Here is a 52,522-nt window from a genome sequence, read left to right as displayed (position 1 = left end):
GTATTCCGCTCCAGTGCTGTTGAGTTTGTCTTTGGTACAGTCGCGGCTCATTCGCTGCTCGTTCTTTTGCTTTAGTCCTGTTTCCTTCTTGTTCCACACACACACATTTACACGATCTTTCCAGACCTCACTGTGTGAATAAAGGGGCGGCAGCAGCACCCTGCCTGCACCAACCCGGTGTAAGATTTTGGACCCGAGTGGTTCCACAAGTTCAATTAAGGGTTGAAGTTGGAGGAAGTAAATACAACACAGTAAGGTGTCAACTGAATTGTATCATTTTATTGAGTATCTAGATTGAGTCTCTAAATAAAGTACTTTGTTCAGCTGATGGTAAACAGAATTAGGAAACGGTCGCTCATATTGCTTATAAACATTTACTAATCCAGGTTATTATTTAAGAGCAGAGATGAGTTTGCACAGGATACATACAATAGGGAGAGATACACCATTACAAATGTATTTTAATACTACAAGGTATGTTATTGGATTTATATCTACAGGTCACGTGACATTGCACAAGTAAGCTTCCAGTGTTGTTGCTAATGATTATTACACAGGTGGAGTTTGAACAGAAAACATATTGCTGCACTTTAAAAAGTTTGAGTTGTGTAAATCACGTGTTTAAATGAAACTGCTTTGAGAATAAGCAGGTTATCCTGCTGCAGTCGCTTGTCTGCTCATTGTATTTGACACATTGAAACTTCTATTCTGCGTTGACCGTTTCCTTCAAAACCGTTCTCATAATACAGGATCAGGTAACAAAAAGACATTCCTCAGACACTTTGCTAAGACTGCAAGTCTCCTGGCTTGGTTTCTAAGCATGTTTGCAGTAGAGAAATGGATGTTTGCATTAGAACAATGCAAAGGCAGAATGGCGGTCATGATGGTGATTGACAGGGAGGTAGAAGTGGATGCAATGCTCCAGTGTGAGGCTACAGGAGGTGAGAAAGACCAGCAGCACTGAGTCTTGTACAGGACGTAGAGTAAAAAGATGTTCATATGAAAATGCCTTTTCCTTCACTTTGTTCATAGGAACACAAACACAGCGTTAACCGATAATTGCAATGTAGAATAACAGGAATGGTATCAATGCCATCATGTACCTAAACCACCAAACTATTATACCGGCTCAACCCTATACGAAATAACTGAGGAACAGTAACTTTAAATCCCTGATCAAAGCAACTAACAAACCTAGCTGGTAAGTAAGAGATCTAATTGTATACAGTTTTGTTTCCCACAGATCCCAAAGAGAGCCACGCTATCCCTGAATCTGAAGCACAGGAAGGGCCAAAGATAGAAGCAGGAGTGCTGTGCAAGTCTAATGCAGGTTACAGAGCTGGCATGTGTTAAAGATGAAGAGGTCCCTCAACAGGAATGTGTTCCTATTAAAGAGGAATTCATAGAGCAGGAATGTGTCCCCATCGCAGAGGAACTTCCTCATGAAAATCATGTCTGTACACTTGAGGAGAACAACAAGCTGGGATCCAACCTGTGTGATGACTCTCCATCTGAATGTGAACTGGGATTTAGAGGTAATCCTACAAAACAAGCAGCATTGAGCTGCCTATTCATCCTGCAGAAACTGGTACTGAACACCAGCAGTGTGCTTGAGATTCATATTTTAACCAAGGGGAGCTGCCCAACCACTATGTCAACAAGGACATCACTGTGCTTGCTTCTGAGGCACCTGCTAGATGTGCAGCCACTGCCACGCCTCTTTAGAATGCTGTGAGATCAGCGGTGTCCAATCACGCTCCTGGAGGCCATTCCACTCCACATTGAACAGGTTCAGTTATATAAAGTGATACTCCTGTGTCTGGATGGACACCCCTGTGTTAGATCTTTGCCTTTCCTCATTCCTGGTAGGCTGTTTGCAGTTCTTCTCCCACAGCTTTACAGAGCTGCAGGGATCACATGTCCCATCACTGGGTGATGCCAAATCCAGTTGGGTTCCTCAGCGTCACCAGAAGAAACATTTCAGTAGAGAATTTCTGTGGAGAATGTATGCAGCAGGATCACCAACATGAGTCTTATTTTATTTCTTACACTTTATGCAAATACAATATCATTTTTAAACGCTCATCTCACTGCAACTATCCCGAGGATTGTAATGTTTGCTCGCAATGCCACATTTCACTTTTGTGTGTCTCACAGTAAGCATTGCTGTGTTATTATTGTCACAGTACAGTAAGTATGTGTGTGGAGGTGTTCTGTACAGCAGACCAGCTCAACAGATAATTTCTATATTAATTATTAATTATCAAAAAACAAATTAAATATTAGATACATTGCAGTACTATCAAAATGCAGGTACTAAATAGGATTTTTCATGATGCTCTGTTGGCTCGATTTAAAATATTCCATTTTAAACATTAAAAAAAGCATGTTTTTTCATTTTCCACTTGGCTGACATGTTGACATCATTTTTGCTGTGACTGAAACTTGCGGGACACTAACTGGTGAATGAATCTCAAGCAACCAATCACTGAACTGCTCATTCACTTGTGTTCAGAACAGTGCATGTGGAAGAATTCTGTACAATAACCTTTGTCTCTCTTCTCTTTCTTTCTTTAGCTTCTAAAGTAGATGAAGGAGAACACGACTCCACTCTATCACCCCAGTGCAAAAACGCTTCTAGAGGCAAACCACAGTGCAAGAAGCACAGAGAAACGACACCCCAAGAAGAAAATGTGAAGACATCGAGAACTCACTCAGTTACAATCCCTTCCTTACAAGACAGACACCCACTTACTGTGGAGAGTACAGCGACGGCACATTCTGTATGTTTTAACAATTCTGAAACCCAGGGCAACTTGAAGACCTTGCCTCATTCTATTAAAGGTGGGAAGAGTTCCTGTCAATTAGATGTTCCTAAAACTCACAAGGGAAATCCCACAGGAGGGACTCCGTGTTCCTGGGCTGATTGTGGGAAGAGTTTCAATCATATATCACTGCTTAAAAGGCACCAGCGCATTCACACAGGAGAGAAACGTTATCACTGTGCTGTTTGTGGGAAGAGATTCAGTCAGTTAGGAAACCGCACAAGACACTATAACATTCACACATATGTGTAATCCTATCCCTGCACTTAGTGTGAAGAAGTTAAGTCAGTTGCAGGCTCTTACAGGACTTGAGAACATTCTCAGAAATGCAGACACTTGGGGACACCTAAACAACAGGAGTGCATTCGACTAAATACAGAAATATTAACTGAAAACAAAAGAATAAACTTGCTTGATAAATAGGGTCACCCCTAATCACAATCTGTTCAGATCAAAAACTCACCAAAATCTGTGTTCATCATGTTGTTGAGCATTCTGATTGTGTTACATCACATTAGTAATATATTAAATAGATTGTTATTATGAGTGCAAGTTTCTCTTTTTTTCCTCCTGCATTGCTCAGCCTCTTGCAGTGTGTTGTGTGGAATCTTCCCTGATACCATGGTGAATCTGCGGTACCTCAAGACGCAGCACAGTATACCATAGTTATCATGCGGGCAGCTTGAAGTGGAAAATCAATACTGTTTCCAGCAGGGTGCACCAGAGAGCTTTTAGCACTTTAATGGGCTGCATACCATTGCTTCTTAACAAGGTGATTTCTGCTCCTGATGTGTTGAATACTCCCCTCTCTCTCTGGGGGACTCTATTAAACAAACAGCCACAAGGTATTTAGAAATCACAGCTTTATTACATCAGCTTAGATTCTCTCGTGTACCAGTTCTCTGTGCACGGAAACAACATTTTCATGAGCCATCTGCAAAAAACAGCACAATAACTTTACACATGGCTAATTTATATAGCAACACCCACCTTTCCCCTTCATTTACATGACGTGTGAAAGCCGGGTTTTCTCAAGTAAAATAAACTGAGCGAATGGGAACCTGAAAAAGCATTTTGCACAAGACATTTTTATCAAGCAATTCCAGTGGTTTGCAGAAGTATTCACCCCCCTGCAAAGTTTTCACATTTTGTTGGCATGTGAGCATACTGCATGACGCTTTCAAATTAGACTTTACATGTAGAATCTACACAAACTACTCCACATTGATAAAGTTAAAGGTCACAAAATTAGTGAAATAATTTTAGCCTGTATGTTCTCAAAGTGGTTTAACTTGTAGATAATTACATTCAGGCATATAAAGACTTTCAAGCTGCAACTCACATAGTGAACCAACAAAGCAACCATGAAGTCCAAGGAGCTTTCGAAACAAGTCAGGGATAAAGTGGTAGAGAGGCACAGAGAAGGGTACAAGAACATTTCAAAGTCTCTGATTATCCCTCTCAGCACAGTGAAGGCCATCATTAAGAAGTGGAAGATGCATCATACCACCCAGACACTACCCAGATCAGGTCTCCCTCCCAAACTGAGCAGCTGGACAAGCAGGAAACTGGTTCGGGATGTCACTGAAGCCACCAATGACCTTGAGAGATCTGCAAAGTTATGTGTCTAAGGTGGGGGTCAGCATTCACACATCAACAATAAGCCAGTCCCTACACAAAGCTGGCCTGTATGGATGGGTGGCAAGAAAGAAGCCATTACTCAAAAAGCAATTGAACTACTGGTGACACATTTGCTTTTTATATTTCCATATTTCAGCACATGCATCAGTGATGTGATATCCATCAAAGTTCCTTTGAAATGCACAATCAGGTGTTCAGTGGGAGCAGTGGTCACGCTTCATTTGAAGTGCTGCTTGTTTAGTCTAGTAACTGTTAGCAACGAGCTCATTAAAACTATCAAACATTGTTCATTGTGTTCTTAATGGTTGGTTAATTAAAAAGTAACCTATTTATGTACTAATAATGTCATATTATTGGAATTGGGAGAGGTTTGTTTAAAGTAACTATTGAAGCTAGTACTGTAGTAATGTTTAGCAATGAGATCAGGTTTAGTTTTATTACCGTATACTCACTAGGAATTGACGCATGCGCTTATACTTGAGTATGTGCTGTTTTCTGTGCAGGTGCAGTTACTCCTTTGGTTTCATATAGAAGCTTATGCACCTGCATTTGAGTGTAATGCAAGGTGTGGAGGCTCACATGTTCATATATTGCACTACAAGTTAAACACCATATTTATTCTTTCTCTTTGAATTCCAAATGTTGTAAGACGGATAAGGGTGTCTGCTAAGAAATAAATAAATAATAATCTTTTTAGCTTGTAATAATATAATAATAATATCTTTATTTTAATATAGCACCTTTCATAGTGGACCACCATCTCACAGTGCTTTACAGAGGTAGGCTGTGAACTGTGCATTATATGCAGAGTCACTTACAATAGGGCATTGATTTAATAATATAAGAAAAGTTATGAACAAAATCAGGGAATTTAATGCATCAATACTTTTCTAGTAGCTGACTGATCCCTGACTTTCATCGAGTTGGCTTTTAAAGACATCCTAATGACTCTGCAGCAGCACCATTCTATTGACCCATTTCAAACACTCCCAACTCTGTGAGAAGTGTCTTCTCTAATCCTTCTTTGTTCCAGGCTAAATAGATTCAGTTCCCTTGTCTGTTGATTGTTTGTTAACTCCACTGCAAGGGATGTTGCCTAGTTGGAGGAGCACGTCAACCCGAGCCCTTTTTGACTCTGGGTGTAATAATAAATGTGTCAATTAGCAGATGCTGTTATCCAAAGCAACTACACAGACTAGGGAATGAACTATACACCAACAATTTCTGCTGCAGAGTCACTTCCAATAGGACCTCGGTTTTACATCTCATCCGAAGGACGGAGCAAATGGAGGTTAAGTAACTTACTGTGAGAAGATGTGTCTCCTAACCTCTGTCCTAAGTCTGTCTCCACTCAGTTTATAACTGTGTACTCTAGTCCTGGTCTCTCTACTGTGCTTGAAAGAGTGACTACAGTTAACTCCAACTTTTTAAAAGCTTTTTAGTCTCCTCTAGTCTTTTTTTTGTTCCAGACTGAATTGATTTAGTTCCCTCAACTGTTCTCTCAGCATATTTAGGGTTGGTTGAGTGTACAAGGAAAACAACTGACTCTGGAGAGGAGTTACCAATCAATGCCAGCACACTGGAGATCCAGAATTCAGAACACAGAACCAGGGAGGACATTTGGCCCATCAGTGCAGCAGCTGATTGATCTCAAACCTGTTAAGTCGGGTCTTAAAGGATCCCAGTCCTAACAACATGACTTGGTAACCCATTCCATCCCCTCACCACACTCTATGAGAAGGTGTCTACTACCCTCTGTCCTTTGGCTATCCACACTTAATTTCCAACAGTGCCCTCTGACCCTGGTGTCAGTGCTATGCTTGAGGTATTAGTTTGGGTTAACTTTGTCAACACCTTTCAAGTTTTTAAAGACTTCAGTCAAGTCCGCCTAATTGTTCTGTGTTCAAGCTAAACAAATTCAGTACCCTCTTCACAGCTCGTTCCTTTAAGCCCCGGGATTAGTCTTCACCTTTATGATTGCATCCCTGTTGCTGGTAGAAATGAGTCTATCACAACACCAAGGTCTTTCTCTCACACCCACTGTGTATTTCAATCCTACTTTTTTCCTTCTAAAAAGAGACTTGGTAATACATTTGTGAAATGTTTCAATAAGAAACATGCACTCCACACCGTACAGCAGCTGACTGATTTGCTAATGAAAGAAGCAGCTCAACCACAACACCTGGTATAATGAACATGTTTGTGAGCCAGGTGTTTGCAGTACTGTACTGTAGATATGAAATTCCAGAGAATGCTTCATTTTGCATGACTGATAACTAATTAGTCTATTGCCTTTAATACTGTATAAGGGGCCACCTGTCTGCACCTGCTGATCCCAGCACTGATCCTGCTCTGTGTTAAGAGAACAATGGAGATCACTGACACTGTGTCAATATATTTGGATCATAGGGTATAGAGGAAATAGTTTTCAAGTGAAGTATGGAAATTTGGAAGAGGAGGGCATCACACAGTATCACAGTGTAGAGAAAGAAAGGGTCCTTGATGAGGGTTTAGTGGTGAAGGAGTGCATTTGCCTGGGAGAGGGTATAAAACAGAGCAGGGTGGAGGGACCAGAGCAGCTGAAGAGTGGAAAAGCAGCATCAGCACCTTGTCAAGATGAAAGCCTGGACTACAAGAGCCATTCTCCTCTTGGTCCTGACAGCATGTCTTCTGTCAGGGGCTGGTAAGACTGCCTTTCTCCTGAGTAACATGGGGAGGGAGGGAGGGATTGCATTGATTGCCTTCAACCTAAAATAAATGGGGGAAGAGATGGCATTGACTGACTTTCATCAGAATAACAGAAGGGTAGGGAGATAGCAGACAGTCTTCCATGAGATAACATAGTGGAGAAGGCAGGCTTTTCCTCAATGCTGCATCATTGAATAATCAACTTACCATAAGAATATCCTTCTTTGTTCTTAATTTGTACATTGCCATTTAAAAGAATGATTCCACCCCCTCCATTTCCTCTGTGTGCAGATGCAAGGAGCCTCCTTGAGCTGGGAGATGATGATTACCAGGCCAGCAAGAGAGAACTGGGTAAGATCCATTCTTCCAGAACTCAGTCCTATATTCTCAACACAGAGGTTTGTCTACTTGTCTTGGGGATTGATTTGATGAGCCTGTACTCCACTAGAATAAGAAACAGCATTTAGAGAACTTGAAAACTCCCATGTGTTGCATCAACCACCTCCCACCATGGGGACCCCTTATTAAGAGGCTGCTTCAGACCAGAAGGATTCCCTGGTACTGTAAAATGCAGCTGTGGCTTATCCACGTGAATAGCCAAATCAACTCGTCGTTTCTTATCATTTATAAGAACATTAGAAATGAAACAGTCATCAACAGTAAATATTTAAATATATTGGGGGGGGGGAAACAAATCAAGGTTTGCATTTGAAATTTCCCTTCGAGTCGATCTTGCCTCCTGCTCATCTCTTCAATAAACCATTGCAGGGTGTGTATAAAATACACTGAGATTTTAAAATGTTCATTCAGTTTGATTTACCTTTTTCACAAAATATACACATCCTTGAAACATATAGACCTGCTCTTTCATTTATTGTGCTAATATTCAAACCACTTTTTATACAGCAGATTTAATATAATAATTTATTTAAGAGATATTAAAAATGCAAACTGTTTACTGCAAGTTGATTTATTACAATTCCTTGCCTTATATAATATGTGGCACTTTAAAGTGGTTTATTTATATAATATTAATTCAACTATTCTACACTGTTGCAGTTATTAACAAAAGTGCAGAATTGTATGACCATAATTACATGTTTTCAGTACAGATACAAAAATCTTAATAACATTTTAAAAAATCCCAGTTTTCCTAATCGGTCCGTTTGCATTCTCCATTCCATGCTGTTATTCCTTTCATAGCACTGGATACAACACAGGACTGCTCTCATTAAAAATGTAACCACAGCCTGTGTTTACAGATCTCAGCAACACTTTGGAAGATTCAGAGGAGCAGGAAGGAGCACTGGAGAACAAGAGAGCGCTGGGTAAGGAATGAAAGAAAGAAAGAAAGAAAGAAAGAAAGAAAGAAAGAGCAAAAGAGAGAGAAAGAAAGAAAGAGAGAAAGAAAGAAAGAAAGAAAGAAAGAAAGAGAAAAAAAGAAAGAAAGAAAGAAAGAAAGAAAGAGATAGAAAGAAAGAAAGAGAAAGAAAGAGAAAAAAGAAAGAGAGAAAGAAAGAGAGAAAGAAAGAAAGAGAGAAAGAAACAAACAAAGAAAGAAAGAGAGAAAGAAAGAAAGAAAGAGAGAGAGAGTGAAAGAAAGAGAAAGAAAGAAAGAAAGAGAAAGAAAGAGAGAAAGAAAGAAAGAGCAAAAGAGATAGAAAGAAAGAAAGAGAGAAAGAAACAAACAAAGAAAGAAAGAGAGAAAGAAAGAAAGAGAGAAAGAAACAAACAAAGAAAGAGAGAAAGAAAGAAAGAGAGAAAGAGAGAAAAAAAGAAAGAGAGAAAGAAAGAGAGAAAGAAACAAACAAAGAAAGAAAGAAACAAACAAAGAAAGAAAGAGAGAAAGAAAGAAAGAAAGAAAGAAAGAGAGAGAGAGAAAGAAAGAAAGAAAGAAAGAAAGAAAGAAAGAAAGAAAGGCTTTTAAGATCCTTTATTTAACATTCCAAAAAAATCCATTAAAACTCAATAAAGGTAAAACATAACAAAATTAAGATTTAGCAATATTAAAAAATCCTAAAATACATCATGTTCTCCTTAAAAATAGATTTTACCAATATAAAAGGATCATAAAAAATCAATTAAAAAAACACAGTGTTTTCTTTCTGTTAAAAACAGATTAAAGCCAAAATTAATAAAAACACTGTAAAACAATAAAAAATAAAATTAAAACTAGAACAAAACTGGAGCTCCCCCTCCTCACTCACAGCACACAAGGCGTCTCCCACACACCACCTCTCCTGGAAGTCCTCCGGATTATTATTTAGTTAAAAAAATTCAAAATCCACTCTTATCCGGCTGACCACCAAAACCCTGAACTGCAACACAACATCAGTCAGCCCGGCGCCAGAGATACTGTTCTTTCTGGATTTTAAAATGGCCAATTTTGCCTGACCCATTATAAAATTAATTAAAACACACCTGTTTCTCTTTTTAAAACTGTAGGGAACCCCAAAGATAAAAGGCTCTTTTGTGAACTCCTCGCCTAGGCCCTGCAGGAGCTCCTGTAGGAGATGGAAGAGTGGTCCTAGCCTGACACACTCACTATACATGTGAAACACTGTTTCCTCTGCAGAGCAGAAACAGCACTCTGAGCTAATGCTAGCATCAACTCTGTGGAGAAACCTGCCGGTGGACACAATACAGTGCAGGATCCTCCACTGCAGGTCCCCCGCTCTCTTGGTGAGGGGCAGTTTATACAGTACCCTCCATACTGGCCTGCACCCCTCCTTTACCTCCAGACATGCCCTCCATCTTGAATCCACCAACCCCCTCAACTGGTGGGAATGTGATGCCTTCACACAAATTTGGTAGATCTTCTTACTCTCTGCTGTATGAAGAGTTAGATCTTTAACTGTGTCTAGGTTTAATAACATTCCCTCGTTTCCTACACCCTCCTCTCCTTCACCTACTGCTGGACACACTAGCAGCCCTGGAAAGATGAAGTCTTGTCTCTGTCCTGTGCCGCTGGACATCTCCTCTCTCACAGCCTCCCTGAGCTCGGGGGAAAGACAACTTCTCAGTTCACTGACCATTTTCTCTGCTAGTCTCTCAGAGTGCCAGCCTAGCCGCCCAGCCAGCTGTGTAGCAGTCAGCCAGCAGGAGAGCTCAAAGTTGATAAGATGTCTCAGCCTGGTCACTCCTACCCTCACAAAGCTGGCACAGAGCGTCATTGACTGAAAGAAACGTACAGGGAAGAGCGGATTGAAAAATAGGGGCTCCTCCAACAGGATCCTGCCTGTCAGGGACCCCTCATCTCTCGCCACCCTCACTGCCCTCCAGGCATCTAAAACACTCAAGTAAAAAGAAGAGAGACCTACTTTAGCTAGTCTGGCACTCTCAATTAAAAACGGGTGTTTGTCTATCCACAGCCCCCCTACTCTGCTGAGGAAAAAACAAGCTAGCCTCTTCCAATGAGCCTCCTCCCCAGCGTACAGGAGCCTCTGAACCGCCTGCAGTCTGAAGGCTGCCACCCTGCTGGCAATGCAGACCAACCCCTGCCCCCCTTCATCAGTGGGGAGATACAGGACCGCTGGCCTCAGCCAATGTCTCCCGCTCCAGAAAAACTCCAGCAGTATTCTTTGGATCTCCTGCACCATGCCCCGGGGAGGGTCCAGACACACCAGCCTGTGCCACAGCATGGAGGCCACCAGATTATTAATCACCAGGACCCTTCCCCTAAAGGACAGCTGGGCCAGCAGTCCCCTCCATCTCTGCAGCCGCCCCCTCACCATGTCCACTAGGCCCTCCCAATTTTTCTGCATATATATCTCCACTCCAAAAAACACCCCCAGTACTTTTATACCTGTCCTGTCCCATCTCAGCGCCTCAGGCAGGACAGGGGGGGTGCAATCATGCCAACTGCCTGACAGGAAGGTGTCACACTTTGCCCAGTTAACTCTTGCTGTAGAGGCTCCTTGGAATGTGTGCAGGCTCTGCTGTAGTGCCTTGATGTCTCCGTCACTGCACACAAACACGTTCACATCGTCTGCATAAGCGGACACCTTCACTGCGACAGAGGAGGGTGAGGAGGGCACTGCCCAGCCAACCAGCCAGCCCCTCAGCAGGTGCAGCAGGGGCTCTATGGCCAGTGAATAAAGCATTCCAGACAGGGAGCAGCCCTGCCTAATACCCCTGCACACTGGGAAGGGCTGACTCAGCCCATTGTTAATCTTTAAAATGCTAAAAACATTCCAATATAAAAGCTGGATATAAGAAATAAAAACAGGGCCAAACCCGAAGGCTTCCAGGGTTTTAAAAAGGTATGTGTGGTCGACCCTGTCAAACGCTTTCTCCTGATCTAAAGAAACCAGCCCAACATTCAAATCACATGTCTTAGCCATTGATAAAAAGTCTCGAATTAAAAACAAATTATCAAAAATGGAACGTCCCGGTATGCAGTAAGTTTGGTCCGTGTGTATTACAGCTCCTATACACATTTTTAGTCTATTTGCCAGACATTTTGAAATAATTTTAAAATCAGAACATAAAAGCGAAACAGGTCTCCAGTTTTTGAGTAAACACAGGTCTCCTTTCTTCGGCAGTAGTGTGATTACTGCCCTCCTGCAGCTGAGGGGCAGTTCTTTATCCTGGAGGCTCTCTCCAAGCACCTGCAAAAAGTCCTCACCAATCACAGTCCAGAAATTTTTAAAAAATTCAGTGGGCAGTCCATCAATGCCAGGAGCTTTTCCATTTGAAAGCTGTGTAACAGCAGTGGTCAGCTCCTGATATGTTAGTGGCTTGTCTAATTGGTTCTGTTCTTCCTCGCTCAGGGTGGGCAAATCCTGGAGCAGCAGGTCTGTATCCTTCTGCTCACAAGGCTCTTTGCTGTATAGTTCAGAATAGAATTTTACTGCCTCCCTGCTGATCTCCTCCCGGCTGTACAGCTCCCTGCCGCAAGGCGTCCGGACGCAGTGCATCTTCCGGCTGTCTGCTCTCCTCCTCTCCAAGCCAAAAAAGAAACTGGAGGGGGTGTCCATGTCTTTAAGCTCCATGAAGCGAGAGCGCACCAGCGCCCCCTTCACTCTTTCCTTCAGCAGGCTACCCAGCATGTGTTTCTGCTCCCTCAGCGTTTGCAGGGTCTGCTCCTGGTGGTCTGTGTCCAGGCTGCTCTCTAACTGGAGAATTTTCAACTCCAGCTCTCTCACTGCAGCGTTCAGTGACCCGGTTGAATTGAGTGTGTACTGCTGGCAAAAGATTTTAATCTGCGTTTTGCCAATGTCCCACCACTGCCTAATATTTTTATAATTCGTTTTTTCTTTTTTCCAAATGTTCCAAAAATCATTAAATTGTTTTACAAAAAGTGTGTCCTGTAATAGCTTTAAATTAAAATGCCAGTAGGAGGTGCTGTGAGAGTCAGTGGTGAGTATTACTGTAACTAACAGGCAGTGGTGGTCAGAGAGGCTACTGGGGATGATATTGGCTTTAATGAATTTATTCAAATGTGTGTGTGATGTGTAGAAGCGGTCTAACCTGGTTCTATATATTTGTTGTGCGCGACAATGAGACCAGGTGTACTGTCTTGCATTGGGGTGCAGACACCTCCAGACATCAACCAGGCCACTGAACTGAAAAACTGCAGCTAATTCACTGGAGGATTGGGGATTGGGTTCCTCATTATTTCTATCCATTGTAAAATCAATAGTGCAGTTAAAATCTCCTCCCACCACCACCACATCATCATTATCAATATTTAAAAGAGCTTGCTTTAATTTATTAAAAATTAAAATGCGTTCCCTTCCTTTATTTGGTGCATAAATATTAATAAAAACAAATACAGTACCACCCAACCTTGCTCTCACTTTTAATAACCTCCCCTTTTCAATTTCTTCAATATCTAAAATTGCCACACAGGCATTACATAAATGTTACAGATATGTTTCGTAGACACAAAAGTTGTAACATAATTGAGTACATTTGTAAACTATCCGCCAGTAACAGACATTATCTCACATTATCTCTAGTTTCAAACGCATTATCACAGGCGGCACAATTACGACATGGAAAAAATCCAGTATATTTGTCCAGTACACCTAGATCTCTCGAACATTAAAATGAGTCAGCCCTTAAAAAAACACTGTCCGTGTTCATTTCTGTGTATATGACATTGTCTATACAGGATACCTGTCATGTAAGCCTATTGGTATCAAACCGATCACAATTAATGTGATATGTGTTTTCAGTCAGATTGATAGTTTTAATCAATCATCGAAAAAGCAGCAGTGCTTTGCAACTGTAGGTCGTCTTGCGTACCTTTTGGTAAGATACCCACTCAGAACGTGTCCGCTTCCTCCAGCCCCCTAAGGAACACTGGAGCGGTCATCAATAACAGGGAGCAGTAGGCCAAAAAACAACACTCGCTGTCTCCACGCTCAAAAACGAACACTCTCACTCTTCCTCGTGGATAGCGAGTCCAAACAATTTATAAACGCATTTCGCTGGCAAATCACTATAGAAATGATCCCTGAAAGTATTGTTTTATGGGCAAGTGGCCGACCGTCTCCCTCCAACTCTGAGTGGCACCGGTAGCTGTGCCGCTGACAAATAAACAGGAGCTTTCATATAATGCAATTGCTGTTGCCCAGTGAGGTGTTACAACAACATTTCAAACTCATTCCAGACTGCAGGCGGTTAAAAGCTTAATTGGGTTCAAGTTTCTCGTATGATTTAAAAAGTAGGAGCCAGTTGCCTCATTTGCATTGTCTGCCTTCCTCCGTTGCACTGTGAAGTCTATCAGATTTGTGCTTAAAATCTGAATACGATTCCCATTTGAATCGTGTATATTTGGTTTCCATTTTAGCAATATGCATACACACTGTTCTGTCGAGCTCCCAGGGTGTTATCCAATAAAACGATAGGTTGCGGATGCAACCCCGGTTCCCTAAAAGAGAAAATAACCATCAAGGTATGGGACATTGCCGTCAGGCAGTAGGGATTGGCTGAGCTTTATGTCAAAGCTGCCGATTGGCCTCCGCGCAAGCTGCCGTGTAAGCCCGCCCCCCTGGGAGCTTACTATACGCAGCGCGCGGAGAGTCACTTCCTCTTTTGCCCTTCAGGCCGTGAAGGCCTCCAGAGCGACCTCGCGGCTTGATGGTTATTTTCTCTTTCAGGGAACCGGGGTTGCATCTGCAACCTATCGTTCCCTTTCAAGTCGAAAATAACCATCAAGGTATGGGAACAGTGTACCCAAGCCATCGCGAGGGAGGATTCTCGGCAGTAGGACAGCCTTACGTCATAACGCAACTGCGTAGGCAGTACATCTACACATATGCGGAGCTGCGCCTCAGCGTCTATGCTCGCAATGACACCTGTCCCAAGGTGGAATAGTCACACCATATTGTCAACCACTCTAGACGTCCGCAACCTGAGGCGTCATAGAGTGCAACACAGATGCTCCAAATGACGGAGCAGAGGATTCCAGTACATTTAACCGGTAGAACCTTGTAAATGTATGCGGTGTAACCCAACTGGCTGCAGCGCAAATGTCAGACTCGGCACCCCTCTAAAGAGGGCCCAGGATGTTGCCATACCCCTAGTGGAATGTGCCTTCAACTGCCCTGGTGGCGGAAGGCCCATAGTATCATATGCTAACTGAATAGCATCCACTATCCAATGAGAAAGGCGTTGCTTAGACAGCGGCTGACCCAAAGTTTTAGAACCATGGCATATGAACAGCTGTTCTGTTTGCCTCACAGTCTTCGTGCGATCAATATAACACTGCACAGGGCAATGCCTGCACAGGGCAGAGCATGTGTAACCGCTCTTCCTCTGGGGAAGAAAAAGGAGGAGGATGGAACGCCATCAACTCGACTGGTTGGTTCATGTGAAACGGGGATATGACCTTGGGTAAAAAGGCCGGATTTGGACGCATGGAGACCTTAGAACCGTCTCCTGCGAAACGAGTACATGATGGATGCACCGAGAGTGCATGTAACTCGCCCACACGTTTTGCTGATACCACTGACAGCAAAAACGCAGTCTTAATAGACACGAACTTCATATCCACACTGTGGAGAGGCTCGAACGGTGCCTTGGTAAGGGCTTCTAGCACCACATCAAGGCTCCAAGACGGTAAACTGTTCGACCTTGGAGGCCGCAAGCGTCTTGCGCCCTTTAGGAACTGAGATGCCAGGAAATGGCAACCAGGTGATAACCCGTCAATGCGTACATGGCAAGCCGAAATAGCGGCCAAATACACTTTAAGTGTAGAGGGAGACTTACCCTCATCTAACAGCTTCTGCAGAAACTGTAATATCACTGCCATAGGGCAGTTGACCGGGTCATGGCCCTCAGCCAGACACCAACTCTGAAACAATTGCCATTTATACGCATATTGCGACCGAGTAGAGGGCGCTCTCGCACTCTGAATGGTGGATATAACCGCCGTCGAAAGCCCTAAGGCTGACAGGCGCTCCCGCTCAGGGGCCAAGCCCATAGCTGCATGAGCTTGGGGTTCGGGTGCCATAGCCCTCCTTGGGCTTGGGACAACAGGTCCGCTCGCAGAGGGAGCTCCCTCGGGCGACCGTGCAACAACTGCACTAGACTCGGGAACCATATCCTCCGAGGCCACCGAGGAGCGATCAGGATCACTGTCGCTTGCTCTACCCTGACCTTCTCCAAGAAGGCGGGGAGCATCGGAATCGGTGGAAATGCATATAGGAGCCCTGGCGGCCATTCGTGAGCCAGTGCATCGACTCCTAGGGGGCTGTCGAGGTCCTTCACCGAGAACCATAGGGGGCAGTGCGTGGTCTCTCGTGAAGCGAAGAGATCGTCTTGCGCTGTGCCGAACCAGTCCCAAATGCGCTCTACCACCCGAGGGTGAAGACGCCATTCGCCTGCAAGAGGACCTCCTCTGGACAGGAGATCCGCTGCGTAATTGACTCTGCCCGGTAGGTGAACCGCCCGCAGAGAGGCTAAACGCGGTTGAGCCCAAAGCAACAGCCGTGTTACCAACCGGTGAAGACCGGGGGACCGCAAGCCGCCCTGGCGGTTGATATACGCCACTACCGTGGTGTTGTCTGACCGCACTAACACGTGCTTGCCTAGAAGCACTGGCAAGAAGTGCCGCAGGGCAAGGTCCACCGCTCTGAGTTCCAGAGCATTGATGTGGGCCGACCTCCAGGGTCCTGACCACACTCCGCGAGTCCCCGACCCGTTCCAGACTGCTCCCCAACCTTGGTTGGAAGCGTCGGTCGTAATAACCTCCCTTCGGAAGATGGGACCCAAGCGTACGCCCTGGCGGATGTTCGACGGAACTTTCCACCAGCGCAGTGTTTCCCAGCAGGTTCGGGATACCCTCAACCTGCGGTGTTTGTCTCTCCGCGGATGCAACGCGAAGGCATTGAACCAGGCCTGCAGAGGTCTCTGGTGTAGTAAGCCCAAAGGAAGGGCTTGCGAGGCGGCAGCCATCAACCCCAGCATGCACTGACACAGCTCCATGCTGACTGTTTCTCTCAACCTGAATAGGGAGAGACACCGCTCCAGTGAGGCAACTCTTTGTGTCGACAGGGTCGCTTCCATGGACACAGAGTCCAGATGCAGACCCAAGAATTCGGTCTGTTGGCTCGGCACGAGGCGGCTCTTTTCTGAATTGACCTTTAGACCTAGCCGCTGAAGATGGTCTGTAACCATCACTGTGTGCTGTGCCAACTGCTCCTTTGACTGCGCGCAGACGAGCCAGTCGTCCAGATAGTTCAGCAGTCGGATGCCTTGAGCCCGCAAGGGGGCTAAAATGGCGTCCATACACTTCAAAAAGGTTCGAGGAGCTAGAGACAGGCCGAATGGCAGGACACAAAACTCGTAGACCCTGCTCTGAAATGCGAAACGTAGGTACTTCCTGTGACCCGGACAGATGGGAACGTGAAAGTATGCATCTGTGAGGTCTACGGTGGTAAACCAGTCGCCCTGCCGGACAGACTGGACAATGTGCCTGTGCGTAAGCATCTTGAACGACAACACCCGTAGGTATTTGTTCAGTAGTCGCAGATCTAAAATAGGGCGGAGCCCGCCATCCTTTTTTGGCGCTAGGAAGTACTTGGAGTAGAACCCCTGGTCGGTCAGAGCAGGGTCTACTAGTTGAATGGTACGCTTCTTGAGCAATGCCTGTATTTCTGCATTTAGAGCTGAGGACTGAACCGAGTCCTTCACTGCAGTTACCACCACTCCCCTGAAGGGGGGGGGGGGGGTTTAACCGGAATTGAAGGGTGTACCCGGTGAGTATAGTCTTGCGCACCCAGATGTCGTTGGTGCATTGTTGCCAGAACAGAAGCTGTGGAACAGTGTAGGGGTGGGTTAATGGCTGCCAGGGTTTCTCAGGGCTGCTTAGGCTGCGCTCGCTCACGAGGGGCCTGACCAGAGCCACGAGGGCGTGGTCTGCTACCTCCTCTGGGGCGCCACCCTCCGCGCTGCGGTCTTGCAAACGCAGGTTGGCTGCGTGCTGAAACCCCCAAAGGGGCGGTTTTACTGCCCTGTGGGTGCGCTTGCTGCTGCGGCGGCGCCCTGCGCCATTGGCGCTCCTGCGGCCGCCTTTGCTGGAAAGGCTTGCTTGGCCACATCTTAGCCAACTGCTGCGACGCCTCACGCGCCTTGACGGAGCGTTGCAGCATCTCCTCCACCGCTGGGCAAAACGTGTGCCCCGGGGATATAGGAGCATCTAGCAACGGGGCCTTATCAGGCTCCTGTACCCTGGCCTGTGAGAGCCAGAGCTGCCTCCTTGCCACTACAAGGGAAGCAATGCTCCTGCCCTGTGCTCGCGCATTCAGCTGAGCCAGCTTAACCAAAAGCTGTGCAACTGCACCCAGCTCGGTTCTAAGTCCGACGGATGGGGACTCAGGCAGGTCGCGAATTAGCGCCGCCTGGTAGACTGTCAGGAGGCTGGCCACGTTAGACAGTCTAACTGCCTCTTTAGCCGCGGCATAACCCTTTTTTAGGTGGGCCTCCGTAATCCTACACTGCCTGTTAGGGCAGGAAGGGTCCTTAGCCAGCCCCGATAATGTCGGCGCCTTTACTAGCACGGCGAACGCGGCGCCCACTGGCGGAAAGGACGCTAATCCAGCTTCGCTCGCCCCGTGCATGGTAAAAGCCGAAGCCTTGCGAGAAGTCGCCGGGGCGGAGGCCGGGGCTCCCCAGGTGGACTGCACCTCCTTAATAAAATCCGGGAATGCCGGGAGCATCCTGGACTGAAGCAGCGGAGCCGATGGCAACTCAAATAAAGAGCGTCGTGTTGGCTCTGACGCAGGCCAGTCCACGCCTAAGTGACGGGCTGCCCTCTCCACCACTGACCAGATAGGGTCATTAGTATCCAGCACTTCAGGGTCGTCCTGCCCAGAGTGCTGGGATGCCACCTCAGGCTCTGTGTCCTCAAAGAGTGGGTCTGCATCAGATGCTTCCCTTGAGACAGCATCTGCGTCCCACTCTACTTCCTGGGGCACTGGTGGAGGAACCGTCAGCTGACTAGTGCTGGGTCCGGTTACTAGCTCTGGGGCCCGAGGCGCCACATTTGCTAGGGTCATAAGGAGGGATTGTTGTCCCATCATGAGCTCCATAAATTGTGACATCTTGGAGGTGAGCTCAGCCACCCCAGATGTGTCCTGGTAACGCCTAACCCTCCGAGGGGAGCGAGAATGCCTTCTCCGGCAAGCCGATCGAGACCTGGATCGAGACTCCCGAAGGGGGCGTGCCCCGCGAGAGGAGGGACTAACGGGAACGTTCCCGAGCACGCCTGGCTGGAGATCTCTGACCAGCTGAATGCTGGGAAGATGGGCTCAGAGGGAGCTGAGACGTCGCTGGCAGCGACACGATCGATGACGGTGGGGCCGAGACGGTGTGGGACGAACCCAAGGATGGGGAACGACCTCCAACTGCCTTCCTCGCTCTCTGGCGAAGGGTGCGTGTCTGAAACCCTGCACATAGCTGGCAGTATGCCCTATCTGCCAGGGCAGATGCGGCATGGTCCGGCCCCAAGCATGCGACGCAGTCTTCATGAGGGTCGCTGGCAGGCAACTTGGCCTGACAGGTCACGCAACGGTGGAACCCAGACATAGTAGAACGCCGAAGCGTCTAGTATTGACGTCAAGCACCAAAGAGTGTGTGTCGAGCACTGTCGCGTCAAACGCCGAGGTGCGCGCGTCGGACGCCTAAGCGTCGGACACCAAGCGTCGAGCACCTGAAGTGCGTGCGTCAAGCGCCGCCGCGTCGAGCGCCGAGGTGCGTGCGTCGAGCGTCGAGGGTGCGTGCGTCGAGCACCGAGCGCCGAAGCGTCGAGCACCGAGGTGCGTGCGTCGAGCGTCGAGGGTGCGCGCGTCGAGGCGTCGAAGCGTCGAGCGCCGAAGTGTCGAGCACCGAGCGTCGAGCGTCGAGCGTCGAGCATCGAGCGTCGAGCGCCGAGCGCCGAGCGCCGAGCGTCGAGCGTCGAGCGTCGAGCGCCGAGCACCGAAGCACGGAGCACCGAGGTGCGTGCGTCGAGCGTCGAGGGTGCGTGCGTCGAGGCGCCAAGCGCCGAGCACCGAGCGTCGAGCACCGAGCACCAAGTGCAGAAGCACTAAGCACCAAGCGCAGAAGCGCTGCACAAAGCGCCGAAGCGCTGCACCAAGCGCACAAGCGCTGACACCAAAAGTGCCGGAGCGCGAGCGCCGAAGCGCGAGTACCGAGCGTGGAACGCTAGCACAGACGCCTAAGCGTCAGCTGACCCGCCAAGCGGAGACGCTAAGTGCTGGTACAGTGTCTGATGCTGTGCAATACCTACCTGAAAGGTGCTGGGGATTTTGCACGTTGGTGGTTGTCTTCCTCTGTATAGTGAAGGGAATTTTTTATTTTTTTTTGTGGACGCTGCAGAAGGTAAGGGAGTGTAGTGCAATACCACGTGGCTGGAACGCGCCGCGGGGGGGAACACTGCAGAGCAGACTACCCGCACACACACACGGTCTAGCCTAAGTTAGACCGAGGATGCAAAATGCGCGTGGGCCAAGGCCAACGCAACACGCGTCCGAACACACAATATACAATATATATAACAAAATATATATACAATAAAATATAAATATATATACAAAATATATATATACAAAAAACCCACACAATAATAATTAAGAACAGAGGAAAGATGGAGACCACGAAGAACGCGATGCCGAAGCAAAGCGAAAAGGAATATATAATGTTAAACAATATATAATCCTAAATAATAATACAATAACAATAATAATAAACAATAATAACTCCGGAGAGTATGACTGAAATAAACACGGAGAAGGGGATAAACCAGCTTCTCAAGCCTAAGCTTTAGTGAGTACAATCAGTTAAATAGCTCTAAGTCCTACCGCTACTGATGCTGAAGGAAAAAGAGGAAGTGACTCTCCGCGCGCTGCGTATAGTAAGCTCCCAGGGGGGGGGGCTTACACGGCAGCTTGCGCGTAGGCCTATCGGCAGCTTTGACATAAAGCTCAGCCAATCCCTACTGCCTGACGGCAATGTCCCATACCTTGATGGTTATTTTCGACTTGAAAGGGAACTAACTTGCTGCAGCACTCTAGCACAAGCAAGGACTTTGTAAAGAATTGTGTGTTTTGGTTTCCAAATGGAGGCGTGGGTGCAAATCTCACTTCTGACAGTTGACTTTTACTTATTTTTAAAATGAATAAATGTGTTCATTTTATTATAAAAGATTTTCAAGGAAATCAACAGCTGATACCAAACTCTTGTCAGCACTCAATACCATTTTAATTTCTGCCTCGTCAAACAAGCTCGAGCCACAGCACACAGTGCTGCTGCATCGGGACACAGAGGTGGATTTTAAAGCGACTGAATCAACGAGCTGAGACTACTTTTTGAAGAAATTGAAAACATACCTCTAGTCGAAATATTTGCTATTTAATTAAAAAAAATGTTTTGAATTTGCAAATGGCAGACATTAGGACAATCTGAATTGCTCATATCAAGCTGCGATGTAGCCTATGAGAATCGCTGACACAATACGAGGGGAATTAGCTCAAATGGTAGCGCGCTCGCTTCGCATGCGAGAAGTAGCGGGATCGATGCCCGCATTCTCCAAATAGTTTTAATATATCTGCGTATTTAGTCCCAACGCATTATGGAGATACATACAGTGTGACAATTCTTTGTAACAGAGTCGCCCGCCCTACATGTGTATTTTAAAGCAGTCTGCTAATTTGTAATATTCCCGCAGACTGAAAAACTGCAGTGCGCCGTCCATCGTATGCCTTCCGAGAAGCACAAAGGGAGATTTTTTATATTTTTTAGCAATTGAAGAGTTTGTGTTAATTGAGAATAAATATAAATGGCTTGAAGTTTGCTTTAATTTGTAACGTGTTTGTAATGAATTAGTGGTTTTTTACCATCATTGTACTGTATACTAGCTACTGTTGCATGTCCAGGAGTTTGTTAATCAGCTTCCCATATGGTCTAGCGGTTAGGATTCCTGGTTTTCACCTAGGTGGCCCGGGTTCGACTCCCGGTATGGGAACGTCTTTGTTATTGTCATTTTGTTACAGAACTGTGGTCATGTGTAATGTGTTTTCATTATGATGATAAACCTACAGTTACTTGAAATTATATATATATATATATATATATATATATATATATATACACAGAATGATGCAATGTATTTGTCTCTATTCACATCACCTCACATTTCACTGGTTGCCTACGAGGGCTTGAGAGGGGTGACGTAAAAGTGAGAGAGAAAGAGCAAAGTTTAAACACATAACATACAACAATCTGACACTCGCTCCCGACGGGTCAAGCAGCATCCTCTGGCTGCTGGGCATTTAGTGGAACAAGAGACAGGAAGGGGACCAACAGGACAAAAGGACAGATCCTTCGCAACTCAGTGCGACATCCTCAGGCAGCTAAGCTGTCAGCTGGGCAGCGTGGAGAGCTTAGGAAAAGTGTCTCGGGTCCGTTTAGGAGAGACAAAAACAGAGAACCCCCTCCGTTTAGGACACACGGAAACAGAGAAACGATGGAATGCTGTCAGTAGTGTGCAGTGGCATGCTGTAGAGAGCAGAGAGCTGCTGAATGCAGTGGAAATTGGTATTTGAGAGTTAAGGCGTTTAAGATGATGTCGGAGATGGGTCTGCCTCTGCAGAACCTGAGAGGATGAGATGTGTTGCTCTTAGGCTGCTGCAAAACCTATTGATTTGATCAGGAGCAGTCTAAGAGTGTATTGTCTATTGCGGTGCTGGAGGACTCTTGACTGAAATGTTGATAATCGTAGGACATAGTTTCCGTATGTGCCTGGAAGCTCAAATTGAATGAAATGGACTTTGAAAGTTGTATTAAGTGCCTTGATGAAGTTGGGGGCAAATGAGGAAGTGCAAATCCGGGAGCAAGAAGGTTGCAGGAATGGCCTGATGCAAGGAAGCTGGAAAATTAATGTGACAGTGGATTCTTAACATCTCAGAAAGCTGATAAGCATGGCTTCATGACCAGATCCTCGAAGGGAGGGGTTTTGATTTGAAATATTCAAATTAATATATGAAGCAAAAGAGGTTGAGGCAGGACGGGACTAAGAATCCCTCGGAAAGACAACGAACTGCAGGAATTGATAGAAAGTTTGGAGTGTGCGAGATTCGCAGCGATAGCAAATCAGATTAAATTATGTAGTTTGTGGTGTTATGCTGCCATCTCGAGGTTGCGATTGGAATTGAAACTATTGGCTTCAGTGAAGCAGGGTAGCATATATTTGGTTATTGCGATTAAAATCCTTGTCTATGGATAAAACGTTTGCTTTAGAACAGTTAGTGATGATATAAGTAAGTTAACGTAGGTCTAGAAGAGGAGCCTGCAGTATTTAGATGTCATAATTCGGCGAGTTGAAGCTCTCATGTTGCAAAAGCGCAGCAGCAGGAGCCAGAAGATTGCAGTAGTGAGGCACAGGCTCGCATTGCCTGTTAAAGCTGCCTGGTCGCCATGGCAACTTACCACTCCCAGTAGTCACTCGATGATGTGTTGCCATGGTAACCATGGTCTGTGAGGCGCCTTTGTGAAAGAGTTGCAGTCCAGCGGTGACGTCGGAACAGTCTTTCTGATGAAGACGCAGAGCAAGCTGAGAATGACGCTGCGCTTTGAACGGCGCTGTAGCTGCGCTGGAGACTGGAGGGAGCAGAAAAGACTAACGATGGAGCTCCTGCTGAAAAATACAAAAGCTGAATGATGAAAAGAATCACCTGAGCAGGTAGGAAAATAGCTGATACTGTCTGCCAGCGCTGAGCAGAGAAATGACCTGCAGTGAAAGGAGCGAACAACAAAAAAACAAACACAGACCAAAAACAAACACAGACGAAGGGCGGAAGCAGTGCTGGGTGTATAAATAGAAAAGAAGGAGAGATTGACATGCAAGCTACCTAACGGGATTGCCCATACCGCTCTGGTCACGCCCTTTTTACCTGACCAAACACAGCAGCGCAAGATTATGGCAGAGAGACTGGAACTTGATTGAAACTGAACTGCCCCCCCCCCCCCCCCCCGGAAGTAATTTGTTTGTCGCTTTATAATCAATATGTTGTGTAGGCTAAATTGTATAAATAAATGTCCGGAGACATTCAAATCCAAACACGTTAAAAAATGAAATATAGTGGAATAGAAATAAAGACGGCTTTGACGTCGACGTGATTTGAACACGCAACCTTCTAATCTGGAGTCAGACGCGCTACCGTTGCGCCACGAAGTCCTGGCGTAGTGCAGGCTTGTTATGCAATCCTAGAGTGCACAGCGTGACATGACAATGCAATAATGTGTTAATTTACCAACAAAAGAAACATAAATAAATGTGTAGGTATTTATTTGTGAATAAACTATCTTGCTTCTATGACGGGACCGGAGACCTTACATCCGCATTCTAATGATCGTCCCACCCCAGAGAGACTTTGTCTTGACCAGGGATTAATATAATTTAAAAACAAACTGCGATGGTTCCACGCGATGGGAATGTGAATAGAGTCAAATACATTTGCATCATTCTGTATATATATATATCGAGTAACTGTAGCTTTATTATCATATTGAAGACACATTACACATGACCACAGTTCTGTAACAAAATGACAATAACAAGAACGTTCCCATACCGGGAGTCGAACCCGGGCCGCTTTGGTGAAAACCAGGAATCCTAACCACTAGACCATATGGGAAGCTGAGGAACACACTCATGGACATGCAACAGTAGCTAGTATACAGTACAATGATTGGTAAAAACACAAGAACCGATATTTCATTATAAACACGTTACAAATGAAAGCAAACTTCAAGCCATTTATTTTTATTCTCAATTAACACAAACTCTTTAATTGCTAATAAATAAATAAATAAATAATCTCCCTTTGTGCTTCTCGGAAGACATACGATGGACGGCGCACTGCAGTTTTTCAGTCTGGGGAATATTACAAATTAATAGACTGTGCTTTAAAATACACATGTAGTGCGGGCGTCTCACACTTTGTATTTATCTCCATAATGCGTTGGGACTAAATACGCAGATACGTTAAAACTATTTGGAGAATGCGGGCATCGATCCCGCTACTTCTCGCATGCGAAGCGAGCGCTCTACCATTTGAGCTAATTCCCCTCGTATTGTGTCAGCGATTCTCATAGGCTACATCGCAGCTTGATATGAGCAATTCAGATTGTCCTAATGTCTGCCATTTGCAAATTCAAAACATTTTTTTTAATTAAATAGCAAATATTTCGACTAGAGGTATGTTTTCAATTTCTTCAAAAAGTAGTCTCAGCTCGTTGATTCAGTCGCTTTAAAATCCACCTCTGTGTCCCGATGCAGCAACGCTGTGTGCTGTGGCTCGAGCTTCTTTGACGAGGCAGGCAATGCAAAAATGCCAAAACTTGCTTTTGTATCACATGACAAACTTAAGGTATGCTTTAACGGCTTGGCTGTCTCAAGTTAGTTTGTATTGTTAATGTAACACCTCGTTGTTGCCCAGTCATTGTATCATATGAAGTAGATTTTGCCAGCTGGGGGTGACGGTCTGCCAATAAAAGATAAGACTATATTTGCAAGGATCATTTCTAGAGTGAAACTGTTTTGAAGGGATTGGTCTCGGTATCCACCAGGAGGAGTGGGAGTGTTTTCTTCTCAGCACCGAGCTGACAATAAGTTCAGTTGTTTAAATCATTAAGCAAATTTCAAATGGATCACTGCTAATGTTAAAACAATTTAAGAACACTTTAAACAGTAATGTGATTTGCACTACGCAGGACTAGATTGAGCTTAAATAAAGACATTACATCTGAAAATAACTTGTGCTTACCCCCACTTACAAGGAAAGTGTCAAACTTTGTATTCGTCCTCATAACGTGTTAGAAAATGTAAACAGCAGTTGGAGAATGCCGAAGTCGATCATCCTAGCATGTTAAACGAGGGCATTTCTCCTGTAAGCTGCGTCTAGTAATAGATGGTTTATACTGTTCTCAATGGTCCACATCCCAGCCTGAGACCACGATCCAGTGGTCGACGGAGATGTTTTTCAGTAATATGTTATTTGGAATATTAAAACAATCAAGTTAAATACATGTTTGGCCACAAAATATTTTTCAGTGACTTCATCAAGTAGTCTGTTTATAACAAAAATTGCAATCTGTGTTAGGAACACTATTTTAGTCTGATTTAAAATGGAAATTAAAATGGTATTGAGTGCTGACAAGAGTTTGGTATTAGCTGTTGATTTCCTTAAAACAATCTTTTATAGTAAAATGAACACATTTATTCCTTTTAAAAATAAGTAAAAGTGAACTGTTAGAAGTGGGATTTCAACCCACGCCTCCATTCAGGGACCAGAACACACAATTCTTTGAAAAGACAATGTCCTTGAGTTTGGCGTCTTAGACCAACCGGCCATTCTGACAAGCTGCGTTTGTTATTGTAGAAAACCGCATTATTTATTTCAGCACACACTAGGGTTCTCGTATCAAGGCCCGATGGGTTTTATTACGCACATACCAACTGATGCTCCATGAATGATGTTAAGACAATTCTAAAAAAAAAGAAACGGATTGAAGCCAACCCAAAATAGTAAGATTATTTATTTCAATATCGTTATAGCTATAAACGATGCATGCTTTTTACAATAGCAATTGCTATTTGACAATGACCAATAAGTAATTTTGTTGCAATACTGTATACAATGTGAACTGAATCAGACTTTGCTCCGTTGTCTCGAAGAAACATCTTCAATTTGTATTTAAAAAGGACGCCCAACGTGGGGCTCGAACCCACGACCCTGAGATTAAGAGTCTCATGCTCTACCGACTGAGCTAGCCGGGCTGACTTTTCGAGGTTTCTTTCACTGTAACCAACTGAGCTATTAATTTGTCATCTTATTTGAGAAGATAGTGAATGACAGAACCAAAGATTCCAAATATAATCCACTGAACTGTAGCTTTCTTATCATAATGAAAACAGATTACACATGACCACAGTTCTGTATCAAAATTAAGTCGTAAGTATATGGTTTCCATTGTAGCTATTTACACACACTGCTCTGTTGTCTCCCAGGGTGTTATCTAACAAAACGACATATGCTGTGCTGCCATAATTGATTACATAGACTTTCCTGCCCCGTGTTGCTTTCTTCTTACATGTGATCTCAGGTTCTGATGAGTTCTGCTCCCTCGATCACGTTCTGCAACATCTCGCCTTGCTCATCACTCCCGTATGCTTTGGCTGCTTAACAGGTTGTTCTCTGTGGCGCAATCGGTTAGCGCGTTCTTGTGTTAACTGAAAGGTTGGTGCTTCAAGCCCACCCAGGGACGATGTTTTTTGCATTGCTTAATCACATTAGAAAATGGCACTCTGATACGCTGTTATTTCATCCAATTACGCTGAAGAATAAATGTGCTCTGTTTTTTTTAGTTCAAAATAATACAAACCCAATATCGTCTTGTTGTTTGCCGAAACCCGGGATCGAACCAGGGACCTTTAAAGCTTCAGTCTAACGCTCTCCCAACTGAGCTATTTCGGCGTGACAAGACTGACGTTTTGAGATATCATTCTTTTTGGCAATCCAGTAAACCTGTAATGAAAAACGTTCAACAGCTCGGCAACACCATAATAGAATCCGAAGCCTTTACAAATGCTTTTCGAAACTGTTAAGTTTTCTCCCAAATGCGGTTCTCAACAAATGTTTTTTTTTTTTTTTGTATTACTTCCAGAGTAAGTCCAAAAGGCAAACACTGGAACTGGTTGCCTGAAAGTGCCGCGCTTGAACTGCCTCAAGAAACGCTTTGCTCTAAAACGTGTACATTAAAAGTCTATTAACATCTTTAACACAATCATCTGTATTCCAATAGCGGTTAATCCACAGGGTGATCAATAAAGTGACTGCTGGCTTTGTTTAAATATTAACGAGATGTTTTCAGGATTCACGCGTATTCTGAACAAGCACAATAGAATATGGTAGTGAAAGGACAAGCAAATAACAGGTTTATTGGCTCTGGTCTTGTATCATCACCCTGACTAATGTCCGCAAGAAAGTGGCATTAATAAAAACGTCATTATGGAAAGTTCCCAATGCGCAAATACGCAGCATATTTAAACTTCTTCACAATCTTAAACCTTCCCAAATGAATTTAACATACTTACTGAAAGTTTACGCACATTTTCACTATCTCATGCAAGGAAGTGTTAATATGACTTTATTACCCAACTGTGTCATTGAAGACTGGTCAACAGTAATTTCGGATTCACTTTAGTTTCTTGTGCTGTATCAAATGAAACATAAAAATGAATCGCAATACAATAAATATCTGTTTGATCGCTATACAATCAATATGTTGTATAGGCTAAATTGTATAAATAAATGTCCGGAAACAGTCAAATTCAAACACGTTAAAAAATGAAATAGTGCGGAATAAAAACAAAGGCGGCTTTGACCTCAACGTGATTTGAACACGCAACCTTCTGATCTGGAGTCAGACGCGCTGCCGTTGCGCCACGGAGTCCAGCTGTAATGGCAGCTTGTTATGCAATGCTAGAGTGTACAGCAAGCATGCCAAACACATGGTAATGCCGACGCTGATACTAGGAAAACACGGTGTATCACCAGGGTCATGGGAAACAGCCGACTCAATACTTGTTCATAGCCAGCAGGGCTATGAAGTTGTCGGAAGTGTGTTTTATTCTCAGCTTTAAAAGTAAAGAAAACATAAAACAATACGATTTGCTTTTAGAAATTTCATTATTTGAAACGTGGGCATAAACACAGTTGTATTGGCTGGGAATCATATGCCTGTGTTTATTTATTTATTTTCTGCACGTATTAATTAGTATTGTGTGAATGTTTTATTTAGATCGTGTGTGAATATTTTATTTAGATCGTTTTTTTTTCTTTTCATAATTTTGATAATTTTCTGTTTGCTTTGCACTGTGTTTTTGCTGTGTTGATTATTATTTGTCTATATTGTTTGGTGCACGGGTGAAACAGAGTTCGTAATTAAAGTATTTTTTGTTTTGTTTATCACAAGCACTGAGCACACGGACCTCAGGTCCCGCCCCAAACAATTGCAGGTACCTGTACACACCTGGAATTAGAAGGGCTTTGAGGAATAAAAAGGGCGAGGAACTAAGAGACTGGGAGCATGGAACTAGGAGATACCGGAATAGGAAAGAGAGAGAAGCTGAGGGAAGTAAACGAAAATAAAGAGGACGAGATTAGACAGCGAGTGGTTGGGGTTATTTTGTGCACGGACAGTGTCAGTTTCGTTTTGTTATTTTTTCTCGTAGACTCACTCTGGGAGGACTGCGGAATTTGGTGATTGAAGACATTTGAAAAGAGGTACTGACAAGAACCTTTGCGTTCGTGGTTTATGTCAGAATATCAGGATCTCTCCTGAGGACTTCAGCTGAAGCGCAGCACCCTATGGAGAGGGCTGCCCAAACAGGCGTCTGGACAGGAGCCCTAAGAGGAGGTCTGGACCAGAGAGTGGATGACGTATGGTTAAGAGAACAAATACACATTAAAATGCATCTAATGCTCAAAAATAAAACAATAATTCAAATAAACAAACTGTGCAAAAAAGGAAAACCAATCCAATTAAAATTCAAAAATCATACGTGATAATACTGAATAACATAATATTCAACACATTCGACACCCGTGACATTACCACCACTGCGATCTTGAAAATGTTTGTATGCCACAGAACTTAAGATCTGAAACGGAATGTTTGGCATCTACAAAATGTCTAGCTAGTGGTGGATGAATATATTTTCTCCTAATTGAACTTTTATGCTCGCTCATTAATGCGCAATTGTAACTGTCTAGTAGTTTTACCATCATATTGCAAATGGCTAGGACAAGAAATCACATTAATGACATGAGCTGAAGCACAATCACTTGAAAGATACTGTACTCTTTTTTTTCGTTGTATGGCTTGTACATTTTCTTAGTTTTAAATGTATTATCACAGGCGGTACACTTACGATTTGGAAAACATCCAGTAGATTTGTCCAGTACACCTAGATCTCTCGAACATCTAAACGATTCAGCCCTTAATAAAGACCGTCCGTGTTCATTTCGGCGTTTATGACATTGTCTATACACAACAGCTCTTATGTAATCCTATTGGTATCGAATCGATCGCAATTAATGTGTTCCATGTTTCCAGTCAGTTTGATAGTTTTAATACTGTATTACATTCTGAATATGAATAGAGCTGAATTATTAATTGTTGATAATACTTAGAATACCAGATACATATTTTGCATTAAAAAGCAATACATGTGATTTATTTAAACAGTCGTTCATTATTTTGTGTATCAGCGGCCACACAAAGCTGAGCGCAGTGCGGTATACTGTAATGATGCTCCAGTCAGCCTGTCCGGACTGCACCTGAACCATCTTAAAAACACGAAGCCCCTAATAAGCTAATTTGTAAAAGTTAGTAAAGAGTTGCGCTAATATAACGAAGCTAAATTTGAACTCCTAGCTGGTACAACGAGAGAGGGCGAGAGGGCGGTGCAGAGAAGGAGGGGGAGACGCTGCTAGGCAACCGGCTCGTGAACATTCCGCTCAGCTGAGGAGAGACCGTTAGGATTTAAAAATGCGAACGTTCCGAGCGGCGTTAGGCGCTTCGTTAAATTAACACACCGTTGCTGGCATTTGAATATAACCATATTTTAAATACTCAAATAGGACTGTATTAAAAATATATGTTTTTCAAAGTAATATGTTATTTGGAATATTAAAACAATCAAATTAAATAACACATGTTTGGACACCAAAATATTATTCATCCTCATAACGTGTTAGAAAATGTAAACAGCAGTTGGAGGATGCCGAAGTCGATCATCCTAGCATGTTAAACGAGAGCATTTCTCATGTAAGCTGCGTCTAGTAATAGATGGTTTATACTGTTCTCAATGGTCCACATCCCAGCCTGAGACCACGATCAGTTATTTGGAATTTTAAAACAATCAAGTTAAATAACATGTTTGGACACAAAATATTTTTCAGTGACGTTAACAAGTAGTCTGTTTACAACAAAAATGCAATCTGTGTTAGGAACACTATTTTAGTCCGATTTAAAATGGAAATTAAAATGGTATTGAATGCTGAAAAGTATTATTTTTAAAAATAAGTAAAAGAGAACTGTCAGAAGTGGGATTTGAACCCACGCCTCCATTCAGAGACCAGAACACACAATTCTTTAGAAAGACAGAGTCCTTGAGTCTGGCGCCTTAGACCACTCGGCCATTCTGACAAGCTGCGTTTGTTCATGTAGAAAACCGCATTATTTATTTCAGCACACACTAGGGGTCGTATCAAGGCCCGCATTGGGTTTATTACGCACATACCAACTGATGCTCCATGAATGATGTTAAGACAATTCTAAAAAAAAGAAACGGATTGAAGTCAACCCAAAAAAGTAAGATTATTTATTTCAATATCGGTGTAGCTATAAACGAGGCATGCTTTTTACAATAGCAATTGCTGTTTGACAATGACCAATAAGTAATTTTGTTGCAATACTGTATACAATGTGAACTGAATCAGACTTTGCTCCGTTGTCTCGAGGAAACATCTTCAATTTGTATTTAAAAAGGACGCCCAACGTGGGGCTCGAACCCACGACCCTGAGATTAAGAGTCTCATGCTCTACCGACTGAGCTAGCCGGGCTGACTTTGCGAGGTATCTTTCACTGTAACCAACTGAGCTATTAATTTGTCATCTTATTTGAGAAAATAGTGAATGACAGAACCAAAGAATCCAAATATAATCCACTGAACTGTAGCTTTCTTATCATAATGAAAACAGATTACACATGACCACAGTTCTGTATCAAAATTAAGTCGTAAGTATATGGTTTCCATTGTAGCTATTTACACACACTGCTCTGTTGTCTCCCAGGGTGTTATCTAACAAAACGACATATGCTGTGCTGCCATAATTGATTACATAGACTTTCCTGCCCCGTGTTGCTTTCTTCTTAGATGTGATCTCAAGTTCTGATGAGTTCTGCTCCCTCGATCACGTTCTGCAGCATCTCGCCTTGCTCATCACTCCCGTATGCTTTGGCTGCTTAACAGGTTGGTCTCTGTGGCGCAATCGGTTAGCGCGTTTGGCTGTTAACCGAAAGGTTGGTGGTTCAAGCCTACCCAGGGACGATGTTTTTTGCATTTCTTAATCACATTAGAAAATGGCACTCTGATACGCTGTTATTTCATCCAATTACGCTGAAGAAAAAATGTGCTCTGTTTTTTTTAGTTCAAAATAATACAAAACCAATATCGTCTTGTTGTTTGCCGAAACCCGGGATCGAACCAGGGACCTTTAGATCTTCAGTCTAACGCTCTCCCAACTGAGCTATTTCGGCGTGACAAGACTGATGTTTCGAGATAGCATTCTTTTTGGCAATCCAGTAAACCTGTAATGAAAAACGTTCAACAGCTCGGCAACACCATAATAGAATCCGAAGCCTTTACAAATGCTTTTCGAAACTGTTAAGTTTTCTCCCAAATGCGGTTCTCAACAAATGTTTTTTTTTTTATTTGTATTACTTCCAGAGTACGTCCAAAAGGCAAACACTGGAACTGGTTGCCTGAAAGTGCCGCGCTTGAACTGCCTCAAGAAACGCTTAGCTCTAAAACGTGTACATAGAAAGTCTATTAACATCTTTAACACAATCATCTGTATTCCAATAGCGGTTAATCCACAGGGTGTTCAATAAAGTGACTGCTGGCTTTGTTTAAATATTAACGAGATGTTTTCAGGATTCACGCGTATTCTGAACAAGCACAATAGAATATGGTAGTGAAAGGACAAGCAAATAGCAGGTTTGTTGGCTCTGGTCTTGTATCATCACCCTGCCTACTGTCCGTAAGAAAGTGTCATTAATAAAAACGTCATTATGCAAAGTTCCCAATGCGCAAATACGCAGCATATTTAAACTTCTTCACAATCTTAAACCTTCCCAAATGAATTTAAAATACTTACTGAAAGGTTACACACATTTTCAATATCTCATGCAAGGAAGTGTTAATATGACTTTATTACCCAACTGTGTCAATGAAGACTGGTCAACAGTAATTTCGGATTCACTTTAGTTTATTGTGCTGTATCAAATGAAACATAAAAATGAATCGCAATATAATAAATATCTGTTTGATCGCTATACAATCAATATGTTGTATAGGCTAAATTGTATAAATAAATGTCCGGAAACAGTCAAATTCAAAAACGTTAAAAAATTAAATAGTGCGGAATAAAAACAAAGGCGGCTTTGACCTCGACGTGATTTGAACACGCAACCTTCTGATCTGGAGTCAGACGCGCTACCGTTGCGCCACGAAGTCCAGCTGTAATGGCAGCTTGTTATGCAATGCTAGAGTCTACAGCAAGCATGCCAAACACATGGTAATGCCGACGCTGATACTAGGAAAACACGGGGTATCACCAGGGTCATGGGAAACAGCCGACTCAATACTTGTTCGTAGCCAGCAGGGCTATGAAGTTGTCGGAAGTGTGTTTTATTCTCAGCTTTAAAAGTAAAGAAAACATAAAACAATACGATTTGCTTTTAGAAATTTCATTATTTGAAACGTGGGCATAAACACAGTTGTATTGCCTGGGAATCATATGCCTGTGTTTATTTATTTATTTTCTGCACGTATTAATTAGTATTGTGTGAATATTTTATTTAGATCGTGTGTGAACATTTTATTTAGATCGTTTTTTTCTTTTCATAATTTTCATAATTTTCTGTTTGCTTTGCACTGTGTTTTTGCTGTGTTGATTATTATTTGTCTGTTTTGTTTGGTGCACGGGTGAAACGGAGTTCGTAATTAAAGTATTTTTTGTTTTGTTTATCACAAGCACTGTGCACACGGACCTCAGGTCCCGCCCCAAACAATTGCAGGTACCTGTACACACCTGGAATTAGAAGGGCTTTGAGGTATAAAAAGGGTGAGGAACTAAGAGACTGTAAGCATGGAATTAGGAGATACCGGAATAGGAAAGAGAGAGAAGCTGAGGGAAGTAAACGAAAATAAAGAGGACGAGATTAGACAGCGAGTGGTTGGGTTTATTTTCTGCACATACAGTGTCAGTATCGTTTTGTTATTTTTTTTCATAGACTCACTCTGGGAGGACTGCGGAATTTGGTGATTGAAGACATTTGAAAAGAGGTACTGACAAGAACCTTTGCGTTCGTGGTTTATGTCAGGATATCAGGATCTCTCCTGAGGACTTCAGCTGAAGCGCAGCACCCTATGGAGAGGGCTGTCCAAACAGGCGTCTGGACAGGAGCCCTAAGAGGAGGTCTGGACCAGAGAGTGGATGACGTATGGTTAAGTGAACAAATACACATTAAAATGCATCTAATGCTCAAAAATAAAACAATAATTCAAATAAACAAACTGTGCAAAAAAAAGGAAAACCAATCCAATTAAAATTCAAAAATCATAAGTGATAACACTGAATAAAATAATAATCAACACATTCGTCACCCGTGACATTACCACCACTGCGATCTTGAAAATGTTTGTATGCCACAGAATTTAAGATCTGAAACGGAATGTTTGGCATCTACAAAATGTCTAGCTAGTGGTGGATGAATATATTTTCTCCTAATTGAACTTTTATGTTCGCTCATTAATGCGCAATTGTAACTGTCTAGTAGTTTTACCATCATATTGCAAATGGCTAGGACAAGAAATCACATTAATGACATGAGCTGAAGCACAATCACTTGTAAGATACTGTACTCTTTTTTTTTCGTTGTATGGCTTGTACATTTTCTTAGTTTTAAATGTATTATCACAGGCGGTACACTTACGATTTGGAAAAAATCCAGTAGATTTGTCCAGTACACCTAGATCTCTCGAACATCTAAACGATTCAGCCCTTAATAAAGACCGTCCGTGTTCATTTCGGAGTTTATGACATTGTCTATACACAACAGCTCTTATGTAATCCTATTGGTATCTAATCGATCGCAATTAATGTGTTCCATGTTTCCAGTCAGTTTGATAGTTTTAATACTGTATTACATTCTGAATATGAATAGAGCTGAATTATTAATTGTTGATAATACTTAGAATACCAGATACATATTTAGCATTACAAAGCAATACATGTGATTTATTTAAACAGTCGTTCATTATTTTGTGTATCAGCGGCCACACTGAGCTGAGCGCAGTGCGGTATACTGTAATGATGCTCCAGTCAGTCTGTCCGGACTGCACCTGAACCATCTTAAAAACACGAAGCCCCTAATAAGCTAATTTGTAAAAGTTAGTAAAGAGTTGCGCTAATATAACGAAGCTAAATTTGAACTCCTAGCTGGAGCAACGAGAGAGGAAGAGAGGGCGGGGCAGAGAAGGAGGGGGAGACGCTGCTCGGCAACCGGCTCGTGAACATTCCGCTCAGCTGAGGAGAGACCGTTAGGATTTAAAAATGCGAACGTTCCGAGCGGCGTTAGGCGCTTCGTTAAATTAACACACCGTTGCTGGCATTTGAATATAACCATATTTTAAATACTCAAATAGGACTGTATTAAAAATATATCTGTTTTTCAAAGTAATATGTTTTTTGGAATTTTAAAACAATCAAGTTAAATAACATGTTTGGACAAAAAATATTTTTCAGTGACGTTAACAAGTAGTCTGTTTACAACAAAAATGCAATCTGTGTTAGGAACACTATTTTAGTCCGATTTAAAATGGAAATTAAAATGGTATTGAGTGCTGAAATTTATTATTTTTAAAAATAATTAAAAGTCAACTATCAGAAGTGGGATTTGAACCCACGCCTCCATTCAGAGACCAGAACACACAATTCTTTAGAAAGACAGAGTCCTTGAGTCTGGCGCCTTAGATCACTCGGCCATTCTGACAAGCTGAGGTTGTTAATGTAGAAAAATGCATTATTTATTTCAGCACACACTAGGGGGTTGTATCAAGGCCCGATTGGGTTTATTACGCACATACCAACTGATGCTCCATGAATGATGTTAAGACAATTCTAAAAAAAAGAAACGGATTGAAGTCAACCCAAAAAAGTAAGATTATTTATTTCAATATCGTTATAGCTATAAACGATGCATGCTTTTTACAATAGCAATTGCTATTTGACAATGACCAATAAGTAATTTTGTTGCAATACTGTATATAATGTGAACAGAATCAGACTTTGCTCCGTTGTCTCGAAGAAACATCTTCAATTTGTATTTAAAAAGGACGCCCAACGTGGGGCTCGAACCCACGACCCTGAGATTAAGAGTCTCATGCTCTACCGACTGAGCTAGCCGGGCTGACTTTTCGAGGTGTCTTTCACTGTAACCAACTGAGCTATTAATTTGTCATCTTATTTGAGAAAAAAGTGAATGACAGAACCAAAGATTCCAAATATAATCCACTGAACTGTAGTTTTCTTATCATAATGAAAACAGATTACACATGACCACAGTTCTGTATCAAAATTAAGTGGTAAGTATATGGTTTCCATTGTAGCTATTTACACACACTGCTCTGTTGTCTCCCAGGGTGTTATCTAACAAAACGACATATGCTGTGCTTCCATAATCGATTACATAGACTTTCCTGCCCCGTGTTGCTTTCTTCTTACATGTGATCTCAGGTTCTGATGAGTTCTGCTCCCTCGATCACGTTCTGCAGCATCTCGCCTTGCTCATCACTCCCGTATGCTTTGGCTGCTTAACAGGTTGTTCTCTGTGGCGCAATCGGTTAGCGCGTTCGGCTGTTAACCGAAAGGTTGGTGGTTCAAGCCCACACAGGGACGATGTTTTTTGTATTTCTTAATCACATTAGAAAATGGCACTCTGATACGCTGTTATTTCATCCAATTACGCTGAAGAATTAATGTGCTCTGTTTTTTTTAGTTCAAAATAATACAAAACCAATATCGTCTTGTTGTTTGCCGAAACCCGGGATCGAACCAGGGACCTTTAGATCTTCAGTCTAACGCTCTCCCAGCTGAGAAATTTCGGCTTGTCAAGCCTACTTTTTCGAGATAACATTCTTTTTTAGAATAGTTGTAATATACTTACGTACATTTCTAAACAATCCGTTAGTAACAATATCAAAGCGCTATAATTTATTTCAGCTCTTATGAGACAAGTATCTTTGCGCATTATATCATCCTTGATTACGATATGTAATATTAATTAATTGCTTCAGTTAATATTTAAAAAAACTACTTTGCTAACAGAAGAAAAACAAGCTAGCAGAGGATGGTTTCGATCCATCGACCTCTGGGTTATGGGCCCAGCACGCTTCCGCTGCGCCACTCTGCTACAGCTGTCTCATGACTGAATTACCAAGCAGCAGAAAAAAAAAAAACTGAACATCGTTTTAACCTGTCACACGGCAGTGGCCGGGCCGAACCATGGAAACGTTGCAAATCAGAGATGATCCGTTTTCTTTTCTCCCAAATACGGTATGCAAAGTATGCAACTTTTCTGCCCACTTTGATCACAGGTAGTTTTATCCCCCAGTTTCGGCTGCCAATTCCAATATTCTGTCTCTCTAAAGCATCTTAAATCGTGGAAAGCGCTCTTTGTTTAAAATTACACTGAAGACTTATTTTGTTCGACCAGACTTACAATTAGATATTTTGTTGTTTTTAAGTAGATTTTGTAAAGCGCATATCGGGCGCTATAGAAAATATATATGATTAATAGATAGATTGATTAATTGAATGTTAGCCTGCGTTCGATCTGGCAGGTTTAATTCTTCAAAAGACAACGCCGAAGGGTCTGATAAATGACACTGTAATTATCTGAGATGATGCATGTAGACAATAATGTAAAAATTATTATTATTTATTTATTTCTTAGCTGACGCCCTTATCCAGGGGGACTTACAATTGTTACAAGATATCACATTATTTTTACATACAATTACCCATTTATACAGTTGGGTTTTTACTGGAGCAATCTAGGTAAAGTACCTTGCTCAAGGGTACAGCAGCAGTGTCCCCACCGGGATTTGAACCCACGACCCTCCGGTCAAGAGTCCAGAGCCCTAAACACTACTCCACAAATGGTTGTTTTCGAATTTGTATTATTTAATTTCATTTTTCTTTTTTAAATGTAGAGCTGTTTTATAGTTATTAATGTATTATTATTAGGTTTGTGGTATTAATATTATTTATAATGTTCATTATTAACGTCGGTATTGTCGGTATTAAACACAGACAGATATGAGGTTCAGTCCAAACAGAGCGCCGAACTCAGCGAGGTCCAGCAGGGGACAGTAACTTCACACGGGGCCATTTCATCTACCATCACCTCAGAAACACAAACAAGCAAATCATTATTATTCTCCATTTTTAAAAGTCGCTCAGCGCTCTCCTGTAGCAGAGCGTTAAGTCATTTAAATTCAGCTCCGTGTGCTTTCTGAGCGGCTCACTTACTTAACGCGCCTGAATGCATCGCATTGAACACAGCGCTGAAAGAGCCAACATGGCGAACTCTGGCATCCAGTTTCATAACCGCCTCCGACAGGGAGGCCAGCCAATCAGGCTCACGTGCTGGGGATAGAGTGTTTCTACAGCCAATCAGGCTCACATGCTGGGGATAGAGTGTTTCTACAGCCAATAATACGCGATGACTCCAACCAGACCCGCCTTCTGCTAGTGACGCTTTCATTTCAGTGCAGGAAATAGAGAGGTTTGTTTTGTTCATGTGTGGAGAGGTGGTTGCAGTCAGTGATGATTTTACAACACGCTGTCTCCTGCTGTTTAAAGGATTTAGGCTGGGATGAAATGTTTTCTAATAATTTGTGAGTTTTGTGTTTGTTTATTACCTGCACGGAGTTCCGTGAAAAGGAAAGCATCCCTTTTCTGTGTTGAATTTCACACACAGAGCGGAGCGCGTCAGTCGCAGCTACAGAGAAGTCGAGCTTTTCAATGAGATGATTTACTGAGAAACAAACGCGTTGAAGCTCCAGCAGAGCTCTGCGCGATTCTGAAAGACCAAAGTAAAGTTACTCCTTGCAAAGCATGTTGTTTGTGTTCTTTCTTTATCACACCAGAAGAAGTGATGAATATATTTGAATGGGAAGGCTACAGTAAAAAATAAATATTACTAAATACAAACCGCAGGCGGTGTTTCTGATTGAAAAGAGGATTCCGCTAGACCAGTGTGAAACTCAAACCAGTGAAGATGGACGCGTCAGCGTGTCCGTGTCGCTCTTTCAAGACGAGCTCGCCTCTACCATCGAGCACGCAGTGAAAGCGGCTCTACACACCGTCTTGTGCGCGATTACTAAAGCTGTCGTCAGCAAATTCACTGAATTCAGAGTGGAAATGTAACAAAAAGGAGAAAGAGAATGAAAGTCTGAAGCTGAGATTGGAAATATCAGAGAACGAGCTGAAAGCTGTGCGAGCGTGTATAAACGCTGCAGATGCAGACATTAAACAGCCTTTAATATTTCAAGGTAAGATTGATTTTATTGTGTGGTATTGCTTGGTCAATCCAGCACCTTAAACTACCTTCTGTTGGAAAGATCTTGGTTAGAATTTCTCTTCGGACACGTTTTAAAGTGTTTGATTATTATAAGCGTTGTTAATAACACAGTTCTGTCCTAATATTGGCTAGAAGGAGTCTAATCAAGACATTGTATTATTTTATATATTTAAATAGGTAGTCTAGAAATTAATAAAGTACTAGATTGGTAAATCTTAGCCAGTCTAATTTAAGAGCCTTCAATGGTATCCTTCTGGTAAAGTGATGTCTTGTATAGAGTCCCACTGAGACAGTCACAGACCATATTGCAGAGGGTTAGAATAATGATTTGTGATTTAATATCAACATACAGGCAGCAGCACATGGGGTTTCAGTGTTTGATTGAACTGTTTGACTGCGAATCTATTTTTAGATAAATGGTTTCATTGTATTCCGCTCCAGTGCTGTTGAGTTTGTCTTTGGTACAGTCGCGGCTCATTCGCTGCTCGTTCTTGTGCTTTAGTCCTGTTTCCTTCTTGTTCCACACACACACATTTACACGATCTTTCCAGACCTCACTGTGTGAATAAAGGGGGCAGCAGCAGCACCCTGCCTGCACCAATCCGCTGTAAGATTTTGGACCCGAGTGGTTCCACAAGTTCAATTAAGGGTTGAAGTTGGAGGAAGTAAATACAACACAGTAAGGTGTCAACTGAATTGTATCATTTTATTGAGTCTCTAGATTGAGTCTCTAAATAAAGTACTTTGTTCAGCTGATGGTAAGCAGAATTAGGAAACGATCGCTCATATTGCTTATAAACATTTACTAATCCAGGTTATTATTTAAGAGCAGAGATGAGTTTGCACAGGATACATACAATAGGGAGAGCCACACCATTACAAATGTATTTTAATACTACAAGGGATGTTATTGGATTTATATCTACAGGTCATGTGATGTTGCTCAAGTAAGCTTCCAATGTTCTGCCTAATGATTATTACACAGGTGGAGTTTGTACAAAAAACATATTGCGGCACTTGAAAAAGTTTGAGTTGTGTAAATCACGTGTTTAAGTGAAACTGCTTTGAGAATAAGCAGGTTATCCTGCTGCAGTCGCTTGTCTGCTCATTGTATTTGACACATTGAAACTTGTATTCTGCGTTGACCGTTTCCTTCAAAACCGTTCTCACAATACAGGATCAGGTAACAAAAAGACATTCCTCAGACACTTTGCTAAGACTGCAAGTCTCCAGGCTTGGTTTCTAAGCATGTTTGCAGTAGAGAAATGGATGTTTGCATTAGAACAATGCAAAGGCAGAACGGCAGTCATGATGGTGATTGACAGGGAGGTAGAAGTGGATGCAATGCTCCAGTGTGAGGCTACAGGAGGTGAGAAAGACCAGCAGCACTGAGTCTTGTACAGGACGTAGAATAAAAAGATGTTCATATGAAAATGCCTTTTCCTTCACTTTGTTCATAGGAACACAAACACAGCGTTAACCGATAATTGCAATGTAGAATAACAGGAATGGTATCAATGCCATCATGTACCTAAACCACCAAACTATTATACCGGCTCACCCCTATATGAAATAACTGAGGAACAGTAACTTTAAATCCCTGATCAAAGCAACTAACAAACCTAGCTGGTAAGTAAGAGATCTAATTGTATACAGTTTTGTTTCCCACAGATCCCAAAGAGAGCCACGCTATCCCTGAATCTGAAGCACAGGAAGGGCCAAAGATAGAAGCAGGAGTGGTGTGCAAGTCTAATGCAGGTTACAAAGCTGGCATGTGTTAAAGATGAAGAGGTCCCTCAACAGGAATGTGTTCCTATTAAAGAGGAATTCATAGAGCAGGAATGTGTCCCCATCGCAGAGGAACTTCCTCATGAAAATCATGTCTGTACACTTGAGGAGAACAAGAAGCTGGGATCCAACCTGTGTGGTGACTCTCCATCTGAATGTGAACTGGGATTTAGAGGTAATCCTACAAAACAAGCAGCATTGAGCTGCCTGTTCATCCTGCAGAACCTGGTACTGAACACCAGCAGTGTGCTTGAGATTCATATTTTAACCAAGGGGAGCTGCCCAACCACTATGTCAACAAGGACATCACTGTGCTTGCTCCTGAGGCACCTGCTAGATGTGCTGCCGCTGCCACGTCTCTTGAGAATGCTGTGAGATCAGCGGTGTCCAATCACGCTCCTGGAGGCCATTCCGCTGGGTAAGGAATGAAAGAATGAAAGAAAGAAAGAAAGAAAGAAAGAGCAAAAGAGAGAGAAAGAAAGAAAGAAAGAGAGAGAAAAAAAGAAAGAAAGAAAGAAAGAGCAAAAGAGAAAAAGAAAGAGAGAAAGAAAGAAAGAAAGAAAGAAAGAGAAAGAAAGAGAAAAAAAGAAAGAAAGAAAGAAAGAGAGAAAGAAAGAAAGAAAGAGCAAAAGAGAGAGAGAGAAAGAAAGAAAGAAAGAAAGAAAGAGAGAAAGAAAGAGAGAAAGAAAGAAAGAGAGAAAAAAAGAAAGAAAGAGAGAAAGAAAGAAAGAAAGAGAAAGAAAGAAAGAAAGAGAAAGAAAGAAAGAAAGAAAGAGAAAGAAAGAGAGAAAGAAAGAAAGAGCAAAAGAGAGAGAAAGAAAGAAACAAACAAAGAAAGAAAGAGAGAAAGAAAGAAAGAGAGAAAGAAAGAGAGAAAGAAAGAAAGAGAGAAAAAAGAAAGAAAGAAAGAGAGAGAAAGAAAGAGCAAAAGAGAGAGAAAGAGAGAAAGAAACAAACAAAGAAAGAAAGAGAGAAAGAAAGAGAGAGAAAGAAAGAGCAAAAGAGAGAGAAAGAGAGAAAGAAACAAACAAAGAAAGAAAGAAAGAGAGAGAAAGAAAGAAAGAAAGAAAGAAAGAAAGAAAGAAAGAAAGAACAAAAGAGAAAGAAAGAAAGAGAGAGAAAGAAAAAAAGAGAGAAAGAAACAAACAAAGAAAGAAAGAGAGAAAGAGAGAAAAAAATAAAGAGAGAAAGAAAGAGAGAAAGAAAGAGAGAAAGAAACAAAGAAAGAAAGAAAGAAAGAAAGAAAGAAAGAAAGAAAGAAAGAAAGTTTCTTATTTGCAGGATTTAAGTTAAGCAATGACAAAAAAGCACAGTCCTGCACAGACCACACAATTTGTTTAGAAACTCAACCTGACTAATCATCGCTAATCATGCATAACATCAAGGGCTACTGTATATCCAGAAATCTCCTGGTTAAACCTCACAGCTCTGCATTGCAATGTAATGGGGAACTCTCTGCCTCCCTGTGTTGAGTGTCCTATGAAGCTGTGCACTGCAGTCGAGGGAATCCTTCATTGCTTCATGAAGCTCTCTTCTCCCTGTTCCAGAGGCAGAGGATTCAGGCGACAGTGATGCTGAGCTGGACAGTGATGGACTCAAAGGAGAGCGGGAGTTGGGTGAGTCCTTTGAAAAGCACGTCTGGGTAGTGTGTGGGTACAACGTTAAACCTTCAAGAGGAACACATTGTGAATTACAGATGATAGACTTAAGGCCAAACCCCAGTGAATCTGAGCACATTTAGCTGCTGTTTCTCTACTGGCACTAACACAAAGTGCCCAGATCTGTTTCCTAATGTACTTCTAACTGTATAAACCTATTTCTGTTTTACCTGATAGGAGACAATATGATGGAGAAAAGAGCTGACAGTGAGTACAGATGGCCTATAGCTTCTTCTGTTGAGTGTGTTTCTGCCTGCCTGTCTGTCTGTCTGTCTGTCTGTCTGCCCGTCTGTCTGTTACACTGAAGCAGAAGAGGAAAACACAAAGCTTGAGGGATATACACTTTGAAAATATTTCACCTGTTTGCATTTAACATGTGCATTTAAATGTGTTGATGCAGCACCTTTAATAAGACGTATTGTATTAATTGATCACCTTAAATGTCAGTAAGAAGGATCACCCAACTGAGATATAATAACTTGACTAAAAGGTTGTCCTGTTCCCTTACCTTTTTATCAATCAATGTTTATTTTATATAGCGCCTTTCATAGTTGACCACAGTTGTTTTGTGCGATTGTTCTGTGTGATTCTTTTCATATGTAATGCAGACTGAAATATCTTTCTGTTAGTAAGTGCCATCACCATCTAGTGCATAGCAGTGAATTGAAAGCAGAAGGAAGCGTGATCCAGTCACTGGCTCTTCTATAAAGACACTTTGACTGATCCAGCCTACATTATGTACATATATCTAAGACAGGCAACTAGAACTGAAGAGCAGCTCCTGAACTCAGGTGAAAACATTGTAACACACACTCTAACAAAATAAAATCTGAAGCTCCTTACTGTTCAGCAATATTCTTTAATGTACATTGAAATCCTAATCCAAATTTGGAGAGTTCCTCAACATGGTCTGTGTTTAAATAGAAGGGATGCAACCTACTGTTTGTTTAATGATCTTCACATGCTTTCTGTCTCCTGAAGTGGATTCTGAAGTGGTCCTGACACAGTCCATGGTAGTGAAGAAGGATGCCCTGTCCAAAAGATACTACAGAAGTAAGTGTGTGTCTCTCTGGAGCTGGCTCCTGGTTTGGGTGAACTGCATGGATTGTAGACTGAAGGTCAATTGATTGAAGACATTCCAGTAAATGGAACTCAAACATGAATATAAAGTGAACTATTAAATCCAATAACCACTGTTTCTGTTTTTCTTTTTCTTTGGAACAGCTTACTGTTGTAAGTATTTTATTTTATTATGGTACATTAATATGTAGAAATGAATTGTATATATATTTTTAAATTGTATTTAATGGTGTATGTTTATTTCATTTCCAGATTATAGCATCTGATATTTTAATAAAAATGTGACTGTACACTACAATACAATACACATGTACTGTGCGCGTCACAAGAAATGAATACATGTTAACAATGGGGCCTCCTACAGCTGATGTTGAGAATATGGAATGGGGTATTATTGTATAATAGTATGAATTAGCTGCTCTTAATATGAAATGCCATCTTTATTTAATACATACTCACATAGTGAGGTGTTCTGTATACTCTGGGAGGGGATATAAAGAAGGAGCCCTGTCTTTGGATTTTGCCAATAATAGAAATGTACAAATAGAGAGACACTCCTTTGAAATATATAGCTCTCTAATACGCTACTGAGGCCCCATTCTTGTATAAAGCAGCCACTGCAGTGACTTCAAATGGACTGAACTCAATATATCACTTGTATCTTTCACAGTAAGGTACAGATGCTACTATGGTAAGTAAATGGATTCTACTTTATTTTATGCAGCAATCAGTGGGTTTTATTTATTATTTTCAATCAGGGCATGAATTGTTTATCAGTGTAGCTTTGCTGAGAGGCTTCAGTGACACAGTGACTAGAGTGCAGAGCTGCAGTGTGGAAGGTAGTGGGTTTGAGCAGTATAGTGGTTAGTGCTGGGCTGTAGTATAGGAGTTAGTGGGTTTGATAGCTCAGTGTTTAGAGAAAGTGTTGCCTTGCACAGTGGAAGGCAATGTGCATGCTTGTGGATCTGAGTATTACTTTTTTATTCATTAGTCTTTTAGCAGTTGCTTTTCTCCAAAGTGCCTTCGAGACTAGGGGGTGTACTATGCATCAACAACTGCTGCTGCAGTCACTTACAATAGGACTCCAGTTTTACGTTTTGACTTGCTCAGGGTCACACACAGTGAGTGAGTGGCTGAGCCGGGATGTGAACCTCCTGGTATCAAGCCCTTTTCTTTAACCACTGGGCTACTGTCCCTGAGTAGCTCAGGGGGTTGAGTTCTGGGCTACAGTGTGGAAGGCAGTGGGTTTAAGAAGCTCTGTGTTAAAAATAGACTGTTCCTAATTATCTTTTCTTTTTTTGTGTAGCTCATCACTATCACTACTATTTCTACTACCATCATGGGTACCGCTGCACTCGCTGTGAGTATGCCTTATTATTTCTGTATACATTGGTTGAGGGATATATTAGAACAATTTGAAATAGAACACCAAGTGTCATTCCATATCAGTTTAGAACATGAGGTCGACCAGGTCAAATATGGATGGAACTCCAAGAGAGACACAGAATTGTTGGAATAAGTTTTATAACAGATGCCATCCATCATAATCCTTCAACTGGAAATATCAAGATGAGTTTATGATTCATCTTTCTACTGCATTGTCTCCAACTATTGATCGATTGAGGTCATTCGTAACTTATTGGAAAGAGGAAAGTCTAACCTGTCTCCTGCAATCCTAAAATGTATACTTAAACTTATTACATGTGTGTGATCTCATGCCGGAGTAACCAACTCCACAAATAATCCCAGGAGATCTGATGAATGGGATTGCTGCTGTTTTATGGTGTGTGTACAGTAGTTCTCTGTGGGAGGTCATTATGTCAGGGTTGGCTTTGAGTTGAGAAGAAGGGTCCACTGACCTCAATCTCATGTGGAACTTTTGTCATTTCAGTGAAACAAAATATAAAAGCAGGGGACAAAACAGAGGAGCTTTGATCTAGGATTGCTCTGAATAAAACCTCAGAAGCATGTTTGGCATTTGAACTAGTATAGAGGGTTTCCGTGTTTTTTATTGATAGGTTTGTATTGAGAGGTTGTGGTGGCTCCACAGTTTAGCAGTTGATTCCATACCCTTTGGGATTGTGAAATTGCATGCTAAATTACACAAAGCTTTTTTTTTCAAATTTGTAATTCAAAGGAGTGCAATACAAAGAGTGTGGAGGATGCTATCTACACATGGGAGGGAGTTCAATTCTGCAGCTCAGTGTGACACTGATTGTCTATATTATTAGACAATGCTGACCATTACCACCCCACAATCTCATTACCTAGCTGTGCAATGCTCTGTAGGGTATGGATCAGAACAATAGCTTTTCTGCCCAGGTTGCTGATAATGTCTTCAATTGGTTTTAGACTGGCTTACCTACCGCTGCAGGCGATGCCAGCACTACTGAGCTGCAGCAGCGCCCAGTGATCACAGTGCTGGAGTTTACCTGACAGCAGACCTGCAAGCAAAGCTTAAACACACCAGCAACCTTCTTTTATAGCATCGCTGTAACCTTTCTGTTCTGGTACCTCTCCCCACACACAGCTACAGACCCATACTTATTTCTATCAGGCCATTCACAGCTTGTTTAAAACAGCTGCTCCCTGTTGTGCATTTGGTCAATCTCTTCAAGGATATATAATAGAGACAACATTGTTTTTCTATTGGGTGATTCCCTGCCTCTCATGAAGCAGGTCTTTACATTGTATGGAAAGGTGTCCTTATTTAACATGTAGTCTCAGATTCTCAGTGAGATCACATGCTCACACATGTTTGAATAGAAATACAACTCCACATGGGCACATATACAAAGAGTTACTTGGAGAGCGTGCTTGATTGATTTGCCTCAGCTCATAATCACTGCACCGAGTCAGGTTTGACCAGTAGACTCCTTTCTTCTCCCAGCTCCTCACAGCCACACTGTGATGTCACAAGTGACCCGTGACAGGCCTTGTTCACAGACTGACAAAAACATTGTGTTTATATAGAGATTTTCTTCATCTCTCAATTATTTTAAAATCTCTTTATTTGCATTCATGACAACAAATGCTCCAACTGTTGACCAGTATAAATGCTGTCCTGCCAAAACAACACGATCTGCTGTTACATGAAACTGGGTAAAAGCCTGTCTCTTTCTGTAAAGCTTTTTAAGCAATAAAACTATTAGCATCAATGTCTCGTTTTGGACTGGTTTATTTCACATGACATGTATTCTTGTCAAACTGCCACCACTGAAATCATTCAAAAAGCACTCTTTATTGACAACAAAGAACTCTTAACAGTGCAAGGGAGGATTCATGTATTTCCTCTTTCTTCTGCATTGCATATTTAGTAAAGGAGAAAGTGCCTGATTGTTTCTATAATGTCATCGGTTTAGCCATTCAGAAGCACGCTGCTCTTTCCCAGGTAATTGTTACTTGCATATTGTGGGTAAACCAAGAGGCATGATGGGATGCTGGAGGCGTTATGGCAAACCCTGCTTTTACTTTACTGTGTGCTCCCTACATTAAACTGGTTATTGAACCTGGACCATCTCTCATCTTTCACTTCTACTAATGAATTACTCTCCAACTTTGGGGAAACAAATCACAAATGTGTGTATTGTATTATCATGATGTGCTAGAATTGACCTTGCTCTAAAGACTCACTGTGCTGTCTGTAATAACTTGTATTATAACAAGGTCAAGTTTATCGATTAATGTCAGTGAACATTTGGACAGCATTTAAATACTCCCCTTCTCGAACATAAGAAAGTTTACAAACAAGAGGAGGCCATTCAGCCCATCTTGCTCGTTTGGTTGTTAGTAGCTTATTGATCCCAGAATCTCATCAAGCAGCTTCTTGAAGGATCCCAGGGTGTCAGCTTCAACAAAATTACTAGGGAGTTGGTTCCAGACCCTCACAATTCACTATGTAAAAAAGTGCCTCCTATTTTCTGTTCTGAATGCCCCTTTATCTAATATCCACGTGTGACCCCTGGTCCTTGTTTCTTTTTTGATGTTGAAAAAGTCCCTTGGGCCAACATTGTCAATACCTTCTAGGCCGTCTTTGTGACAAGCAGCAATATCCTTTTTGTAGCGAGGTGACCAGAATTGAACACAATATTCTAGATGAGGTCTTACTAATGCATTGTAAAGTTTTAACGTTATTTGATTTAAATTCAACACTTTCCACTATATATTTGAGCATCTTGTTGGCCTTTTTATAGCTCCCCACATTGTCTAGATGTAGACATTTCTGAGTCAACATAAACTCCTTGGTCTTTTTCATAGATTCCTTCTTCAATTTCAGTATCTCCCATATACAGTCACAGACCACACTGTAGTGTTTAGATGACTGGATGTGAGGAGCTTTCTGTTAACAATGGGAGAACTGGGCTGACTGGGGAGGTAACTGCTGCCTATTTCCATTGTCTTATTACTGTGTTATTACATTATGGACAGCAGTGGTGCTCTGGCTCCCTCTTGTATTCAGTGTGAATGATGGCAGTGTGTGCAGCTTGGTAGGGCACTGATGCCTGTTTCCAGGCTATACAAACACAGAGAGGGATTCAATCAAACACTAAGTTCACAGTTTAATAGAAGAGTGAATTAGTTCTATTTGTATATGTGTTCTAAGTGCTGCACTTGTTTCAATAAGTGTCATATTATGATATTTATAATGCACATTTTTATTACCTGCGTGCACTTTTCTCTATTAAATGTAATTTGCCATGTGTCTGCCCAGTTCTGAATGCTGTCTAGATCATTTTGAATGACCTTTGCTCCTGCAACAGTGTTTGCCACTCCTCTTATTTTTTGTGTTTGTAAATTTAACAAGTTTGCTTACTATACCAGAATCTAAATCATTAATGTAGATTAGGAGTAGCAGAGAACTCAATAATGATCCCTGTGGTACACCACTGGTTACCTCACTCCATTTTGAGGTTTCTCCTCTCATCAGTACTTTCTGTTTTCTACATGTTAAATACTCTCTAATCCATGTGCATGCATTTCCTTGAATCCCTACTGTGTTCAGTTTGAGAAATAATCTTTTATGCGGGACTTTGTCAAAAGCTTTCTGGAAATCTAAATAAACCATAAAATATGCTTTGCAATTATCCATTGTAGATGTTGCATTCTCAAAAAAAATCAAGCAGGTTAGTTAGACACGATCTCCCTTTCCTAAAACCATGCTGACTGTCTCCCAGGATATTGTTACCATATAGGTAATTTTCCATTTTGGATCTTATTATAGTTTCCATAGGTTTACATATAATTGAAGTCAGACTTATTGGTCTGTAGTTACCTGGTTTGGTTTTGTCTCCCTTTTTGTGGATTGGTATTACGTTTGATATTTTCCAGTCTGTCGGTACAACCCCTGTGTCAAGGGACTGTTGCATGATCTTGGTTAGCGGTCTGTAAATAACATCTTTCATTTCTATGAGTACTATTGGGAGGATCTCATCCGGCCCAGGGGATTTGTTTATTTTAAGAGCTCCTAGTCCCTTTAACACTTCTGCCTCTGTTATGCTAAAGTTATTTAAAACTGGATAGGAACAGGATGACATGTGAGGCATGTTGTCCGTATCCTACTTTGTAAAAACTTGTGAAAAGTAATCATTTAATATATTTGCTATTTTTTTTTTCATAGTCTATGATTAGACATTTAACCTCCTCTTTGAATGTTCTCGCTGTTAAAACATTTTGGAATTGGTTTTAGCCCCCTTAGCAATGTTCATTTATATCTATCTCTCTTGGCCTTTCTAACTTCCTTTTTGACTTGTGTTTGCAGTTCCAGATAGGAGGAGTGGCAAACACTGTTGCAGCAGCAAAGGTCATTCAAAATGATCTAGACAGCATTCAGAACTGGGCAGACACATGGCAAATGACATTGTGTTACAAAAGTGTAAGGTACTGCACACAGGCAATACATTTCTCCCGCCTTCCTTTCTATATTGGTTAATTGTGGGGTCTATTTTTTTTTTTTTTTTAACATCACTGAGTCCCTTGTCCCTGTGCAACCACATTGTAGAAACATATAGAGAATGTATGGGAATGGTCAATAAACATCACTGCTGTTTCTCTTAAAGCGTGTTTATTTATTTATAATACTGGGCCCTGTCTTAATACTGTATTACATTCTGAATATGAATATAGCTAAATTATTAATTGTTGATAATACTTAAAATACCAGATACATATTTAGCATTAAAAAGCAATACATGTGATTTATTTAACATTCGTTCATTATTTTGTGTATCAGCCGGCACACAAAGCTGAGCGCAGTGCGGTATACTGTAATGATGCTCCAGTCAGTCTGCCCGGACTGCACCTGAACCATTTTAAAAACACGAAGCCACTAATAACCTAATTTGTAAAAGTTAGTAAAGAATTGAGCTAATATAACGAAGCTAAATTTGAACTCATAGCTGGAGCAACGAGAGAGGGCGAGAGGGCGGGGCAGAGAAGGAGGGGGAGACGCTGCTAGGCAACCGGCTCGTGAACATTCCACTCCGCTGAGCAGAGACCGTTAGAATTTAAAAATGTGAATGTTCCAAGCGGTGTTAGGCGCTTCGTTAAATTAACACACCGTTGCTGTCATTTTAATTTTGAAGAAAACGATAGGTTGCGGATGCAACCCCGGTTCCCTGAAAGAGAAAATAACCATCAACATGAGATATTGCCGTCAGGCAGCACCGGTAGGCTGAGCTTTTATAGCAAAGCTGCCGATAGGCCCCCACGCCAGCTGCAGTGTAAGCCCGCCCCCCTGGGAGCTTACTTAACTGCGCGCGCGGGGATGCACTTCCTCTTTTGCTCTTCAGGCCGTGAAGGCTACCGGAGCGACCTCGCAGCTTGATGGTTATTTTCTCTTTCAGGGAACCGGGGTTGCATCCGCAACCTATCGTTCCCTTTCAAGTCGAAAATAACCATCAACATGGGATACAGTGTACCCTAGCTGTCGCGAGGGAGGATTCTCGGCAGTAGGACAGACTTACGTCATAACGCAACTGCGTAGGCAGTACATCTAGGCATATGCGGAGCTGCGCCTCAGCGTCTATGCTCGTAATGACACCTGTCTTAAAGGTGGAACATTCAACACCATGCTATCAATCACTCTATACGTCCGCATCCTGAGGCGTCGTAGAGTGTAAAACAGATGCTCCAAACAGTGGAGCAGAGGAATCCAGTACATTTAACCTGTAAAACCTCATGAAAGTATGCGGCGTAGCCCAACTGTCTGCCGCGCAAATATCAGACACCGGCACCCCTCGAAAGAGGGCCCAGGATGTCGCCATACCCCTGGTAGAATGCGCCTTCAACTGCCCTGGTGGTGGAAGGCCTGCAGATTCATACGCTAATTTAATAGCATCCACTATCCAGTGGGAAAGGCGCTGTTTAGACAGCGGCTGACCCAAAGATCTAGAACCATGGCATATGAACAACTGTTCTGTCTGCCTCACAGTCTTTGTACGGTCAATATAACACCTCAATGCCCTCACGGGGCAGAGCATGTGTAACCGCTCTTCCTCTGGGGAAGAAAAAGGAGGAGGATGGAACGCCATCAACTCGACTGACTGGTTCATGTGGAACGGGGATATGACCTTTGGTAAAAAGGCCGGATTAGGGCGCATGGAGACCTTAGAACCGTCTCCTGCAAAACGAGTACAAGAAGGATGCACTGAAAGTGCATGTAACTCGCTCACGCGTTTTGCTGATACCACAGCCAGCAAAAATGCAGTCTTAATAGATATGAGCTTCATATCCACGCTGTGGAGAGGCTCAAACGGTGCCTTGGTAAGGGCTTCTAGCACCACATCAAGGCTCCACGACGGTAAACTGGTCGTTCTTGGAGGCCGCAAGCGTCTTGCGCCTTTCAGAAACTGAGATGCCAAAAAATGGCAACCAGGTGGTAAACCGTCAATGCGTACATGACAAGCCGAAATGGCGGCTAAATACACTTTAAGTGTAGAAGGAGATTTCCCTTCATCCAGCAGTTTCTGCAGAAACTGCAATATTACTGCCATAGGACAGGAGACTGGGTCGTGGCTCTGAGCCAGACACCAACTCTGAAACAACTGCCACTTATACGCATACTGCGACCTAGTAGAGGGGGCTCTCGCACTCTGGATGGTCGATATAACTGCAGTCGAAAGCCCTAAGGCTGACAGGCGCTCCCGCTCAGGGGCCAAGCCCATAACTGCATGAGTTTGGGGTTCGGATGCCAAAGCTTCCTTGAGCTTGGGACAACAGGTCCGCTCGCAGAGGGAGCTCCCTCGGGCGACCGTGCAACAACTGCACTAGACTCGGGAACCATATTCTCCGAGGCCACCGAGGAGCGATCAGAATCACTGTCGCTCGCTCTACCCTGACCTTCTCCAAGAAGGCGGGGAGCATCGGAATCGGTGGAAAGGCATACAGGAGCCCTGGCGGCCATTCGTGAGCCAGTGCATCCACCCCCAGGGGGCTGTCGAGGTCCTTCACCGAGAACCATAGAGGACAGTGCGTGGTCTCTCGTGAAGCGAAGAGATCGACTTGCGCTGTGCCGAACCATTCCCAGATGCGCTCTACCACCCGAGGGTGAAGACGCCATTCGCCCGCAAGAGGACCTCCTCTGGACAGGAGGTCCGCTGCGTAATTGACTCTGCCCGGCAGATGAACTGCACGCAGAGAGGCTAAACGCGGTTGAGCCCAGAGCAACAGCCGCGTTACCATCCGGTGAAGACCGGGGGACCGCAATCCGCCCTGGCGATTGATATACGCCACTACTGTGGTGTTGTCTGACCGCACTAACACGTGCTTGTCTAGAAGCACTGGCAAGAAGTGCCGAAGGGCGAGGTCCACTGCTCTGAGTTCCAGAGCATTGATGTGGGCTGACCTCCAGGGTCCTGACCACACTCCACGGGTCCCTGTCCCGTTCCAGA

At 42.7% G+C, this 52,522-nt stretch overlaps 1 long non-coding RNA gene and 11 other non-coding genes across 12 annotated transcripts; 2 read left to right on the top strand and 10 right to left on the bottom strand.

Moving 5' to 3' along the window:
- Window positions 1-13,420: 13,420 nt before the first annotated feature.
- Window positions 13,421-13,633, bottom strand: LOC131703365 (small nucleolar RNA U3). The gene has a single exon (XR_009309831.1). It is a non-coding gene; the product is annotated as a small nucleolar RNA U3 (small nucleolar RNA).
- Window positions 13,634-21,558: 7,925 nt separating this feature from the next.
- On the top strand, window positions 21,559-21,630 carry trnae-uuc (transfer RNA glutamic acid (anticodon UUC)). Its single transcript has one exon. It is a non-coding gene; the product is annotated as a tRNA-Glu (tRNA).
- Window positions 21,631-24,229: 2,599 nt separating this feature from the next.
- trnae-uuc (transfer RNA glutamic acid (anticodon UUC)) lies at window positions 24,230-24,301 on the bottom strand. The gene has a single exon. It is a non-coding gene; the product is annotated as a tRNA-Glu (tRNA).
- A 2,071-nt stretch (window positions 24,302-26,372) lies between these two features.
- Window positions 26,373-26,445, bottom strand: trnak-cuu (transfer RNA lysine (anticodon CUU)). Its single transcript has one exon. It is a non-coding gene; the product is annotated as a tRNA-Lys (tRNA).
- Window positions 26,446-27,069: 624 nt separating this feature from the next.
- Window positions 27,070-27,142, bottom strand: trnaf-gaa (transfer RNA phenylalanine (anticodon GAA)). Its single transcript has one exon. It is a non-coding gene; the product is annotated as a tRNA-Phe (tRNA).
- A 3,628-nt stretch (window positions 27,143-30,770) lies between these two features.
- Window positions 30,771-30,881, bottom strand: trnal-caa (transfer RNA leucine (anticodon CAA)). The gene is made up of 2 exons: window positions 30,844-30,881; window positions 30,771-30,816 (listed from the first exon to the last, which is right to left on the bottom strand). It is a non-coding gene; the product is annotated as a tRNA-Leu (tRNA).
- Window positions 30,882-31,225: 344 nt separating this feature from the next.
- Window positions 31,226-31,298, bottom strand: trnak-cuu (transfer RNA lysine (anticodon CUU)). The gene has a single exon. It is a non-coding gene; the product is annotated as a tRNA-Lys (tRNA).
- Window positions 31,299-31,922: 624 nt separating this feature from the next.
- trnaf-gaa (transfer RNA phenylalanine (anticodon GAA)) lies at window positions 31,923-31,995 on the bottom strand. The gene has a single exon. It is a non-coding gene; the product is annotated as a tRNA-Phe (tRNA).
- A 907-nt stretch (window positions 31,996-32,902) lies between these two features.
- On the bottom strand, window positions 32,903-32,974 carry trnaw-cca (transfer RNA tryptophan (anticodon CCA)). Its single transcript has one exon. It is a non-coding gene; the product is annotated as a tRNA-Trp (tRNA).
- A 2,429-nt stretch (window positions 32,975-35,403) lies between these two features.
- On the bottom strand, window positions 35,404-35,514 carry trnal-caa (transfer RNA leucine (anticodon CAA)). The gene is made up of 2 exons: window positions 35,477-35,514; window positions 35,404-35,449 (listed from the first exon to the last, which is right to left on the bottom strand). It is a non-coding gene; the product is annotated as a tRNA-Leu (tRNA).
- Window positions 35,515-35,858: 344 nt separating this feature from the next.
- On the bottom strand, window positions 35,859-35,931 carry trnak-cuu (transfer RNA lysine (anticodon CUU)). The gene has a single exon. It is a non-coding gene; the product is annotated as a tRNA-Lys (tRNA).
- A 2,376-nt stretch (window positions 35,932-38,307) lies between these two features.
- LOC131703028 (uncharacterized) lies at window positions 38,308-43,807 on the top strand. Its single transcript, XR_009309646.1, has 3 exons — window positions 38,308-39,079; window positions 40,780-41,314; window positions 42,444-43,807. It is a non-coding gene; the product is annotated as an uncharacterized LOC131703028 (long non-coding RNA).
- The last annotated feature ends 8,715 nt before the right edge of the window (window positions 43,808-52,522 follow it).

This window comes from Acipenser ruthenus, chromosome 32, assembly GCF_902713425.1.
Source record: "Acipenser ruthenus chromosome 32, fAciRut3.2 maternal haplotype, whole genome shotgun sequence".
Taxonomy (NCBI): domain Eukaryota; kingdom Metazoa; phylum Chordata; class Actinopteri; order Acipenseriformes; family Acipenseridae; genus Acipenser; species Acipenser ruthenus.
This window is presented reverse-complemented; position numbering and strand designations above follow the sequence as displayed.